Here is a 65,154-nt window from a genome sequence, read left to right as displayed (position 1 = left end):
GATCAAGCTGAACAAGATTTCCCTTGACATTCTCCCGATGGTTGTGAGCAGACCAACTGATTGAACAAATTAAATTTAGGTTGTCATTTCCAATCTTGCATGGGATTTCAGTACCTTCATCAGCATTGGCAGGATCACATTGCACAATTCTTCAAGCAAAAACTGCAAACTAGTGGTCTTGATCAGGAGTTAGAAATCAATGTGCAGCACAGCAACAGGTCATTTGGCCCAACTGGTGTATTCCAGCACTTGTGCTGCACATGCACCTCCTTCCACCCTTCATCTCAGCCTATCAATACATCCTGCTATTCCTCCCTCCCTCCCTCCTGTGCTTATCTAGTTTACCCTTCAATGCATCTATGCTTTGGATTTACCCACAGGTGGAAACAATTTCTCTACATCCACCCTATCAAAGCATTCATAATGAAAAAGAACTCTTTCAAATCACCCCTCAGCTTTCTCTTTTCGACAGAAAAGAGCCCCAGCTTATTCAGCCTTCTGTGAGAAGAATGTCCTCTCAGCACAGAGAACGCAGGGCTGTTTGATCACCTTCCCAATTCAGGGACCAACCATGTTAACTGCATCTGCAAGAAAGGTGAACAGATCAGACTCTCGCTGTTATGACAAAGCAATTTTGATTGAATTTTTCTGCCCACAGCACATATTACCCTTCAAACACATACAGACTCCTGCGAGCACCAACTTCTGAAAGAGTGCCAGTGGAAAGTGCTGTGCTTGCAGAAACAGTGTGCTAGTTAAATCAACTATCAGCAAAGACCAACAGATCCTTGCCTTTGCCCGAAAACCAGAGACTCCCTTGCTCAATAACTTCCTCCCCCTTTACCCACCCACCACTCTGCCATCTTCTGCACTTCCCTTCCCTCACCAAACTGTTGATGGCTATGCCTTCAACCACCGAAGCAGCACTCTGAAATTCACTCCCTAAACACTACACTTTCATGCCCCCATATTTAATATGTTTATGGCACTGGGAGTCAATGCAGGTCAGTGAGAACCATGGAGGGGTGAGTGATACTTTTGGGAGGACAGGACACGAGCAGAAGTTAAAGCTCAAGGAAGGCTAGCAGGCCGTTGTGATTGTGCCAGTTGCTTTGCTTTTAACCCTGTGGTTTTTGTTTTGCTTAAAAGTTACTGTTGAATCTGTTTCCTTTGAGGCTGCTCATGACTTTGGACATCAATGTCAAATCTCTCTTAACCTTCCATGCTCTAAGGACAACAGCCCTTCCCCCCAGCTTCTCCAGTCTCTGCACCTGACAAGACCTTCATCCCCAAAACCATTCAAGGACCTTGATTGCTTTCAGTTGCTATGTACATGAGGAAGATCTTGCTGGAGTGGGTCTTTTCCTGAAGTACAGCAAGGGTTGAACTTTGATCTACACCCTTCAGCTCAACTTTTTCTGCACCTTAACTTGATGGAAATAGGAGCTAACAATGACATGGCAAGAGTCTGTGATCTCAACGAATGGCAACATCAACAGTCGAAGTGCGACATCAATGAGATTTAAGGATTGCGTAAGAAACAGAGGGATGACGGAGGATGAAAATTAGACTCAAATCAGGTACAGAAAGTTAAAATCAATAGAGGGAAAGAAAGAAAGGATTCAGAGACAGAAATCAAAGGTAAAGACCAATGTAAATTTAAAATTTGACTTGACAATATCTTTCAGTTTTTACTTTGTGTTTGAAATGAGATTCAACAGCTTAAATTATTCCTTTTCCGGAACAGACTAACTAGCGTTGCAGTAATAGTCGTGTGTTCAAACATGTACTTCAGACGTTTAAATTCCAGCCTATCTTGATGTGATGTATTTAATCGGCAGTTTGTGCCCAAATCCAACAATTGCTAAAAAAACAACAGGGAGGTTGAGGGTGGGATTTTTGCAAAGCAAATGGCAGAGCAGCATAAATTGAACAGCAAATTCTGCAGGTTCACAAATCATGGTGTATCTCTTCAATGCCATGAACTTGCTGGCAGATGAGCCCATTCATAATGGCCTGTGCTGTGTCCACGCCCTTGATTCACCAGTAAGAATAATGCCCAATGTGGGGAAACAATTCCATAAGTTGCTGGAGTCATACTGAAGCTTTGCAAGGCTGTTTTTGCCACACCATTAAAAAAAAAAAAGTGTTGAATTTTGGCCGATATGCTGATATAATATGCTGTGACGGAGATGGGTACAGAGAACAGCAGCAACACTGAACCCTCGAGCAAGGGTGTTGACATTAAATTCAAGACACTCAGCAGGTGTCAGTAAACCTTTCAAACTCCAGAGCCAGAAAAAGACATTCTATACCCACAAAAAATATCACGAGCTTTAAATATAGTCTAAGAGTCACACTGCAACCATAGTATACCATACATGTAATATTGAAACTGAGCTGTGGTGTTGACTCATATGCTTTGTTTCCAGTAAATTGCTCGAAATCCAAATTGAACTACCATTGCTTCCTGCTTTGACTTATTTCCTGTCATTCATTCATCAATCTCAGTCTCGCGACCTATTGCTTCAGAGCCCAACTTATACAGAGTCCAACATGAATGGGGGTAAATGCACATTGAGCTGGACGGAGAGGAAACTAATAATGCGTCAAGTGTGGGCATTTCACACACTGACTTATTCAAAATGGACATCATGCTAAAGAATGTATCGTGCAAGCTCAGCTAAAGTTCGGTCAAAGGAGTGTTTTTTTTGAAGCAAGATCTGAGGAGCAAAAGTCGAGCCGAATACTGAAAGGATTGCATAGCCTGGAGCGTAGCCTGTTCGGTGCCCAGCTGCTGATTGTGCGGAGATGGGAACAACTGGCTGTATGAGGCGCCAGAATCATAGGGACAGAGTGTTCTTTGGGTGGGGGTAGATTCTGGAGGAGATTATAGACTTGGAAGAAGCAAAGTTATAAAGCTATTTAAGTTCAATAATGGGAACTTGAAATTGGAGTTCCTGGAGACCAGGAGCCAATATCGGTCAACAACAGGAGTAAATGTATGAGTGGGATTTAGTGTGGAATGGAATGCAAGAAGCAGAGTATTACTACTCTTGAAGACTAAGGGTTTGATGGTATTATGAAGGTTATTAAAGAGGTATTAAGAGGAAGGGATTCAGGAAAAGACGTGCAGAGGATGAGGCTGTGATGACTGAAGGCTCTGCCATTGATACTGGAGTGGAAAGAGGGGCAGATGAGAAGAAATCTAAGCTTCCAAGGGCAGAAGTTCACACTGGCTTCTGGAACTGAAGGAGGCTGTAGATGTATGGTGATTCAGTCAATGACATTTATCATTAGGGTTTGAAATACAAGAAGTTTGGGGGAAATCAAAAGCCATCAAGGGTAGGGAGGGTCAGCAAGAATCTAAGTGTTGAGTGAGTGGGACTGGACATAGACGGTAGATTCCTTGATGTGATGGAATAGCATGGAGCTTGGAGTTCAGACTGAAGTTGGAGAAAGAAGTGAACAAGCGTTTCAATAGTGGTGGTTAGGAGAGACAGGCAACCTACGTAATGTTTGAATGAAGCTCTAGGCGATCGATTGATTGGCCACAGGTCTTGAAGCTGATCTCCAGTGTTGAGCAGCCTTCATCAGTCAGTTTCAGATTGCAAATCAGGGAGGAGCAAACACAGTTAGGGCAGAACATGTGGAGTCTTAGCAGAGACCTTTGGTCAGTTTTTGTCCTTGATCTTATTCTACAGTCATGAGCAGACTCCCAGTAATCTCAGCCAAAATGAAGACACTCTACTTGCAAACCAAGACTGTGAGCAAGATGTTTGGTCACAATGAACATGAGCTTTGGAAGTCAAAATTCACAAACCAATAGCAATTTGTCCGAGTTAACCAAAAGGACTATGGATCAACCCAGCCAAACAGGCCTGCTGACTTGAAGCTTCCAAACTTGAATACCAAAGACACTGTAGCTACAGGGAAGGGAACGCATTCAACAACTTTATTTTTTATTTGGCACCTTTAAACCCAAGGCTTTCCAGGCACTTAACAGCAATATTGAGAACAAAATTTGACACCAAGCCTTGTCAGAAAATATTTAAGGCAGAAGCTTAGCCCAATAGGTAGGCTGTAAAGGAGTGTCTTGAAGGATGATAGAGAGAGGTCAAAAAAGTTTGGTTAATAAATTCCATGGGGCTGAAGGCACTGATGGCAGTGGTGGAGCCATGAACATCAGTAGTATACAAGAGGCCACATCTGGGAGGAGTGCAGAAATCTTTGGAGGGTTTCCGAACAGCAAAGCAAGATGCACATCTCTCACCTCTGCAGAGTAAAGTTCATTCATTTCCCCAGAATCATGGCAAACACACCTTCTGGTTACGTCCTCACATTCGGCACAATTGGAAGGTACAGAAATAGGACAGGCCTTGCAATTGCTGCAAACCAGTGAACCAACACGACATTGCTCCTTGCCTCACCCAGCAACACGAAAACTCTAACAACTGCCATCACCTGCAGAAGGGTGTGGGGAAAGAAGTCACTCACACAAAAATAAAGCAAAAAAAAAAAGGCTCTGAAATGCTTGAGAGACTGGAATTTAGCAGAACGACAAAACAGGCAACAATTCAGAGCTGGCACTTTTATTAAATTAAACTCAGAGGCTATTTTTCCCAGCTTAATTATTCCAAACAGCTTTGCAGAAGTAGTAAAGCAAAACACAAATTTAAGAGCAATAATGAGGTGTGCCATTGCAGACAGCAAAGGAATTTTCATTAAAAATAAATTATTTCCTGTAGGTAAAAAAAAAAGTAAAATATTCTAGTTTTCAATATATAATTACAAATCGAGTCACTTATTTTGATTTGCTTGTTTTAGCCACGTGCAACAAGGGTAGAAAACTCCACAGGGCAGAAGCTTGTCAAACGCCGACTTAATTCCTCGGTAATTCCTTTTCACGTTAAGTATCGCAAGATCTGACAAAAGAATTGCTCATTAATGTTAAAAAAAAAAATCACCAGGTGTGTGAACTCAAAACAGCCTTGGTGGGAAAACCACTTGTGACCCAAAAACTGCCCCCAACCTTTCTTCACTGTTGGCCAATTAGCTGCTCCAGGTGGATCCCTTGGTCAGATGCCCAGCTGTGGATCTCTGACTCAGCTCAGATTGAGCGCTTTCGCCTCTCTAGCAAAGGGCGCGAGAACGTGATGGGGAGGACAGGTTATCCGACCTTTCATATTGCCACTGAAATTGTGCTAATACAACTGAACAGAGAGTCCGAGAATAAATGTATCACCTGTGACGGAGGTCCCCAGTCTACGTGAGAAAGCTGCCCGTATGTGTGTGCGCACGCGCCAATCGCAGATGCAGAACCAAGTCATGGTGCAGCACTCAGTACAAGTCTCAAGCAAGGTCCTGGTTGGGATAGGGGCCTTCAGCTGAGTGGCAGTCCTCCAAAGTAACAAAAAAAAACGTCATTAACAAAGCAGTATAAAACAATTAAAGGCGGCAATGCCGAGTAAAAATGAAGACGAATGCTCAGACCCACACCAAAAAAAAAGTGATGGGAGCTCGATAAACAGAACGAGGGCTGGATTCCTCGCCAGCACCGAGCGATCTGGGAATGCGGTGACAGCCCAGAGTGGGGATTATGTCGAATGCCAATTCCAAATGGGCCGGACAGCAGGAAGAGTAAACAGTCTATCCCTGTGCAGCACCTGCTCACATGTCAGCTGATCATTGCCTCCTTCACTGATTTAGTCACTGCCAGAATCATCGTAGCCAGCCTGCAGCTCTTCTTGCTCCTCGCCCCGCTCAGGGTAGTTGAGAATCCGGCGGTTTGCCTGGATGAGATATTGCTGTTGTCTGAAGTAAACCTTTAAAGCCCCTTTTATAGCAACAAAGGCAATGCCACCCTAAAGAGAGAGAAATTGAAACAAAGAATCTCAATGCACAGCAAGTCAACTGGTAAGTGAAAAATATCCCAGGGAATTTGAAACACGCCCTACTGTAAAATTCACTGCAACTTGACTTATTCATTCATCCCAGCTGAGCTCCTTGGAAGCACCAGCAATTTTCCACTCTCAACCAAATACTCATTCAACTTGTAGGATTTGACAGCATGGATATGTCTTGCTCGCTTGTCCTGTGGTTTTTAGAAATTTTCTTTTTCAACTGTTTACCCCCAGCCCATTTAAAGGAGATTATGGTTTCCTCTTGCCCTGACATTGGCTATGCATCCCATTCCCACCATGGCCTCCTACTTAGCAACTCACTGACCACTGAAAATAATTCTCGCCCCCACCATCAAAAGCACCTCAAATCTTGGAATTCCTTTCATCCAGAGTTTATGTTCTCTGGTTGAACCTGTCCCTATCAAGCCCCTTTAGAAGCTTGTATGTTTTGAGGCACTTTTAAAACTGATGTTAGATGAGTTTTTTGTTTCTTTACTTCAGAAATAAACCACTGGCCCAAGGATCCTGAGATCTGACAGTCAGTCTAAATGAGAACCAAATCCAGTTTAACCTGAGATGACTACTTATAGATTCAGCCTCTGCACTTACACCATCACGATCATGCATTTTAAGAAAGCTAAGCAACTTTACTTTTCCTTATTATCTTTGCCGACTCCTTCCCGAAAAGCAAGGGGTCTCAATGGGAGACAAACCAGGCTCCAGTAGGTATCTCCCAAGTGGCAACTCCTGGAACAAAAACAGAAAATGCTAGAAATACTCAGTCAGACAGCATCTGTGGACAGAAAAGCAGCATTCTTTCAGGTTGACGACATTTCATCAGAAAGTCAAGAAGGTCATGGACCTGAAACAACGCTGCTTTTCAGTCCATAGACGCTGCCTGACCTTTTGAGTATTTCCAGCATTTTCTGTTTTTGTTTCACATTTCCAGCATTTTGCTTTTGTAGACATTCCTGTCGGCTGGACTGCAAACATCAGCACAATATTTGACTGTGGCGACTTTACAACCGAGTCCTCCCCCATCGTCACCCACCCCCTTTCTACCATCTGTCAAGTTGATTGAAAGAAGGTGGAGTATGAGTAAATAATTCTGCAATTCTATCGGACTTTGGTAAAAGCAGACCATGTGCACGGATAAACTTGCTTTGGAGGGAATGCAACTTGATTCAAGGGATGAAAGAGCAGTTCAATGATGAGAGATCAAATAGAATGGGCCTATATTCTGTAGAGTTTACAAGGATGAGAGATGATCTCATTGAAATCCAAGATTCGAAAGGGGCTTAATAGGGTAGAGACAGACTATTACTGTGATTGCAGTCTAGATCAAAGAGGCATTTCTGAAGACTTTTTCTGGCAACCTTATAAGCCACTTCCTTTGATCTAATGCAATCTTAAACTTTTGTTGGCTACGTTTGATTCATCTTTCCTGTTGGGTTTTTGTGTCTCAGAGGAATATATATTTGTTGCAGACCTTGTGATACCTCTTTAAATACAAGCCATGGCCTGGCTACCGTCAAATCTTGGACTAGATTTTCCCAATCCACCATCACCAACTTGCCACTCATACCTTCATAGTTTCCTTGCTCAGATTTAAGACCCCTAGTTTCAGAATGAAATATATCACTTTCAAACTTGATGCAAAATTCTATAATATTATGGTCACTATTTCCCAAAGGCTCCTTCACAGCAAGGTTAATTTTCTTAGTCATTACATAACACTAAATCTATAATAGCCTGTCCTCCAGTTGGTTCTTCAACATATTATTCCAGAAGCCCATCTTGTGCACACTCCAGGAATTCATCTTCCACAGCATCAGTACTGATTTGGTTTATCCAGTCTTGATGTAAATTGATGTCGCCCATATTTACTATATCACCCATGTTGCATGCACCTCTGATTTCCTGACTTATGCCGTGCCCAACATTACCACTACTGTTTTATGGCCTATAAACAACTCACACCAATGTTTGCTGCCCCTAGCTGTTTCTTCACTCCACCCAAATTGATTCTACATCTTGATCCTTCACTCGAAGATCCTCTCTCACGGTTCAGGTAAAGACCGTCCCAAAGGGAAAGCTCCCACTTTCCCCAGTAGTGGTTCCAGTGTCTCCTGAATCGAAACCTATTTCTCTCACACCAATCTTTGAACGACACATTTAGCTCTCCAATCTTATTTATCCTATTCCAAATTCCTTCATCATTAGTGGACACGAATGGAAAACAAAGGATACGGGGACAAGGGAGAAAAGTGAAGTGAAGGTACAGGATCAGCTATGATCGTCCTGAATGGTGCAGCGGGCTTGCGAACCGCATGATCTATTTCTGCTATTTCTTATGTCCTTATGTACTGTTGCTTCAGAGATTCAATGTGGTACCATTATTCAATAAGGGTAGCAGGGATAAACCAGGTAATTACAGGCCACTGAGTCGAACATCAGTGGCAGGGAAACTGTTGAATAAAATTCTGAGGGACATGATTAATCTCCACTTGGACAGGTAGAGATTAATCCAGGATACTCAGAAATGCTTTGGCAGGGGGAGCTCATGTCTTACAAACTTGATGGAATTTTTCAAGGAGGTGACGAGATGTGCAGATGAGGTAAAGCAGTTGAACTCGTCTACATGGACTTCAGGCAGACTTTTGACAACATCCTGCATGGGAGATTGGCTATGAAGCTGATAGCCCATGGGATCCAGGGCAATTTGGCAAATTGGATTCAAAATTGGCGTTGTGGCAGGAGGCAGAGGGTGATGGTCGAAGGTTGTTTTTGTGATTGGAAGCCTGCAACCAGTGGTGTACTGCAGGCATCGGTGCTGTTTGTTGCGTACATTAATGATTTAGACATGAATAAAGGAGGTATGATCACTAAGTTCGCAGATGATATGAAAACTGGTGGTGTCGTAATTAGTGAGGAGGAAAGCTTTAGATTACAGGACGATTTAGATGGGCTGGTGAGATGGGCGGAGCTGTGGCAAATGGAATGTAATCCTGAGAAGTGTGAGGTGATGCATTTTGGGAGGACTAACAAGGCAAGGGAATATACAATGGATGATAGGACCCTAGGAAGTACAGAGGGACCTTGGTGTACTAGTCCATAGATCACTTAAGGCAGCAGCACAGGGAGATAAGGTGGTTAGGAAGGCATATGGGATACTTGCCTTTATTAGCCGAGACATAAAATATAAAAGCAGGGATGTTAAGATGGAGCTGTATAAAACACTGGTTAAGCCACAGCTGGAGTACTCTGTACAGTTCTGGTCATCACACTATAGGAAGGAGGTGATTGCACTGGAGAGGGTGCAGAGGAGATTCACCAGGATGTTGCCTGGGCTGGAGCATTTCAGCTATGAAGAGAGACTGGATATGCTAGGGTTGTTTTCCTTAAAAAAAAAAGAAAACACTGGGGGGGCGGGGGGTCCTGATTGAGGTATACAAAATTATGAGGGGCATAGATAGGAAGAAACTTTTTCCCTTTGCAGAGGTGTCAATAACCAGGGGGCATAGATTTAAGGTAAGGTGCAGGAGGTTTAGAGGGAATTTCAGCAAAAATGTTTTCACCCGGAAGGTGATTGGAATCTGGAACACACTGCCTGAAGGGGTGGTAGAGGCAGGAACCCTCACAATATTTTATGATTTAGATCAGCACTTCAAACACTATGGCATTCAAGGCTCCGGGCCAGGTGCTGGAAAATGGGATGAGAATAGACAGGCGCTTGATGGCCAACATGGGCATGATAGCCCTGTTGCATGACGCTGTGCCCAATCCCCCATCGCCCCTTTGTTGCTCACAGACCAAGAGAAATCTGGACATGACCACAAAATACAGACTCAGATTCCATCTCTGTCTTTCTGCCAGGCTACTGACTGAGGGAGATTTTAAGTGACGTGGTGTCTGGGTGCCCTGCCAGTGAGAGTCCTGAGGCACTAGAGGTACATGGCTGATGTTGTTTGTTACCCTATAACCAAAGCTAGCATTAGAATCGCCCAGCAGATCCAGTGATGACATGGTTCTCCACTGGAATATCACACTTAAGTCCAGATAGATGGTTGAACAAGATATTCAGCCATGGATGCATCCCTTGTTGACATGAAATTCTCGGGCATCTTTGAGCAAGTACAATTGAATCGTCATCAGGAGCAGATTGCTGATTTGGACTAAACTGCATTTAAGGCAAAGCAATAGCCTCCAAGCACATTATTGTCACAACTAGAAAGACATTTCAGCTTAAATTCATACAACAGTTACAGCTCTGCTGTTGGGCCAGACTGTTTTTTACCAAATTGTTACAATGGTCAAAATACCATGCAGCTTTTAAAAACTAACAGTGCAAGACAAAATCCATAATACTTGCATTTAGATAGTGCCTAATCACATTCTTCAAAATACACTCAAGAGCACTGCACAGGGAATGAATTGCTTTGTCAGTGAACACAATCGCACAGAGGTGATTGACCAGCTCATTTACTTGAGGGGGTGTTGGTTGCAGAAGAAATGTTGCACAACAGATCAGAAGAACCATCTGCTCACCTTCCAGTGTGACTGCAAGGTCTTTGGACTTGAAAATGCAACTGGGCCATAGTATAATGTTTTAGCTTCAAGGTCAGGACCTCCCACACAACACTGATCACTCAGCAACAACTTATATTTATATCGTGCCTTGAACGTCACAAGGCGCTTCATCCCAGTTACATCCTCGAAGAATTCTAGTAGATTTGTCAAGCATGATTTCCTTTTCGTAAATCCATGCTGACTCTGTCTGATTCTACCACTGTTCTCCAAGTGCTCTGCGAAAAAAACTAGGAGAATGGGCTCTAAAATTTTCCTACTACTGACGTCAAGCTGACTTGTCCATAATTGCCTGTTTTATCTGTACCTCCCTTTTTAAATACTGGGGTTACATTAGCTGCACTCCAATCTGTAGGAACTGTTCCAGAGTCGATAGAATCTTGGAAGATAACCATCAATGCATCCACTATTTCTCGGGCCACTTCCTTAAGTAATCTGGGATGTCGATTATCAGGCCCTGGGGATTTAGCGGCCTTCAATCCCATCAATTTCTCCAACACCATTCCTCTCCAAATACTGATTTCCTTCAATTCCTCCCTGTCACTAAACCCTGTGTTGCCCAACATTTCTGATATGATATTTGTGTCCTCTTTTGTGAAGACAGAACCAAAGTATGCATTTAGTTGGTCAGCCATTTCTTTGTTCCCCACAATAAATTCCTCTGTTTCTGACAGTAAGTGACCGACATTTGTCTTCACCAATCTTTTTCTCTTCACATACCTATAGAAACTGCAACAGTTTTTTTGTTCCCCGCATGCTTGCTCTCGTACTCGATTTTCCCTTTCTTAATCAATCCCTTGGTCCTCCTTTGCTGAATTCGAAACTGCTCCCAATCCTCAGGTCTGTTTTTTTCTGGCGACTTTGTATGCCTCTTCCTTAGATCAAATGCTAATTTCCCTTGTAAGCCATGGTTTGGCTACCTTTCCCATTTTACTTATGCGCCAGACAGGAATAAACAATTGTTGCAGTTAATCTATGTGCTCTTAATTTTTGCCATTGCCTATCCACCGCAATCCCTTTAACTCACGTTTCCAAATCCAACATAGCCAACTCGCTCCTCATACCTTGGTAATTTCCGTTATTAGATTCAGGACCCTAGTCTCATAATCATTACGTCACTCTCCATCTTGATGAAGAACTCTATCATATTATGGTCACTTGTCCCCAAGGGGTCTCGCACAACTAGATTGTCAATTATTCCTCTCTCATTACACAATACTCAGTCTTGGATGGCCTGTTCTCTAGTTGGTTCCTCAATGTATCTGTCCAGAAAACCATCCTGTATACACTCCATGAATTCCTCCTCTACGGTATTGTGACTAATTTGATTTGCCCAATCTATTTGCAGATTAAAGTCAGCCATAATTACACATGTTCCTTTATCGCATTTGCCTCTAATTTACTGTTTAATGCCTTTCCCAACATCACCACTACAGTTTGGAGTCTGTACACAACCCCCACGAATGTTTTTTTGCCTTAAGTATTTCTCAGCTCTAGCCACACAAATTCCAGATAGTCAGAGCCAATATCCTTCCTCACCATTGCGTTAATTTCCTCTTTAACCAGCAATTCAACTCCACCGCCTTTTGCTTTTTTTCTGTCCTTCCTAAATACTGAAAACCCCGAGATGTTCATGTCCCATCCCTGGTCACCCTGCAGCCATGTCTCCGTAATCCCGACTACATCATATCTGTTTACATCTAACTGCGCTAGGAATTCATCCACTACTGCGAATGCTGTGCACGTTAAGGCAGAAAGCCTGAAGGCTTGCCTTTTTAACCTTACCTGACCCCTTGCCACTATTTTTCACTGTGGTCATGTTTGATTCTGGCCCTTGATTTCTCTGCCCATCACTTTTCTTATTCCCCTTACTGTCTTTTCTTCTCGTCTTTGATCCCCTCTCCTCTGACTCCTTGCAAAGGTTCCCATCCCCTGCCATTTTAGTTTAAACCCTCCCCAATCACTCTCGCAAATACTCCCCCAGGACATCAGCCCCAGTCCTGCCCTGCTGTAACCCGTCCAGTTTGTACTAGTCCCACCTCCCCAAAGTGGGACACAAAAGGAGATATTTGGTCAGATGACTAAAAGCTTGGTTAAAAAGATAGGTCTGAAAGAAGAAGTGTAGTGAGGGTATTCCAGAGATTGGGGCCTAGGCAAATGAAAGCACAGCCATCAATGGTGGAGGGATTAAAATCAGGGATGCACAAGAGGCCACAATTAGAGGAACACAAATCTTGGAGAGTTGTGGGGCCAGAGAAGACTACAGAGATAGGGAGGAGCTAGGCCATGGATGGATTTGAAATTAAGCATGAGAATTTTGAAATCAAGATGTTGCTTGACCAGGAGCAATGTAGATCGGTGAGAACAAGGGTGAAGGTGGATCAGGACTTGGTGTGAGTTAAGACACAGGCAGGAAAGTTTTGGATCACCTCATGTTTTTGGAGAGTAAAATGCGAGAGACCAGCCAGAAGTGCATTGCAATAGTCAAGTCTAGAGCTAACAAAGGCATAAATGAGGATTTCAGCAGCTGAGTGGAGACAGGGGCAGCATTGGGCGATGTTACCGAGGTGATCTTGATGCTGGCAGAACTATGAGGCTGGAAGCTCATTGAGGTCAAAGGTTGGCAACAAACTGGCTTAATCTCAGACTGTTGCAAGGGAGAATGAAGGAATCGGTAGCTCGGGAACCCAGTTTCTAACAGGGACTGAGAACAATGGCTTCAGTCTTTTCAATAGTGCATGGAGGAAATTACTGCTCATCCAGTACTGGATGTCGGATAAGCAATCTGAAAACATCGCAAGAGTGGAGGAGTCGAGAGAAGTGGTGATGGGCGAGATCTGGGTGTTGTCAGCATACATGTGAATACTAACGTTATGCTTTCAGATGATGTCGCCGAGGGACAGCAGGCAGTCGAGAAATAGGATGGGGCCTAAAGATAAAATAATGGGGGGGGGGGGGGGAAAACAAGAGAGGAGAACACCAGAGGTGAACAGTGCGGTAGCAAGAGAAGCCATTGCAACTGCTTCTCTGGTTAAAATTAGTTAGCCAAGAAAGGAACCACGTGAGAGCAGTCTCACCCAGCTGGACGACAGTGGAGAGGCTTCGGAGGGGGATGGTGCAGTCAACCGTGTCAAAGGCTGCAGACAGGTCAAAAAGGATGAGGAGGGAAAGTTTACCTTTGTTACAGTCACATAGGATGCCATTTATGACTTGATAAGAGCTGTTCCAGTACTGTGACAGGGCTGGAAAACTGACTGGAGGGATTCAAACGTCCAGTTCCAGGAAAAGTGGAAACGGATTTAAAAGGCAACACATTCAAGGACTTAGCGAGGAAAGGGAGGTAGGAGATGGGTGGCGAGTTCAAAGGTTGTTTTTAATTTGAGGAGGGGTGATGGCAGATTTAAAAGAGGAACAATACCTGAAGATCGAGGACAGCTTACAATATTGGCTAACATGGGGACGTGGAGGAGCATAGCAAGTGCCCAATTGTGAAATTGGGCTTGTGTGACTCACACCAAATGACAAGAATATTACAAAGGTGAGTTCTAAGCATACTGAAGCAATGCAAAGCCTTACAGTCTGTCTCACTCAAGGTCGCTGTACAAAGTGGTGGATAATCCAGTGCGATCAGACAACATTGCTGCAAGTGGAACTATGCCCCAGCATGAGTCAACACGTTCAGGAGAGGTGGGAAGAGAAAAAAAAATCAGAGGAGATCAGCACGCATACTCACCAAGATAGTGCGCTGCAAGTTTGAGTTGACGCTGCTGAATATTAGTTTGCCGACCAAGCTGGAAATTGTAGGAAAGATGAGTGCACCACACAGGATGCGAGAGACCGACATGTGGTCAGTCTGATAGTTGGTCTCAGCTGGTACACGAGGAATGGGGCATCCGAAACCTACACAACGCAGAAACATCAACACAATCTGTACAGTGCACAAAATGAGGGGACACACACATACAAGCACACACCTGACCACATGGTGTGTTGAAAGGGGAAGTTGCATTCTTTGTTTCTTGATGTAATTTAAACTAAATATTAAATATGTGTGGTGCTCTACGTCATCTAGTGATTTGAAACTTCCACTGATGTTAATACCTCGAGTTGTAATGCTGTAACAACACAGAAGACAAACAATCTCAGCAGTAAGTGTACAGGTAGGGCATAGTTGCTAGACAATTCAAGCACCTTCTACGGCCAGTAACACACACAGACAAGGCTGGGGGGGGGGGGGGGGGGGGGGACACACACACACACAGACAAAGTGACAGAGTGAGCACAAGACTGGAGAAGAGTGTGCATGCAAGACTGATATAAATTGTTCAAGCAAACAAAGACGAGTGACAGAAGAGAGATAGAGATGTGTAAAACACTCAGTCTACAACCATTATTTCGACAGCACTTTGAACAAAACATCCCAAGGAGCTTCATGAGCATTCCCAAACTAAATTTGATATCGAGCCACAGTGTGGTTGAAGGCAGACTGACCAAAAATTTAGAAACATCATAAAGGGGGAATAAAAAAAGAGGCAGAAAGGCTCGGTGAATAATTCCTTGGCAGCTGAAGACATGCAACCAACGTTGGAATGATTAAAAGTCGAGGATGCTCAAATGGCCAGAATTGGAGGAGCACAGTTAACTCCAAGGGAGTTAGCGCTGGAAGAGGTTATGGAGAAAGAGATGGCCAAGGACATGGAGATATTTGAAAACAAAGATGAGAACTTAATTTCAGCACAAACTTGCTCAGAAAGCCAAAACACACTGAGCTAATGTGTTAGTAATGAGCAAGTAGAAAAGGATCATAAACTTTTCTGCCTTCAGTCTACGGTGAGGACCCTCGGATAGCCCTGCCATAGGGACCCAATGGCGATAGTATGTCATGAGAAGAGGCTGGGTCTCACCTGGGAAAATGTTGCTTAGAACTTGCAGCTTGCTGGAGTACTTGCGCCACATGCGAAGCACAAAGTCCTCCCACCGGATCATCTTGGCCAGAATCAACATGACTGGAATAGTGGGCAGCCCCATGAGCAGGAAAAGTGGGTCTGCCCGCTCCATGAGGTCCAGACCTTTCTTGTGTCCAACAACCTGTAGAGAGAGAGAGAGAGAGAGAGAGAGAGATCGACAGTTACTGTCAAGTGTTCTACACTATCCATTTGTTGATAGTGAAGATCAGTACAGATGAAGGAAACTGTTAGCCCACTCGAGCTTATCCTTTCATACAAGTTTTCAGATCTCTGTTGCGTACCTAACTGCATGGAATGGTTGCAGACTTGGACTCCACCACTCTGTATGCCATTCAAGCTAACAAAAAAAAAATGCCACAAGACTGCACCGTCCATCTTGGTGTTACTCCTTCTCCTGTCATTGCTCACTTTAGGCATAAATCAGACATCTCTCAAGATAAACCCAATTCACTAATTTTTTTTAACGTGAAGAAACATTGCTTGGGAGCTCAATTCCCAGTTCCTCTTAGCTGCAATATTACAGCACTTATCGTTGGAGATTCAGGAGCTATATTATTTGCCTCACTTGAAGAAAAACATATTCCCTAAAGGCATGCAGGAGTAGAGGGACCAGAAGCTATGTGTGCACAGGTCGGTGAAGGTGACAGGGCAGGTTGACAGATCAAAGGGCATACAGAATTCTGGGCTTTATAAATAGAGGCAGAGTGCACAAAAGCAAGGAATTTATGGTGAAACTGTATACAACACTGGTTCAGCCTCAACTGGAGTACTGTGTCCAATTCTGGGCACTGCACTCTGGGAAGGATGTAAAGGCAGAGATGGTGCAGAGAAGATTTCCAGACATGAGGGACTTCAGTGAGGTGGATAGACTGGAGAAGCTGAGGTTGTTCTCTTGCGCGATGAAGATATTGAGAAGAGATTTGATCGGCATTCAAAATAATTAGGAGCCAGGACAGAGGAGATCGGGAGAAACTGATCCGGTCTGCAAAAAGACCGAGAACCAGAGGACACCGATTTAAGATGATTGGCAAAAGGAGAACTGGCGATGAGGAAACTGATTTTTTTTTTTTTATAAACGCACCCAGTTGTTCGGACCCGGGACGCATTGTCTGCTAGTCTGGTGGAGGCAGATTCAATCATGGCTTTCAAAAGAGAACTGGATGATTATCTGGAGAGAAAAAATTTGGAGGCCAACAGAGGAAGGGTGGAGGAGCCAGACCAACTGAGGTGCTCTTGTGGAGAGTTGGCACAGACAGGTTGGGCTGCGTGGCCTCCTTCTGCGGCACAGTGGCTAGCACCGCAGCCTCACAGCTCCAGCGACCCGGGTTCAATTCTGTGTACTGCCTGTGTGGAGTTTGCAAGTTCTCCCTGTGTCTGCGTGGGTTTTCTCCGGGTGCTCCGGTTTCCTCCCACAGCCAAAGACTTGCAGGTGGTAGGTAAATTGGCCATTATAAATTGCCCCTAGTATAGGTAAGTGGTAGGGAAATATAGGGACAGGTGGGCATGTGGTAGGAATATGTAATTAGTGTAGGATTAGTATAAATGGGTGGTTGATGGTCAGCACAGACTCGGTGGGCCGAAGGGCCTGTTTCAGTGCTGTATCTCTAAACTTTAAACATTCTATGATAAATGTGCAATGTCTCAATTCCCACAATGTTAGTGCAGTTGGCTACAATGAACCAGTCTGACTAACTATATGTGTTGTTTAACTTATGTCAGCCAGGAAACTATTTAACAAACCCAACATCACCTATAACTGATGCCTCATGAAACTAACAAACCCCAATGTAAAATTTTGCATCCTTGTATTTCAGTTCCTTCACAGCCTTGGCTGTTCTGATGTCTCGAAACTCCTCGAGCCCCACAACTCTCCGTTCCCCCAACTTCAACCTCACGTGCAACCCCATCTCCTTTAAACCCTCCACTGACAGCCATGCCATCAGCTATCTGGGACCAACACCTGAATTCCTTGCCGACACCCCTTTGCCATCTCCCTCCCTCTCCTATTCAAAGAATGCAGAAAACTGACCTCCGTCACCAAACTATTGACCACCCTTCCTCATATATCCTCCTGTGGCTCAGCATTTATGTTTGAATCATGTGAAATACGTTAAGGCACGTGGAAAGAAAGTTCTTGTGTCAACTGGACATATATTTAACAAACCCAATAGCCCAAGACAACAAAGTCTACTACTTAGTACTTGTCAAAGGCACTTGGACGTGTACAATGCAGCTCACAGCCTTGGTAATGACCCACAGTTTGTACATCTCCTAGTGTGAATTAGATGCTCATAGAAAAGGAATGCCAGTGAAAGGAACTTGGCTATTTCAGTCACCCAGTGTGGTCCCAGGCCACAAATATCATATTTAGAAGCAGTCAAGCTCCCTTATGACCAAATACCCTGATGCCGACATGAACAAAGTGAACAAGTAAGTGTCATTTTTCTGCTGTGAGCCATGCACACTGCTGAAATTAGCCTGGATGAGATGCAAACCGAGGTCCCAGGAAGTCTTACTGTCTGTATTACTGAGCCCTCAATTATTACATTTTGACTTTCACACTTCTTCCTCCCCATTTCTCGGAGCTGAGCATGCGTAATATATGCAAAAATTTCTTCCGTGTCTCTAGATCTTATCCAGGACAAAGTTTTGATCTCAGCAAGTCAAGGCTGCAGGTGGAATGGACGTAAACATTTGCCTGCTTCAGGACTGCAACCAACCTGCATCGGCAAGATGTTAATATGCAGGTTTCCTGCTCTCGTCCATGCTTTGAGGCAAACAGCAGAGCACACTGCAGTCTGAAGATAAGTGATCGTCAAATCAGCAATGCTACACTCAAATGCTCTTTCAAATAAAGGTTGGGCATAAACTTCCTCCATTATTACAGAACATGCAATCGATGTCTACAGATGAGATAGGGACTTGCTGCTGCAACACCTCCACTAATGATACTGAGATAGCATCACAATCAATCTCCATCCCACTGTCATCTGACAACAATAGTTACTGCGACTAATACTCCATAGCTCAGGGATAATGACATGAACTGCAGTCCCCAACTGCAACCAGCAAAAGCAGAACAGACCTTTTGGTCGACGCAAAGGACCCCTTTACCAACTGAGCTGTCAGGAGGGCAGCAGCTTGAAGGTATTGAGGTGGGGAGTGCAAGGGTGTCTCACTAAAAAATTGCTCATAGGAAGAGGACAGAAGGCTAACAATTCTTGACTCTGGAGAATGATGACCAGTACATTTGAGAGTGCGTGGACCAACCTGCATTACAGTCACTGCTCCATATGTCACTGCCGACCAGTACACAGTCCCCACCACGATGCTGGCAGCTGCAAAGGGGCTGGCTTTGGACAGAATGCGGTCAACTTGGTGCAAGGAGTACACAACTGGACCTAAGGAAAAGAATCACAAAATCAAGAAAAACTTCCAAAAAACAACCACTGCTACAATACACCATGGTCCAGGTTTCCCTTCCTACATACATCAGCATTGCTTTGACATTACAGCTGCATGTGCAGGCTCTTGAACTGAAATCTTACAGTGGGGGAATGACCTTCTCCTGGAGCTTGGACAAGATTGATCATCATCTTTCTCTCTTACTGTTTTTTCATCTCCAAGTTATTGGTACAACTACAGTCACTCCTTTTCTGCACTATTTGATACGTGCCAAGCTTCAATTATCAAAGCCCAAAGCGATCCTGTTCATTCACACTGGACACAGATTGTGGGATAGTAAAGCTGCTGGTTCATCAGTTGCATCTAATAGAGCTGAAGTGCCATTGAAAACAATGGGGACTTGGCACATGAATTGGTGGCCTGTTATTGGATTAAAAAAACAAGTTGGTTGGTGTTTGCAGTAGAAAGCTTGTTTTTTTTTTTTTGACACATCACTGGAGAGACTCATGGCTTCTTCATTACAGTAGCTGAGAATGCACAGCACACAGAAAGGCTGGACAGGAAGGGTGAAAAGTAGTACATAAATATATCATGACTGGAAGGGAATTTTCCAGACAACTTCACTGCCTTTCAGGGAAAAGACAAAAATCTTGTTACATACCAAGCTTTGGGAAGACGATCAAGTACTCAGTGTTGCACTGTGGACATGCCACCCGGCCTGTGCTGTTCCCCTTCTGTTTCTCATCAAGCCATCGTTGTAGGCATGCCTGGTGGATCCATTTTGTCGATCCTTTACAACGACATGGGCTTACCCACTCTGCAGAGCGATCATCAAGGTCAGTGGCAAAGCACACCCAGCAATTCCTGCAGAAAGTCAAAGAAATAAACAAAAAAAACAGAAATATGGTAATGGGCTAACAAGGACACAAACCATAACATTCTAAATGGATAAAGACTTCAGAAAAAAGCAAGATTTTGAAGGGAATGGTGCACAGTTCCAATGTAGGAGGGGGGGGGGGGGAGAAAGAGAGTAAGAGGAAGGGGGGGGGGGTGGTGACGGGGAAGGGGGGGGGGTGGTGAAGGGGAAGGGGGGGTGGAAAGGGGAAGGGGGGGGGTGGAAAGGGGAAGGGGGGGGGTGGAAAGGGGAAGGGGGGGGTGGTGAAGGGGAAGGGGGGGGTGGTGAAGGGGAAGGGGGGGGTGGTGAAGGGGAAGGGGGTGAAGGGGAAGGGGGGGGGTGGTGAAGGGGAAGGGGGTGAAGGGGAAGGGGGGGGGTGGTGAAGGGGAAGGGGGGGGGGTGGTGAAGGGGAAGGGGGGGGGTGGTGAAGGGGAAGGGGGGGGTGGTGAAGGGGAAGGGGGGGGTGGTGAAGGGGAAGGGGGGGTGGTGAAGGGGAAGGGGGGGTGGTGAAGGGGAAGGGGGGGTGGTGAAGGGGAAGGGGGGGTGGTGAAGGGGAAGGGGGGGTGGTGAAGGGGAAGGGGGGGTGGTGAAGGGGAAGGGGGGGGTGGTGAAGGGGAAGGGGGGGGTGGTGAAGGGGAAGGGGGGGGTGGTGAAGGGGAAGGGGGGGGTGGTGAAGGGGAAGGGGGGGGTGGTGAAGGGGAAGGGGGGGTGGTGAAGGGGAAGGGGGGGGTGGTGAAGGGGAAGGGGGGGTGGTGAAGGGGAAGGGGGGGTGGTGAAGGGGAAGGGGGGGTGGTGAAGGGGAAGGGGGGGTGGTGAAGGGGAAGGGGGGGGTGGTGAAGGGGAAGGGGGGGGTGGTGAAGGGGAAGGGGGGGGTGGTGAAGGGGAAGGGGGGGGTGGTGAAGGGGAAGGGGGGGGTGGTGAAGGGGAAGGGGGGGTGGTGAAGGGGAAGGGGGGGGTGGTGAAGGGGAAGGGGGGGGTGGTGAAGGGGAAGGGGGGGGTGAAGGGGAAGGGGGGGGTGGTGAAGGGGAAGGGGGGGGTGGTGAAGGGGAAGGGGGGGGTGGTGAAGGGGAAGGGGGGGGTGGTGAAGGGGAAGGGGGGGGTGGTGAAGGGGAAGGGGGGGGTGGTGAAGGGGAAGGGGGGGGTGGTGAAGGGGAAGGGGGGGGTGGTGAAGGGGAAGGGGGGGGTGGTGAAGGGGAAGGGGGGGGTGGTGAAGGGGAAGGGGGGGGTGGTGAAGGGGAAGGGGGGGGTGGTGAAGGGGAAGGGGGGGGTGGTGAAGGGGAAGGGGGGGGTGGTGAAGGGGAAGGGGGGGGTGGTGAAGGGGAAGGGGGGGGTGGTGAAGGGGAAGGGGGGGTGGGGAAGGGGAACGGGGGGGGTGGTGAAGGGGAACGGGGGGGGTGGTGAAGGGGAACGGGGGGGGTGGTGAAGGGGGGGGGTGGCGAAGGGGAAGGGGGGGTGGCGAAGGGGAAGGGGGGGGTGGCGAAGGGGAAGGGGGGGGGTGGCGAAGGGGAAGGGGGGGGTGGCGAAGGGGAAGGGGGGGGGTGAAGGGGAAGGGGGGGGGTGAAGGGGAAGGGGGGGGTGGTGAAGGGGAAGGGGGGGGTGGTGAAGGGGAAGGGGGGGGGTGGTGAAGGGGAAGGGGGGGGGGTGGTGAAGGGGAAGGGGGGGGGTGGTGAAGGGGAAGGGGGGGGGGTGGTGAAGGGGAAGGGGGGGGGTGGTGAAGGGGAAGGGGGGGGGGTGGTGAAGGGGAAGGGGGGGGGTGGTGAAGGGGAAGGGGGGGGGTGGTGAAGGGGAAGGGGGGGGGGTGGTGAAGGGGAAGGGGGGGGGGTGGTGAAGGGGAAGGGGGTGAAGGGGAAGGGGGGGGGGGTGGTGAAGGGGAAGGGGGGGGTGGTGAAGGGGAAGGGGGGGGTGAAGGGGAAGGGCGGGGGGGGGGGGGGGGTGAAGGGGATACCTTGCGGTTCGCATCAGCCAGGCTTGAGTTTCAAACCCCGGAGAGGCGGACGAAGAACACCGAACGCAACATACTATCAGCCCCCCGATCACCGCGAAAAGCCTCCTGGTCCCCCCCGCACTCACCGCTCCAGGCCGAATAATCCCTCTGCCGCCGCCATAAGCCCAACCAGCCTCTGCCGATTCGGGCACCAGCAGAAATCCAGACCCAGGCTTCGGCCCAGACTCCACAAACAAGCACAGCCCGAGGTTCTGAAACCTGCAAGTCGATTGGATGCAGTGGAAAGCGACCGCTCAATCAGGAAGCCCTTGGTTATCGCCCTCCATCATCTATTGGTTAAGCCATCTGCCATTCAGACTTCAGCCTCCTGCAGGCTTCCTGGTCTATTGGTTAGCTGTTGACCAATCCGAAGGCACTCTCCCAGCACCTCTCCGTCTGTTGGCTGACACCTTCACCAGTCACTGCGTCGACCGTTGGGGAAGGCGCAGCCAATTGGGGAGTCCGTTGGCCGAGTGCCCTGCGGGTCAGGGTGTGTTTGCGCAGGCGCAGTGCGCCAGCTTCGGCGGGCGGTTTTCCGGGTGTGCGCAGGCGCCGAATTAGCATTTGGTCTCCGGTTCGCGGTGAGAAAGGAAATAAAAAAACGATTTTGCTGATGGAGTCCTATGATATAATCACGAATCAGCCCGTAGTTATCGACAATGTGAGTAACTGGCAGGCATTTCTTGATGTCAAATTGTTTAGGGGCCGCAACGGCTGCCAGTAGCCTTTAAAGGGATGCTCCCTGCTCTCACCCACTGAATTTTGCCGACAGAAAAGGGGCAGGCAGCTTGAAGACTTGGTGATGTTTCCACCACTGTTCACCAGCCCCAAAGGAGTGAGCATAGTGACATTTCACTGCTGCTCTCTTATTTCACCCTCCTGAAGGCACCGCCCTCTGTCAGAAATCTGGTGGCATGAATTACTGAGAGTTTCAGCTGGGATAGAATTCCTGAAGTAAAAATAACAAGACATGCTGGAAAGACAACGTTGGTCAGGCAGGGAAACAGAGTTGACCTTTCAGACTGATGATACCTTCTTCAGAAATCAGAGATCTACCAGGTTCTAACCAAGTGCAGTGGTAGAGCAAAGAGGGAAGGGGAGTAACAAATAGAAGGAAAGATCTGTGATCGGATGGAGGTATTAAATAATGCAAGGGATGGGAGTGCAAGGCAAAAATGGGTGGTAATGAGACAAGTAAAGATGGACTGGGAGGAGGTGTCAAAGGCAGAAATATTTGCAACAGCTGCTCTCAGTTTTACAAAAGGGAGCAGTGGTTCAAATTCATGGAGCTTCATTAGAGTTCAGAACTTTTGGGCAACATCTCAACTCTTTTATCAACTGAGGACAGCGACTCCTGCTTTCATTCCATTTTCACCCGATGAAACGCACATCGGAATGAATAAATGCAGTTATACAGCTGTGACCAGAAAGAAAAGCCATGAAATTCTCATGATTGGTGTTTCGAAACCCTCCCAGGTTGTTGATGTTTTCTGAAATGGCCCACTCAGGCAACCAGGGCTGGGTAATGAATTCACTTATTTTGCAAACATTTTGAAAACTTACTTAAAAAGGAAGAGTGAGTGTGGATGTTGGACGAGGTTAGATCTTGTAAAGTGATGGTCACATTCCCCACTTGTTGTCATCCTCCTCATCCTTTCTTCCACCCTCTCTAGTCCTCCCTCCTTTGGTAATGTAGTTTCTGTCATGTCTCACACAGGAAGACTGGACAAAATACTGAAATAGTTGAATCCTACCCTGGTCAGTGTTTGCTTTTTTAGGAGAGAGGGACAGAAAAAAATGCAGTATGTGCCAGTTTTAATTCCACCTCTCCAGCTCCAAAGAATTTTTGGATGAAATGTTTTTGTATGTGTTTGGTGCCAAATGTCATTGCAGCAGCAAGAGATGATACTGCCACATATTATACAGTAACGAAGCCATACTTGTCACAGAAGAATTTAATGCTAAAAAAGATTGAAAAAGTGAAATTCAGAGTCATGCTTAATAAAGATATTCGGATAAGACGGCACAGATTCAAACTGACAAGGGAGAAAGTCAAGACTACTGTCTCGGTGCTGAAAATGTGGATAGCATTTTCACTTTTATAAATAGCATCGTCTACAAAAGTGAAGTCGTAATGATAGGTTTGTAGAAGGCAATGGCCACAGTTAGACTAGTAATTTCGTTGCCCCATTATACATAAAAGGATGTTAAAGACATAGAGATCATACTGAGCAACACATGGATTTGTGTTTTAAATAGTATCATTCCCAATTTCTTCCTCCATTGCCTTAGCCATTCCTGTGAAGAGATTCCAGATTTCAGTTCTGAACTGATCCTTTGCCAATTTGAAATTGTGTCTGTCCTACTGTCACAGTTTAATTTGTATTGTTGCACATTCATCTCCTGTGCCATAATTTATACAAATTACATAGGAATTATTACATGAAAAATAGATCAGTTCCATCTAGTTTACCTTCTGCCATCCTGTAGTTGCATTATACACTGAGAATAGAGTATATCAGGTCAAAAATTGTGTGTGTGTGTGTGTGTGTGTGTGTGTGTGTGAGAGAGAGAGAAAATGAACCTCATGAAGATGGATGAAGTAGCCAGTGGTATTAAAAAGGTATTTGTGGCTCACTGATTTAACCTGTAGAGCTGTTGCAGAGTGTATTCCAAGATTTTATGACTGCACAGACCAGGAGGTCAAGCTTCAGTCCCTTGGCCGTGCTGAGTTAATAGACCTCACGCAGGATGAATGGTGGAGTGACTGCAATTCACCTCAGTACGTCCAGGCCTGGGAAGAAGGGATAGCACAGGTGGTGCGGGCTGGAATGAGCCAGCATTTCTGCACTTCATCACTACCAGTTGGCCCAGGCTGGAAAGTGCTCATGCGCATATTGGGCAAGAACCAGACTGGTCTGAGTTGTGATGCCATCTGTGGTTAAATAATCTGCCAACACTTGTTGACCAGTTGCTCCAATGACGAATGTTAACTCGGGTAAGATGCTGGAACGTGGCATGTGTATTTATTGGAAAGTTGAAAGCCTATAATTGGTCTGTGTAACTTTTCTTTTTTTCTGTCCAGGGTTCAGGAGTTGTCAAAGCTGGGTTTGCTGGTGATCAAATCCCCAAGTACTGTTTCCCCAATTAGTAAGTATGTTATACCGATAAACAGTTCATGGCATAGCGTGACCATTTAGCAGGGTTTTTTTGCACCCTTCTGTATTTGTTTTGGACAAATGTTCATGCTCATCACAGTGAAAGATATACACGAGGAACTGAAGGAGATGTAGCACTCTGGTGATATTGAGGAAAGTGCCCCACAGGCTCTTTCGCCCCAACTTAAAAGAGCCCCCACAACTGCACTCACTTTTGATGGTTCCATTTCTCACACACATCAGTCATCCTGTGGCCTGTCAGAGCACAATCAGCAGTTAGTTGAGTTAGGAGCAGTATTGTGCTGGTTCATCTGACAGCTCACTTGGTAAGGGCAGCCAAAAATCAAGCAGCTCAAGCCAGAAAATCCATGTTTTCATCCCTGGTTTGTGCTTTGTTTTTTTTTACCTTTAGCTTGTGGAGGAACTGCCCTTCTCACCTGAGAGATAAAGCATTGTGAACTCCCAGCACAGGCCTTCTGGAATGTCTGTCTGTCTGTGGATCACAATATTGTGCATTTGTGGAGTCTCTCTCTGTCCATTTGGGTAAATCATCTGTTGAACTGTGCATAGCGAGAGTTTGTACCTTCAGGAGAGAGTTGGCGGTGCTTGGCAAGAAATGGTCATGAAGTACAGATTGAACTTGGTGTGAAAATGCAAATTAAAAATGTAGGAGGCATTCAGTCTTCAACAATATGGTGTATCACTCAGTGACACCAAATGGAACTAATCCATCCATGATCAAGTCTCATTAAGTGTCAGTACGGTCTTAACATTTTACCAATACGAAAATATATTTTCTTAAGCTCATTAGAATGGTAGATATGATGCAATTAGAATCGACAGGCAGGATTTTGTGGTGAGCCGCGCAGTGACTGCGCTTGCCACTGACATCGACTAAATCTCCGCACAACCCTAACATGATCCTGGTGGCAAGAAATTTAGCTGCTTTAAGGGTGGACTCCCTCCCGCCATGGGTTGCAGCAAGGCCTAGCAATGCAGGCTAGCGCGGGTGAAAATGGCAGGCAGTTATGGGCATGGGACCACAGTCAGTGCACCACAGAAACTGCAAAACAGAGGGCTGCTGGAGTAAAAAGGTTTGGAAAATCCCATTTTGAAAAAAAGGGCTTGGAAAATCCCATTTTTAGTCGACATAATTTATGAAATGAAAAGGGTAGACATTTTAAAAAGTACAATAATTTTGTCAGGTAAATCATTTCAAACAGTCTGAAGTCATGCTTCAAAGTCAAAGATTTTAATTTTTAAACGAGATTAATCAGACTTTTGAAACACTTCATATTAAAGTTTAAATCAATCCATTCTAATTTCTAAAATGGTGTGTGCTTCCTCATTAAGTATTCAAATACTTATGCCTCAAAATACAGTTGTAAACTTGAAAAGTGTAATTAATTCAGAATTATTGGGTAATTAGCCCAAATTCATGATGCTTCCTTGATGTTTGAAGTTGCGAAACCTCGTGAGTGGCGTTGGTTGGCCCACTGCAACTTTTGGATTCGCGCACTGCTCCAGGAGTTGCAGAGCTTCTCCAATGTCCAGTAGTGGTGAACACTGAATGCATAGCTACTGCTGGCATTGCAAACTCCAGCCCCTAGATGCATACAGAAGGAGGACAGTTTGACCCATCAGTTCTTTGATAGGCTTTTTGAAGGAGCTAACCAGTTAGTCCCACTTGCCCCGTAGCTCTGCACATTTCTCCTTTTCAGTTTCCAGCTCCCTTTTGAAATGTACTATTAAATCTGCTTCCACCACTGTTTTGAGGATGTGCATTCCAGATTACAACAACTCATCACATTGACAAAAACTCCAGGGAGAAAGATTTTTTTTAATGACCTAGAATATGTGTCTTCTGGTGACTGACCCTGCTTCCAGTGGAAAAACTTTCACCCGATCAACTTGACTGAAATCCCTTCTAATTTTCAACACCCCTATCTGTTCTGAGAGCAATTCCAGCTTTTCTTATCTTCATGGCTACTGAAGTCCCTCATCACTGGTACCATAACAGTATATCACCTCTGCATCCTTTCCAAGGCCTCGATATCTGTACTCAAGTGAGAAATCCAAGTTCACATCAGCAAGATGCTATATCTCAACAGTGACGGTGGAACTGTATCCTCAGTTTGAATCAAGGTGAGGAAACGAGGATGGTTAAGGCTTTGGTGAGGTTGCAGATGCAATTTGCCTGTTACACCTGTGCTGTTCATCATGCAGCTCAGAAGAGGCATTCCGAGCAGTTGACTGGGTGATCCAAATCAGAGGAATTCGTCTTGCTGGACTTGTGGCCAGCAATAAAATAGACCTTTATCAGAAGGAAGATCAAGTATGTTTTGGCTGAGTTTGTCTTGTGAATTAACGAAACAGCCCTCCCAGGATTGTCCCTCCCCTTAACTTGTTAAAATTCTTCTGTTTTCACCTAGTGTGGGACGTCCAAAGCATGTACGAGTGATGGCAGGAGCATTGGAGGGCGATCTGTTTATTGGACCGAAAGCTGAGGTATTGTGTTGGCTCCAGATGTTAACATGGTTCATGAAAATAGTCTTCCTTGTAGAAGACGGAACCGTGAGGCCACTGAAAGCTCATGGGGTTACGATCTTAATTTACCCTGAAACTATTTTTTGCAAGTGAAGGCATTCCTCAGCTGTGAGTTGCTGCAGTTGCATTCCCAGTAACCATGTGCTTGTATTTTTTTTTTTAAGACGCCCAAAGCCTCAAGAAGCAGCAGTTCCGTTGAGGGGAATACAACAGGAGTCAGCTATTTAGCCCCCAGACTGTGTTCTGCCATTCATTTAGATCAGGCTGACATGTATCGTCACTCCGTCTACTCACCTTCATCCTGAATAGCGTTTGCCGAACAAAAATCCACCAATCTCCGTTTCGAAATTTTCTGTTGACCCCGCCCCCACCTCAGCCTCAACAACTTTTTGGGTGAAGAGTTTTCCAGATTTTCACTATCATTTGTGTGGAGAAGTTTTTTCTCACATTCCCTCTAAATGGCCTTGCTCTAATTTTCAAGTTCTGTACTCCCCCATCACAGCTAACAGTTTGTCTCTATCAAGCCTTTCAATTTCTTGAAAATAAAACCAAAATACTGCGGATGCTGGAAATCTGAAATAAAAACAGAAAGTGCTGGAAAAACTCAGCAGGTCTGGCAGCATCTGTGGAGAGAGAAACAGAGTTAAGGTTTCAGGTCAGTGACCCTTCTTCAGAACTGGCAGAAATAAGAAATGGAAAAGATTTGAAGCAAGTAAAGCGGGGGTGGGGCAAGAGATAACAAAAGAGAAGGTATTGATAGGACAAGGTCCTACAGCCTGCCGGACTGAACATTGAGTTCAATAATTTCAGAGCACGACGGGCCCCCATTTTACTTTTATTTTCAGTTATTTTTTCTTTTTTTTTGTGTTTATTTTGTTACGGTTTGTTCAGTTTGTTTCCACTGTGCCTACCCACTGTTTGTTTCATGTTTGTGCTTGTGGCTGTTCAGTTTTCAGTCCGTTAACACCCTATCTGTACGCATGCTTTGTCTTTCAGCACACCATTAACATATTGTTTGCCTTTGCTCCATGACCTTTTGGTCAGCTATTCTGTGACCTTGTCCTATCTACACCTTCTCTTTTGTTATCTCTTGCCCCACCCCTGCTTTACTTGCTTAAAAGCTTTGACATTTCTTATACCTGCCAGTTCTGAAGAAGGGTCACTGACCTGAAACCTTAACTCTGCTTCTGTCTACTCAGACGCTGCCAGACCTATCAATTTGTTTGATGATTTTAAACACCTCACCGAGCAAAGGAGACCTGGCTAGCACTTGGTTCCTGGACAGTGTTGCGAGTGACACTGGTTTCCAAGAATGCATCATCATTTTTTTAATGTTGCAGCATTCTTTGCTATTTTAAATGTTTTTAACTTAGATTTTCACTGAGGTTAAGTGGCCTTGCAACGCAGAAGGAGCCAAGACAGAGATACATTTAGATCTGCTGTCAGTCTGAGTAGGAGTCCCCAGCTCCCATTTTGTACCGGATCTTGACTGCAGGAGCAAGATCAATGGCTCACTGTGTGCAGATTTGGAGATACAAATGGACATTTCAGAGCCCTGTGCTATTGTCTGTATTGTTGCCCTGTCATGATTGTGTCAGCTGCACTGTTGAATTGCAGCGATTGCTTCTTGTTTCTCGACTTCAGCTCCAAGTGTTGGAACCCCTGTGTTTTATCGCTGGCCCTTGCTAAGTTTGCTTAGCCATGAGAATGTTGCTCTCACTGTCGATGCCACTTCCTGATCTAGTGACTCCTTCAGGAAAGCATGTTGATGTGAGGACAATTTTGGGCGCTGCAATGTGCACATGAGTGACCACTTGGGCAAGGTAACTGAAGGCAGCTGGCACCCAGCAAGGTTCAGCACCTTGGAGACCACCGTTGGGATCAGTGGTGGGGGAGTAGTTTCAGTCATGCGTTTATTTGTGTTAAAATTATGTCCTTCTCATCCTGATCTCTCCTACCTCCTCCCACATTAGGAGCACCGAGGCTTGCTCTCGATTCGTTATCCCATGGAACACGGCATTGTGCAAGACTGGAACGACATGGAGAGAATCTGGCAGTATGTTTACGGAAAGGACCAACTGCAGACCTTCTCTGAGGAAGTGAGATCATTGCAGTTATTTTGTTTGTATTGCAGCAGTTAATTTTCCCTGACATGATTGTGATGGTCCAATGCTTCCAACCATCCAGAACTCCATCTCCTGCATAATATCTTTACCACAAGACCCACTCATCTATCACCCCTATCCTTGCTACTCTCTTCATCAAATTTAAACTTCTTATCTCCCTTGCACTCACTTCTCCACACCTCTCTCTCCTCCTACATCTCTGCTGTCACCCAGTGCTCTACCCACACTGGTCTGCTGTGCTCTCCTCTCCCTCTGCTCGAAAACCAGTGACTGAGCTTTCAACCAGCTTGTTGTAACTCTGGATCTCTCTGGGAAAACCCTTCCATTTGTTCTCTGTGTAGTTTTGGTCCTCTTAGGAAGGATATTATTAACTTAGAGGGAGTGCAGCGAAGGTTCACCAGACTTGTTCCCAGGATGGTGGACTGTCTTATGAAGAGAGATTGGGGAAACTAGGCCTGTATTCTCCTAGAATTTCGAAGGATGAGAGGTGATCTCATTGAAACATATAAAATACTTAAAGGGATAGACAGGGTAGATGCAGCTAAGATGTTTCCCCTGTTTGGGGAGTCTAGATCCAGGGGACACAATTTCAAATTAAGGGGGAAGCCACTTGGGACAGAGATGAGGAGAAATTTCTTCACTCAGGGTTGTAAGTCTTTGGTAGGAAATTCTCTACCCCAGAGGGCTGTGGAAGCTCAGTCATTGGCTATGGTTAAAGCAGAGATTGACAGATTTCTAAATACAAATGACATAAGGGGATATGAGGATAACGTGGGAAAAAGGCATTGAAGTGGATGATCAGCCATCATCATATTGAATGGCGGGGCAGGCTCGATGGGCTGAATGGCCAGCTGCTGCTCCTATATTCACCTCTTCCTTCAGAAGCCTCCTGAAAACTTCCCTCTTCGACCCTCCCTTCAGCCACCTCCTCTCATATCTTTCTTCCCTCAACTCTGGTCTGATCTCCCCCTTCCCCACATCCCCCACCACCTCACCCTCACTGTGAGACACTGTCAGGGTGCTGTATAAATGTAAGTTGAGTGCACTTTTGGCATTGATATTGACATTGGTATTGGAATCGGCTGCAGGTTAGCTATCAGTCTTTCAGACCCCACTTATACTGCTGTCTCCATCTTGGCTCCTTGACCAGGAAGAGTTTAACTCTGCATGTATTTTAACCCTGCACTCTGCTCCCCAACATCTGTATTAAGGTTACAATTTCTTAGAAGGACATGGTGCTGTCCCCGCTCTCCAAAGAAAAACTTTTCAAATAAAGTTTTAACAGATCTTGGAATCGGCACCCCACTTTGAAAGTTGCGTCCTGGTTGCAGTTAAACCGGGCTTTGACGTCCAACTGGTGTCCAGCTAGAGCATTTTGGTGATTTCTCACTGTTTGTGTCAGTGTAAAACCAGAGCCACTCTGCATTGAATCACACAATACAGGATAATTGGGCTTCATGATTTCAGACTGCTCCTTTGAGGGACTGCTGTGTTGGCTGAGTGCTGTGCAGGGCTGTGCAGTTTCCTGCTGAAGTTCTGCTTCAAAGGAGTATCCTACACTTGTTCCTTGGGTTCTAGTTCCCTGTTGAGTACTTCCTTTCCTAATCTTGGCTGCGGCTGAGAAGTGAACAGGAGAGTGTTGTCATTCCTGGGAAGCTGCCTTTCAGCAGCATTGACCGATAATCCGAGCCACAGGCCCTCTGGGAGTCGGGTCAAGGAGACTGAGCTGGAAATGGAGAGGAATGTGATTACCTCATCGGACAACTTCCAAGTGACACAATCTTCCATTTGTACATGTTGCATTTTTGGACTAATTTTGCACTGAAGATGAGACAGATGTTGAAACACTTTGCATTGTCGCTGGCACAACCAGTTTATCTGGCTGTGTTTTAAAAAGAAAAAACGTTTTTTTGGGCTTTATAGGTAGAGGCAAAGATGACAAAAGCAAGGAACCAGGGATGAGTGACTTCTGTTAATTGGAAAGACTAGAAAGGCTGAGATTGATGTCCTTAGAGCAGGTAAAGTTAAGATGAGATTTCATAAAGGGATTCAAAATTATAAAGGGTTTCATAATACTGTTCGTATTTGCAGGGGAGTTGGTAACTAGAGGACATAGATTTCAGGTCATTGGCAAAAGAACAAGAGCGGAGATGAGAATTTTTGTTGTGCAGTGTGTTATTATGAAGTAGCTTTGTGAAAGGGTGGTGGAAGGAGATTCATCAGTAACCTTCAAAAGGGAGTTGGATATGTACGAAGTATTTGTCGCACAGAAACAGGCCTTTCAACCGAACGAGTCCATCCAGGGTTAGGGCTAGAGGGGAACATTCGAGGAGTGGGACTAACTGGATTGCTCTTTAAAGAGCCGGCACATGCACGATGAGCCAAATGGCCTCATAAGCTGCATGACACTGTCATTTGACCCATCCTTGTCAACGTGAAACACTTAAAGGCCAGCTGCACCACAGCAACGCTGGAGAATAACGCTTACTCTGCACTGCCCATCAAACACTCCCAGGTCAGGAACAGTGTAATGCAAAGCTTTCTTTACCCTTCCTCCTCCAACAATAAACATCAGCTTCAACCTCCAAAGGTACATAATCTGTGTGTATAATCTTTCTACTCCCCTGAGTGAAGTGTGTGTGAGATTTTTGCGGGCCCTTACCTCTTTGGAGCCAGATTTGAGATTGTGGTAAATTTGTATCATGTAGGACCCTTGCAGGAAAAAGATCAATGTCTGAGTATTGCTGTAATAAGAACAGTGGTGCGGATAATCCAGGACAAAGCTGATCTATTTCTCTTGCAGCATCCAGTGCTCCTCACAGAAGCTCCACTAAATCCAAGCAAAAACCGGGAGCGGGCAGCAGAGGTGTTTTTTGAGTCGTTCAACGTCCCTGCACTTTTCATTTCAATGCAAGCGGTTCTGAGTCTGTAAGTTGCCACAAATGAACTGTTTGCTTCTTTGATTAATCGTATTCATAATTTCTGACTTTTTTGGTTTGGAGTTTTGAACTGCATAGCAACATCTACAATCTTCAAGCAAACACAAGTGAAGGAATTAGTTCTAAAAAGAAAAGTCTCACTGCCTTTGCTTTCTTCCCAACTCTTTTTTTCCTGAAGAGACTGACTCTCGCTGGGTTATAGCTCCACGGGTACCAGAATGACGATCACAATCCACCAAAATGGTCAGTTTTCAGCTTGCCAGGCAGGTGAATAGCGAAGGGTGCTGTAAACAAGCGTGACCCTGTCCTTCCCTGATGCCCACATGCATGCATTCCCAGCTGGAGTCTCTGGAAAGTGATCAGGGCAGAAACACAATCTGATTTCTTTTCCCCACCCCAAGACACTTGAGGCTAATTGTTGGGCTGCAACTGCTCTCCTAGTTAAGATCACTGAACTCATCTATCGGTTGACTCTGAAGCCTTCCTGGGTTATGTGGCTCTGTATCACTTCAGTCATCACGGAGCTGGATTTTTAAGTCACTCAAACTATGACAACCTTTTTATTCGAGTCAAGTGTGCTTTCTGGTGAGTGAACACTGGCACCCTGCACTGTTAATCAATTGTCTCCCAACTTGGCTGCAGATACGCCACTGGACGTACCACAGGTGTAGTGCTGGATGCTGGAGATGGTGTAACTCATGCTGTTCCAATCTATGAGGGCTTTGCAATGCCACACTCCATTATGAGGGTAGATGTAGCTGGCAGGGATGTGTCACGCTACCTGCGCCTGCTCCTCAGGAAAGAAGGGTACGATTTCCACACAACTGCAGAATTTGAGATTGTCAAAACAATTAAAGAGGTGGGTGCTCTTTATTTTTACACGTATTCATTCAGAGTTTGTGGATGTCTTTGGCAAGAGCAGCATTTATTGTCCATCCCCAAGTGTGCTTGAGAAGGTGGCGATGAGCTGCTGCTTGAACCGTTGTAGTCCTTGTGATGATGATAGTCCCACACTGTGGTTAGGTGGGGAGTTGCAGGATTTTGATCCAGTGGTGATGAAGGAACCATGATATACTGCCAATCAGGATGGTACATGACTTGGAAGGGAACTTAGAGGTGGTGGTGTTCCCATGTAGCTGTTGCCCTTGTCCTCGCGTGGCACAGGTTGTTGGTTTGGGAGGTGCTGAAGAAAGAAATTGTAAAATTTACAGGTCAATCTGTGAACAGAGGAAGGAAGAGGAGAGAGCATGTTGTCTGCCAGTGGAGAAATGTGTTGATGTGAATGTTTCATCTCCCCTTGGGGATCAGAGAGGATTAATAGAGATCTTTCATTCAGCAGATAAAATGAAATGAAATGGGTTAGATGCCATCATGACTAGACTGACTGCTATTAAGAGCAGGACTTGGGGGATCTGAGTGGTCTTCGGTCATTCTGTCCTTCCTTATGACTGACCAATGAAATCATTTGTAACATTCGGCATAAACTATTTATGATTCGTAACAGCAGGAGTATGCCATTTAGCCCGTTGGAGCTGATTTATATCTTAACTGCACCTGTCTTGTCTGCAAATCCTTTCATACTGTCTCAAGCAAAATCTAGCAATCTCAGAATTATATTTGTTAATGGAGCTAGCATCTCTGGTTTTTGTGGGAGAGTTTTACTGGGCATTGAATTTTTGTCTATGGGCCCCTTCTTTCACCCTGTGCATGATGTATCAGTCTCCCCCATCCAGACCGATCACCTCAATCGCCATCTTGCCAATTGAGCGGGAAACGTGTGAGATGCCAGTTTTCTACCTCAGGATTGCAGTCAGAAAAATGTCAAGACAGTGCTGGTGATATCTAGCATTTCTATTGCATTCCCTAGCTCTCTAGTAGCTGAACACAAGAAAATGCTATTGAGCGTGGATCAGGCAGCATTACATTTTTCAGACACAGAAAGAGGCCATTTGGCCCAACTGGTCCGTGCTGATGTTTGTGCACCACATGAGCGTCTTCCACCGGACTTCACCTCATTCTGTCAGCATATCCTGCAGTCATGAAATGGTTCCATTAAAGGCTATCATCCTTGTAATGTCTCTCCGAATCTCGGGAAGGCATCAGTCCTCAGCCCTTTTCCAAATTGCCATTGTTTATTTTTTGCACCGAGTGATTTAATCTGTCCGTTGCTTATGTCAGTGGGACATGAAAGCCCAGGCCCAATCTGACACATGCACGTTATTGGATCATGATCAAAAGTGGTTACCCTGGACGAGTTTCCTTCCTACAAATGGGGGACAGAGCAGTTGGTGGCACTGAGGGCAAATCCAGTGCCTCTTCTAGCACCAGCCTGAGGACATGTATGTCAGCATTGATGGGTGGTTGCATGTGGCAGCAGGGTGGTTCTGGGTTTTCCACTTCTGCACTCTATGGTCTTAGCTTTTTTCCCCGCTCTCCATTTCAGAAGACAAGAAAATCATGGACTGCTGCACGCAAGTGCAAAACTGTGACCAGGATCTTGCTGGTGCGTGTGACTCAGCTGCTCACAGTGCAACCTGTTCAGCCATTATGAGAGCCAAGCTTGTTGCTTTTCACCATATTTATATAGTGTGGCAAGAGATGATTCCTAAAGTACGCAGTTGCAACTACTATCCTCACACTTGGGATTTGCACGATGTTGACAGTTCTTTTTTTAGCTGTTCCTCACTTGCCAGTCAGTATAATTTCAGCACTGCTTCTGCACGCCCTGTCGCCTCTTCTCGTGCACACAGATGTTGTCTGTATTTGTGTTTCAGCAGGAACCTTTCAAGCACTGTTTTTGAGACCAAGATTGACATGTTTCTTGCTTTGCAGAGGGCCTGTTACCTATCGATAAACCCACAGAAAGATGAGACGCTGGAGACCGAGAAAGCACAGTACACTCTTCCTGATGGGAGCACTTTAGAGGTATTGTTGGAAGAAAGTTAATAAGTCACACAGTAATTATAGAGGTGTGAGTCCCTTGCCTCATAATCCCTCTCCATTTGCCTCCACTCATCTCTTGTCGGTGTTGCACTATCCTAGAATCCAATTTCGTAGGCCCTGGCAGCCCTCTTGTGACTAATTTGAGTGGTCATTCTTCATGTCTGAACCTGGATCATGACCATCAGCAGGCTATTTGATAGAGGAGGGCATCACTGCCAACTCCTATCTTGTCCTTGCTTGACTTGCACATATGCAGCAGAATCACATTGTGACTGATCTGGTTATCCTTTCCATAGCCAGGGGTTGTTCGAGAAATCGCCAAGCCTGTTTGTGAAGGAGACACTGAGACTAGGATGCTTTGGTGTAGATTGTTCATTGCTTGTCACAGAGCTTACTTCTGCTGTCCAAACAACACCCCTAGCCAGGGCTGGCTGACTTTTCTTTATTTAGGTATATATAATATCTATTTTATGCACTTGAATACAATGAACTAATTAACACTTAACTCCTGTTCACCCTATTATCTTGAACTGCCAGGTATTTCTCATCCATTAACAGAACTTCAGATCCTAACAAGAGTTGCTGGTTTGACTGAGGTTATCGAACTTGGCATAATATCGATCCTGGTTTCTGTCAAGATGGAAATGCCTTGGCTCCCTACAGGATGATGTGCCTAATGGTTCAGTTAATAAAAGCATTGCCTGTGGATGTTTGAACGTATGCTATTAAGAGCTGACTTCAAGGTTCCTTCCCATAACTCATTATTAGCTATTTGATGATGGACAACTGTATCCTAAAGCTCTGCAGCTGCAAGTAAACCTTTGCGATTGTGGCATTTAATTGTTGCGTCTGATGCACTTTTATTTGTTGGTTGCCTGCAGGTGGGACCTGCTCGATTCCGGGCTCCCGAGTTGCTTTTTAAGCCTGACCTTATAGGAGATGAGAGTGAAGGAATACATGAGGTGCTGGCCTTTGCTATCCAGAAGTCAGACATGGACCTGCGCAGGACGTTATTCTGCAATATTGTCCTCTCCGGAGGCTCCACCCTGTTTAAAGGTGTCCGCAAGATGCATTATGTCTAACATCAGATGACTTCTCAGACCAGTCTTTGTTTTCAGATATTCCTTTAAAGTGCTGTTGGTAATAAAGGGTGGTGAATGCAGATCAGTAGTAGGCTTCAAAAGGGAATTGTATAAATTCTTTAAGGAGAAAAAAATCAGGGATATGGGGAAAGAGAAGAGCAATGAGACGAACTAGAGTGCTCTTCCAAGGAGAGCTTGCACAAACTGCATTCCTATTGGCTTACAGACAAGTTCGCAATGCCCAGAATGGGCCAAATGGTCATCTTCTGTGTTCTGCTATCTTGTGGTTCTGCTCTCTAACTGAAGAATGCTGCAACATGTTGCTCCTAATTGGGGAGTTATGGAATAAACATTCTTGGTGTTATATTTTAGAAAGCCAGTTCGAGCCAATCCTTACTCAGTCCAACATTTATTTACAGAGTAAAACAGTTCAAGCATCTACCTCCTAACTAAACCACACTACAGTTTCAGTAAGTGTCTCTTTCTGTGTGCTCACTGAAACTCCAATTAATGGCCTTCACCTGCAAATAATTCAACATTACTGACATACCATTAATACTTAGTTCAGTTACAGTGAGGGTTAGATGCAAAGTAAAACTTCCTCCAGGACTGTATGTGTCAGTTTCAACCTCAGAAGAGCATCTGAATTAGTACAGAATTAGAGACCGTTTCTGTTATGAGCTTGCCCACCGAGGACTGAGCTCCAAGGTGAATTCAGAGGGCAATATGTTAGCCAACAGACAGAATATGTCAGCGTGAGTTAAACTGAAGCTGGCGTATATGGGATAAAAGCCATATGCCACCCCAGTACCAGTTGCCTGAAATCTCCATCATAACTGGAAAATTTACATCCATGGGTTGAGCTGATTTCCTAAGGTACGAGCCTAACCGTTCTCAGCTGATATCTCATGATCAATCACAGACTCTGTTGAATTCACTGAGGCAGATGGAACTTGCTCTATGCTGTGATCCAGAAAAGTCAATGAGCACACCCCTCTGAGAATTCAGAAAGATGTACTGAACTAGATCGGATCCTCTGAAAAGAGGGAATAGGAGGCAAGGCGGGGTGGTACCACGAGCCCATGGCAATATCCAAGATGGGAGGCAGCTTCCATTCACCGCCCCCACTTCCTCAAACGTGTCAGTGGGAGAGAGGTGAGCTCTCTTCGTGATGGGAGCACGCTGCACAAAGGTATTGTGACAGCAGCCTGCCTCCAGTTATGAAGGATCAGAGAGAAAGTCCCACCCGAAACATGTTTTTAAGAACTTCTGTGTTCGTTTCATTGCTTTTCAGGTTTTGGCGACCGGTTACTCAGTGAGGTGAAGAAATTGGCACCAAAAGACGTGAAAATTAAGGTATGAGTGCAGGTTTTAATTTCTTTCCTAATAACCATGTGCTAGAGTTGTTGCAATACGCACAAGTTGTTGACAAATTTTGTTCCTTTGTAGATCTCTGCACCACAAGAGAGGCTGTACTCCACGTGGATAGGGTAAGCAATTGCACAAGTTAGGATCGAGGCATTTTCTTGTGATTTAATTTGTGTTTAGTGGGCTGATGGGTGTTGGGGCCTTGGAATTGAAAATTGTTATATTTTCTGTCCAGTTCCAGTTTGATACAGGGTAGAGCTCTCTCTGTCCTGTCCCATCATATGTTACCATGTTAGGTGTAACTTTGGTTTAATGCATTGTCAGCTCCCTCGATATTAGTTCTCCAAATGTTCAATGGTTGGCTGCAGCATCGCTTGGTTGCAGAGGGAAGTTCCTGGTTCTCTGTCCCAATAAAGTATGTCAGGCCAAACCTCAGACCTCCTCCAGCCATCTTTTACCATTTTCCATGCGAGCCATATGGTGGTGCTTCAAAATAAGATTGCTGAATTAGGGACTGCTTTATTGCTGTTAGAAACTTAACGAAAATGACCCAAATTCACCTCTGTTGGGATTCTTGTAGGCATTGGAGAGGAGAGGCGTGATGTCAGCTGATGGGACCAGGTCTGTCACCTGGAGGCCCAGGATATAGCGTCAGGGGAAGTCAATGAATTGCTGCCGTGTGCTCGTATCAGTCATGCTTCTTTCAAATTGTTTCAACACTATTTACAGTTCTGTTTAAATCAAAACCTGCCAGACATTTAAAATTTATCCATTCGTTGGAAGTATCCCTTGCTTGTAATTTTCTTTTTCCTTTTGGTTGCTTCTGGAACTTTCTTTTTCTAAAAGCAGAAAGGATGTTTGCTCGCATGCACCCACCACCCAAAACCACAGTTGATAAGTGCAAACCTCAAGTGGCAGCTGATGCCACGGGGGAGTGGTACTATGTAAATTGCTCCTTAGAAAGGCCAGCATGGACATGATGGGTCAAATGGCCTCCTGTGCTGTAACGATTCTATGATTCTATGCCAGGCTATATCAGGAACGGTCGCACAGTGGTTATGTTACCGGACTAGTAATCCAGCTGTCTGGGCTAATGCCGCAGAGGCAGGAGTTCAAATCCCACCATGGCAGCTGCGGAATTTAAATTCAGTTCATGAAAGAAATCTGGAATAAAAACCTGAAATCAGTACCATTACTGATACGAGCAATGCTGATCGTGAAACTACCTGATTTCCTGAAGATCCCCATATGTTTCAGTGATTTCCTTTAGGGAAGGACATCTCCAATCCTTATCCAGCCTTTATGTAACTCCAGATCCATAGCAATGGCTATTAACTGCTGTCTGAAGTGGCCTTGCAAGCCACTCAGTTGTATCAAACCGGACAGATCACCCAGCATCAACCTCTGCACCAGACATGACAAAGGAACACCCAGCCCACCTTGCCAAGTCCTCTTCATTAACATCTGGGACTTGGGCTAAAATTGGCGGAGCTTCCCACTGACACGTCAAGCAACAGTCTGACATTGGCTGAAACATGCCAGGAGCTGCAGCAGGCACACCCAAAAATGAGGTACCAATCTGGTGAAGCTCCAGCACAGGGGTACATGCATAATAAACAGCAGAAGCAGAGCGCTAGAGAAAGAACTAAGCGACACACACAAACAACAGACTAGATTGAAGCTCTGCAGCCCTGCCACAACCAGTCGTGAATGGTGGTGGACAGTTAAAGATGTTAGTGCAAAAGACAAGGCTGAAGCGTTTGCAACCATCTTCAGCCAAAAGTGCTGAGTGGATGATCCATCTCGGCCTCCTGCTGAGGTCCCTAGCATAACAGATGCCAGCCTTCAGCCAATTTGATTCATTCCACGTGATATCAAGAAATGGCTGAGTGCATTGGATATTGCAAAGACTATGGGCCCTGACAGCATCCCGAAAGTAGTACTGAAGACTTGTGCTCCACAACTAGCTGCGCCCTAGCCAAGCTGTTACATTACAGCTACAACGCTGTCATCTACCCAGCAATGTGGAAAATTGCCCAGGTATGTCCTGTGCACAAAATGCAGGACAAATCCAATTGGCCAATTACTACCCCATCAGAGTACTCTCAGTCATCAGCAAAGTGATGGAAGGTGTTGTCAACAGTGCTTTCACATGACACTTCAACAGTAATAACCTGTTCACTTCTACTCACCTCCAGACCTCATACAGCCTTGGTCCAAACAGACAAAAGAGCTGAACTCCTGAGGTGAGGTGAGAGTGACTGCCCTTGACATCAAGGCAGCATTTGACTGAGCATGGCATCAAGAAGCCCGAGCAAAATTGAGGGGTCAGTGGAAATGGGGGAAAAGTCTCCACTGGCTTGACTCGTACCTAGCACAAGGGAAAATGGTTGTGGTTGTTGGAGGCCAAACAGCTTAGCTGCAGGAATTCCTCAGGGCAGTGCCCAAGGTCCAGACATCTTATGCTGCATCACGATTGATCTTCTCTCCAACATGAGATCAGAAGGGGGCATGTACTGTTGATAGTATACTGTTCAGTTCCATTCGTAACTCCTCAGATCATGAAGCAGCAAGACCTGGACAGGAGTCAAACTTGGGCTTCTGAATGGCAAGTAACATTTGTGCCAGGAAGTTCTAGGCGGCACAGTGGCGCAGTGGTTAGCACCGCAGCCTCACAGCTCCAGGGACCCGGGTTCGATTCTGGGTACTGCCTGTGTGGAGTTTGCAAGTTCTCCCTGTGTCTGCGTGGGTTTTCTCCGGGTGCTCCGGTTTCCTCCCACAAGCCAAAAGACTTGCAGGTTGATAGGTAAATTGGCCATTATAAATTGTCACTAGTATAGGTAGGTGGTAGGGAAATATAGGGACAGGTGGGGATGTTTGGTAGGAATATGGGATTAGTGTAGGATTAGTATAAATGGGTGGTTGATGCTCGGCACAGACTCGGTGGGCCGAAGGGCCTGTTTCAGTGCTGTATCTCTAATCTAATCTAATCTAATGACCAACTACAAGAAGAGGGAGCCTAACCACCTGTTCTTGACATTGAATGGCATTACAATCACTAACCCCCACCATCAACAGCCTGGGGGTTACCATAAAGCAGAAACTTAACTGGACCAGCCATATAAATATGTGGCTATAAAAGCAGGTCAGAGGCTGGGTATTCTGGGCGAGTGACTCACGTGACTCCCCAAAGCCTATCCACCATCTTCGAGTCAGGGGTGTGATGGAATACTCTCCATTTGCTTCGATGGGTGCAGCTGCAACCACACTAAAGAAGCTCGATAGCATCCAGGGTAAAGCAGTCTGCTTGATTGGTACCCATGTGCCACCTTAAACATTCACTCCCTCCACCACTGGCACACAGTGGCAGCAGTGTGCATCATCAACAAGATGCACTGCAGCGACTCACCAGGGCTTCTTCAAAATCCGTGAGCTCTACCACCTGGAAGGACAAGGGCAACAGACACATGGGAACACCACCACCACCACCTGCAACTTCCCCTCCAAGCCACACACCATCCTGACTTGGAACTATATCGCCATTCCTTTACTGTCTCTGGGTCAAAATCCTGGGACTCCCTACCTAACAGCACTGTGGAAGTACCTGCACCACATGGACCGCAGCATTTCAAGAAGGTGGCTCACCAGCCCCTTCTTTAGGCCAATAAAAGATGGGCAATAAATGCGAGCCTTGCCAGCATCCCCCAAGTGAATGAAAAGAAAGGGAAAAAATTTCAGGTTTGATTGACGGTTCAGTCTTTTTTTCTCTCCTTAGCCCAGGTTGCGATGCCTTGATAATATAACAGCCGTGATTCTGTGGCTGTGACCAGATGCCTCAACAAGCAGTGGATTGAACTTGGGACCTTTCTAGTTTGTATTACTGGCTGCTGTGCCTTTATCCACTGAGTCATTTGGGACCATACTTTGCTTTTTTTAAAATCAGGTTTCTTTGAATTCTTGTCTTCTGCAGTGGATCTATCCTCGCTTCCTTAGACACGTTTAAGAAAATGTGGGTGTCAAAGAAAGAGTACGAGGAGGACGGAGCGCGTGCAATTCACCGGAAGACATTTTAATGTTGCTGGAACAGTGTGAAGTCGGCGTGCTGCTGTGTAAGCTTCATCTCCTGACTATACAACATAACCATGCAGAATGATTAACGGACAAGTAAAATGAGAATTTTTGATGTATACAAAGAGAGGGTTTGGATGCCACTTTGCAAAACAAACTTGCTCTACCCCCTTCAGGAATTGTGTATCTTGGATTGTACATTGTGATTTCCATGCTGTGGGGCAAAATCTGAGGCCATTGCCTGCCATTGGTTTCAACCTTGCTGTTTACAAAAGAAGTTATGTGCACTTGTTCTCGAAGGAAAGTATGTAATGTAATGTTTTTGACCGCAACCCCGTCTCCCATCCCGCACCCCCCACCCCCCGAACCCTGCCTGCCACTTCGTAAACTCGCAGGGGGCATGAGTAGCTTGCTGTTGAGTAGGTCTTATTATTAACAGCTGGGCTGGGAGCGCAGGAGATGGGAAAACTGCTGGAACCAGAGTTCTGTGTTAATGTCCATTTGCACCCATGGAGGGGATTCGAAGCTGAATGTTTTGTGATTTCTTTCTCTTGACTAAGCAGCACTGCAAATGTTCCATGCTGTGATTAGCAAATGGTTAACATGTTTTACACAATGACTAGCACTTTACTTGCAGTGGTTGGGGAAGGAAGGAGGTCTGAGGACCATTTGACTCTGGTCCCAGTGATTTAGTCTGAATAAAGGTAATGAAGTTATAATGAATAATTGATAATCATTCTTTCTAGCACAGTGTAAATTATGAGTTGCCTCCCTGGCAAAAATAATACACTTGGAATCTTTGTTCTCTTTTTCCCCCCCACCGTTCCCCACCCCAGCCCAACCCCTCCATGAAATGTTGAAGGAATTTATTTCTGATTCGATAATAACTGGTCTTCATTATGAAGATAAAGACATTTTGTTTCCTGTTGGGAAATTTTTTAATTGAACTGACATATTCCACCTTGTTCACCAAACAGGCTACTTTTAAGTACAGTCACAGTAGCTAAATACCCACGGTCAGTTTCATACTTGCTGTTGGGAACTGGCGTCCAATAAAATGCTTGCTGGAGATGAACTCTGTAGCTTAAAAGGGGAGCTTTCCTTTCGAGTGGTTGCTCTGTTGAATGTGTTTTTGAAACGGCATTGCACTGGGATCTGATGGGGATTGGGCTTAAATGTGCAGCACGTGGAATGTGATCCCGTCTCCCATCCACCTGTTGCCTTTGACCAGCTTGCTGCTCCAATGTACCTCCCACTTCCCTGACCTGCCAGTGACAGGTTGTTGACTGAGATGGAATTCAGTACCTGGAAATTCTGCATGGTATTGGGAGGCTGGGTTATCGTACCTACCATGCAAGACAATGGACCTTATTTAATATATCTACTGCAAGGACAAATGCAAACTACTGCAACTCCTGGAGATCTGAAATAAAAGCAGAAAATGATGGAAACACGAAGCAGGTCAGGCAGTATCTGTGGAGAGAGGAACAGAGTTAACGCTTCAGCTCGACCGTTCATCAGCACTGGGAAAATGTTAGAGATGGAACATGCTTGAAGCAAGTGCAGAGGGGTGAGGGAAGTAAAGCAAAAAGGCAACGTTTGAGATCCCTTTTCCATTGGAACATCATCCCCTCTGTCATTTAATCTGTCTTTTCCTATCATATCTCTGTGATAGGAAGAAGACATTTAATGACAAAGGGGATAATGGTTCAGTTCAAGAAAGTTGGGTCTTGGGGAGTTGGAAATGGTAACAGCAGAATCATTGCCAGCAGCTCCCACCTGAAAAAGTCGTAATAGTGGCTACAATCTGAGATTGCTGAAATCAGTGATTTCGGAAGGCTGCAAGGTGCCTCATGAAAAGACACGGTGCTGTTCTTCGAGCTTACGTTGAACTTTATTGGATCAGCATCGGAGGAGACCAAGCACAGATTGGATGACCTATCTGCAGAACACCTCTGTTCAGATAGCAAGCATGTCCCCCTCACCCCGAGCTTCCACTTGCCTGTTCTTTTAATTCTCCACCCCACTCTCACTCTGACCTCTCCATCTTTGGCCTCCTACACTGTTCTCATGAACCTCAACGGAAGCTCTAGAACTTCCAACTCATCTTTGGATTAGGCACTTTACTGTCTTCTGAACTCAATGTTGAGTTCAATAATTTCACATCATAACCTCTGCCCCCATTTTTTTTCGGACGTCAGGCATCAATGATGATTATGCTATTTCTCTTTGCACTTCCTGTTGACCCAGCTTTTGTTTGTTCGCGTGGCTCAATGCTCTTCACTTTGCACCATCATCCTTTTTGTCATTTTGTCTCTTCTGCCTGCTACCCGATCACAGTCCTCCCCTTTTGATCTTCACCTGCAACTCCACCCCCCACCCCCAACCTCAGTTCACCCACCTCACCTTTCTCTGCCTCTGTACTTAATTAAAACCTGTTGCATCTCAAACTTTTACCAGTTGTGAGGTAAGGTCAGGAAACCTTACTCTGTTGCTATCTACACAGATGCTGTCAGACCTGCTGGGTTTCTCCAGCATTTTCTGTCCTTACTGCAAAGAGTTGACTTTCCAAGTTTTTTTTAATCTTCCAGTGAAGAGTTGACTGACATCCACGTGGCTGTGGTGCAGTTGATATGTCTTGCTCACCGTGTGGGAAAAGACAGGTTACGGGCCCACATTCAATATCTCTGGTACAGCATATTGTAGAGTGGTTCTGGAGTAAGGTGTTGTTTGGGATTGTGGCTCTCCACAAAATGTTTCTGATAGCCCTGATGTATGTGCAATGCAGGAGAGAGCCCAAGCTACTTAGCTGATTCAGTCAATGTTTCATACAGAGTAAATGTCCAGGCAATTTATAAACCCTGGGATTCATTTATAGCCTTTAAACTGCCCCTTTGCCTCCCATAACTAGGGGTGGGTATATTTTTTTTTTGAGTGTAAGTTTCTCTTGTGTGGATAAATGGGTTGCTCCTGTGAATTGGGGGTCTCTTACGTTATCTGCCAGTCTTAGGTTGGCCCCCTGTTCTCAAGAACCCTGATGGATTTTGCTGACATTTGTAGAGCTCCCTTCAAGAGGCTTCTCCCTCTTTATGGCAGCTTTGCGGTACCTTGTTGTGGCTGAGAAGCCATCAGTGAGCATGACAATATGGAAGCTGCAGCCTCTTGCTTGCCATAATATGCACCAATCTTATTGTAAAGATAAAGGCTAGGTTCTGAAGAGATATTGGCATATAATCGTGTTTCTCCTCAGTGGTCAAGGAGACAGTGCTCAGTGACTTCTATTTGCGATAGTGTCAAATCTTAAAGTTTACTTGATGCTTATTTATGAGCTGGACAGAGTACTTGCTGAAGGTGACCACTTGCCTTCCAGATCTTAATCAAGTGTGCTAATACTATTGGCAACTCATGGTGGTCTTGTCCTGAACAGTAGTCCTCAGTAGATATGCTACAACTTGAGCCAGTGGGCTTTAGTCCATGAACATTTGGCAGATATCTGTTGAAAACACTGGCAGGCATGAGAGGTCGTCTGCATTGGGTTGTTGACTGAGGTTGGTTTCCACTCAATAACCCCTTTAATACTCTGGCAGATATTGGTGACTCAGCTCATTGAATGGCAGGGGGTGGTGCCCACTTTGTGTACTGCACAGTGCAACAGGTAGGATTCTTGACTCTGTTTACCTGCCTTGTGCCTCTGTTTTACCTGGCTAATGCCAACTCGATAAGTTGGTGTGAAAGCCAGGTGTTCAAAACATTGCTGTTCAGTGTGTTATACAGATGCGAAGGTGTCAAGTGTGATACATGATCTCAGCTAGTGTTTGAGTGGGTTAACAATAAGTCTCACCAACCCTTGCGCCAGGGAGGGGAAATTTCAGGTCGGGTTCTCGCTCCTGATCAGAATCCAATGACCACCACTTCCCCCTCTTTCCAACCCCCGCAAGCCCAACCAAGCATTGGGTGAGAGAACAGAGTTGGACTTGCTGTGAGACTTGATGAAGAAGCTGCCCAGAATCTCACAAGGAGAATAGCCTCTTTGGCAATCTATTATAGGGCCTATTGAGACCACGCTTGAGCATGAATTGGGGCTAGGATTGTGCTACGTGGCACTGAAAGCAGTTTTGATTTTTTTTTTTTTTAATTAACTTGCTGAGAAGTTAAAGGTGTATTGAAGAATTCTGGTTCCTGTCATTTTGCCTCCCTGCATCAAGCATTTCAAAAAATGTCTTTGCTGCAGTGCCTTTAACCTTGTTCTAAGAGGTGTGGAAAATCTGGGAATAAAACTGGCATCAGTAAGGTTTACCTCACATGTATTTAAAATAATATAAATAAAAAAGCATTTGAATGAGACTAAGATGGCTCTTTGCTCTCTTTCGGTGTTGTTGATGGAATTATTTTAAATGAGTACACTTTTTTTTCTGTCGATCCTTTTCCATCTGAATTAAAACAGTTGGTAACATTTTAAGAACATAGCGTTAAGGTTTAATGCGTGACTGAACCGCTTGGTATGGTACTGAGCTATGCACATCAGAAAGTTACAGATCCAGCCCTGGGCTCCAGTCAGCTTGTTCTTGGCGAGTTGGAGCATTGCATTTCTGCATTTGCATTTCATGTTGGGAAATGCAAATGTGTAGAGAGGGGCCCTGGTTAAGATGGGAAGTTAATCACATTAATCATCAGTTAGGAACCTGTTCTGCCGTTAAGTGAGATCATGGCTGATTTGTGACCTCCCTGCAGTTGTGTGCAGGTCAGGCGAGGTCAGAATTGAGGCCTCTGCTTTTCCTGCCATGTTTGGATAACATCTGGACTCTGACTTGGCTTGTATGTGAAGCACACGCACTGGGGCAAGGGACAAAGAGTAATTGGCTCCCTTGGAATTGTCTCCCATCATACATGAGCGCCTTCAAGACGTGTGATTTTAAAGTGGAGATCAGGAGAGCTTTATGCCAATTGAACTCGAGCCAATTGCTCCATTCGACGGTGGAAGGGGGTTGGGAGATTGGGATCTTCGTGTATGGCTTATTCATCTCAACACTGCTGTTGTGTCTGCAACTTAAAAATGTGCACAGCAAATATGAACACTGAATTTTCTTGTCTCAAGTATTTCAACCTGCACTTATTGTTTCTTTTCTTGGAAGTCGGGAGCCTGTGGCTTTAGATGCAGAAATATTCCACTGTGTACTTGACGCCAGTTCAGAAGCCCAACAAATCTTGAATTCTTTTAAAGAGAAAGGTACGGAGGTGTGAGTTTGAGGCAAAGGAAAGGCTTATGGTTTTTTTTCCTGCAGTTCTCGTGGTTCTCATGAAGGTACCTTGCTTTGCTGGGTTTTACTTCCATGATTTCTCTCTTGTACCTCACTCATATCTGAGCCTGGTCATTTACCCATGAAGACATTACTTGTGAATGCAGTCTCATCCTCGGCCGACGGACATGGGGACTTGCCAGCAACAGTCAGTGGAAATCGATCAGGAGCTGGGATCGGGGTTTCCCTCTTGCCCCAAGCTACTGAGGATGAGTTTCGCACCCCTTACTACCGCAGTGGCCTTTATCAGCTAACGCAGCCATTTGAACCTGGGACTTGCCTTTTCTGTCTCACTCCGTACCACAGCATGTAGTCCATCTCACAAGTGAGCCTTTCGGGACGCCTCACCCTGATAATCCATTGGGAAATGTTTTTTCTTCGAACGGGATGGATAACCAGCTCCTCGGAGAAGGAGAATACGGTGGACAGAACAGTTCATATTGTATAATAGCCATGTCAGCAGTGGCTCAGTGGTAGCACACTTGCATCTGAGTCAGAAACCTTGGGGTTCAATTCCCAGTACAGAGATCAGAGCACAGAATCCTGTCATTGTCGTGTTGAGGGAGTGCTTTGTTGTTGGAGATGGCGTCTTTTGTGTGAAATGTAATGTCTTCTTTATTAGGTGGCCGCAGAAGATCCTGTAAAGAAGAGCAGGAGAGTTCTCGACGGTGCCCTGGCCAGTACTAATTCCTCAACCAACATCGTTAAAATGGATTATATGGTCATTATCATCTTGCTGTTTGTGGGGGCTTGCTGTGAGCAAATTGGCTGCTGTGTTTTGTACATGACAACAGTGAGTAAACTTGACTGGTACTTCATTAGCGACAAAGCATCTTCATAAACTCACATAGTGCCCAAAGTTGAGAATTAGGAAGTCTCGATTGTAGGACAAAGGTAAGTCTTTGAGAAAAATGAGACATTCCACACTTCGGAGCTCTTGGCAAGGCAAGGTTAGTGGAGGAGATGGCTTGAGTCTCTATGTCAATGCAGGGAGGGGGAAGAGGATGTATTTACGGTTTGGGCTGAACAACAAAAATTGGAGAAACAATGAGCAGAATAGTAGTAGTAAGCCAGTCATGAGCTGGGAAACTAGTTCCATTGACTGGACCTCACAACCGTCACTGGAATCTAGTTCTCTCAGCTGAGTGCGCAACCTGATACAAATCTGATAAGGTGTGAGTTCTTCAGCTCTGAAAAATGGAAAAGATTTCTCTTAATAATTTTCGCATAGCCTTCAGTGTGGGAACCATACATGCCTCCTTTCCTTTCTTCCTGCGGATTAAGGTGAGTGATGTTTGGTGCTAGGACATGGAACAGACTGCTGCTCCTCATGTGCCTCAGCCCAAAGCTCTCCACAATACACCCTATTGCATCAGTGTTGAAGCGTTTTTCTTTCTCATGCCAACCATCCTCGGTCTGGTCAATTTGTGTCTAGTGAGGAGATTGAGAATCTTTTGAGCCATGTCAGCCGTGACTCTGTTGGGAGCTGTCTTGCCCCTGAAGGTTATGGGTTCACATTACACTCTGGGATTTTTAGCACAAAAATCAAAGCAGGTGCTCCAGTCTCGTACTGAGGATGTGCTACACTGTCAGAGGTGCTGCCTTTTGGAGACCGAGACCCTTTCTGCCTTCTTGTGTGGACATATAAGATCCCATATTTAAAACAAGAGCAGAGGAATTATCCCTGGGATCCTGGCTACTATTTATCCTTTCATGAATATCACAAAAACAGATTATCTGTTTATGGCAGTATTCTGTGCGTAAATTGACTGCCACGCTTCCTCTACTTCCTAAATACCTCATTAACTCCACAGCACTTTGGGATGTCTGAGGTTCTCAAAGGCACTATGTAAATACCAATCTTTCTTTCTTGAAATTATTACATGTCATTCAGCTGAAGAACAAGTCACAGGCCTTCATCCCATCAGTCTGGGCTAGATTTGACGCTAGGTGCCTGAATCGCCAGCGTAACACACTTTACCTTTCATTCTACTACTGAATGATCTTTTGGAAAACTTGCCAACTCAAACTTGTGATAACTGATACATCAGATTTTAACACCAGCCTTTGACGACAAAACTGTTTTATTCTCGACCATCCCCTCAAATTTTCTCAGACTGGAGTACAGTTCCATGAGTACTGAGTTTCCTCTTGCACTGCTCACCCAAATGGTCAATTTCCAGTTCTTTACTTAACTTGGATTTTTAGTTTTTTGTTCTTGTCAATGCTTGTTTTCTAAGTTTGTTCTTTAACTAACATATGCCAGATTCCTGACCACTTGGCCTCTTCACTCTCGTGTTCCAAGTCACATCTCTCCTTGAGTGAAGGCATGTGGCAAGGCCCTTACTACTTGTTCTCATTGCTCTGCCCAACCCACTATTTACCTCCTCTTCTGAGGCCCTCTCCCAAAAGCTGGGAAATGAAACATAAGGAGTTAAATCATAAAGTGATTGACCAAGGGTCAAAGGAGGAAAGTTCAGAAGTAAACAAACACCAGAAAAGATGAAATATAGCAAGAGAGAGGAATGTGACAGCCATACAGAAAAAAGAAGTTATACAAAAAGAAGAGAATGTGAGAGAGAAGGAAGGGCAGATTGACAGACAGGAGACAGGAAAATGTGAGACATGAAGTAAGGCACAGACAATAAGGGAGAAAGTGTGAGTCAGAGTGATGAAGAGGGAGAGACAGTTCAAGAAAAGAGACAAGCAAAATGTCAGTTGCATAAAGATGCAAATTTTGTTTTCGCTCCTTTGTCAGCTAACAAGTTCTGTTCATAACCTCTATTAGCCCTCAATTAGATTCCAGACTGTACTTCACTGATAGTGTTGGTTATTTTTGGTATTGAAGCATCCAGCATTTTACTCTTGGCACTCTTGTGCATTTTTGCATTTGAACAGATTCTCCTTCGTATATGAAACATGCCTGTGATCATGAGGCTCTCTCCTAGGTTTAAAAGCAATACGGTTCCTAAGGCAGAATCTTGAGTACCTCAACAGCGAGCTTCTTTCCAAACTGCCTGATGCCAATCCATGAAAAGCCACATTCAAATTGTCGGTGGATAGACCCCAGTGAAGGTAAGAAGCAGAATGGAAGGGCCCTGAAGCAAAGCAGCAACTCACAGTCATTCTTTTATCAGCAATGAATAAAAGCCCAGTGTTCCAGTCACTAAAAATATCAATGCTCATATTTCCAGGAAGGGCTTAGCAGAATAAGTGACTACTGCATATAACCAAATATGTTTTTTTTCTCATGTTCCTCTGTGTTTGGTACTGCACTGCAGTTAATATCCAAGTTCTTTTGTTTCATTATTGGAACTCCCTTACAGACCTGAAGATCCCAAGTTCAATTTCTGCTGAATCCTGCATTAGAACTAAGCCAGGACAGCAGCAAGGATGCGTCAATTAGTTTCCATCCTCAGGGACGTGGGATGGTGGTCACTGTCGAGTGATCCTTTTCAAAAAAAAAAGTGTGGATGTTGAATGAGGCTGGAACAGCTATCTCATACTGGGTTCCATGAACTTGCTTTTGTAAAGTCCTTTACTGTCGTAAATTGTCCCACGGTGCTTCACAGGAGTGTTTGCACACAAACTTTGACACTGAGCCTCGAAAGGGGATATTCGGACAGATTACCAAAAGCTTGGTCACCGAGGGTAGGTTTAAGGAAGGAGGTGGAGCAGTTTAGGGAGTTATTTTCAGAGCTTGGACCCAGGCAGCTGAAGATGCAGCCTCTAATGGTGGACTGATTGAAATCAGAATTGTGCAAGAGGTCAGAATTAGAGGAATGCCAGGATCTCCAAGTGTTGTCGGGCTGGAGAAGGTCTGAGAGATCAGAAAAGGACAAAGCCATGGAAGAATTTGAACACAAGGATGAGAATTTTAAAATTGAGAGATAGCCAGACTGGCAGCCAATGTCAGTCAGCGAGCACAATGGGTGATGGCAGCACAACATGAAGAATAAAACATTCAGGCAAGGCATCAGTTGTTAGGATGAAACCAAACCTCCAAGCGTTGAAAAGAGGAGGAGGAGGAAAGAAAACTGAGTGGTTTAAAATATACATACAATTTCACTGTTAAGAGGAGAAGCTCTGTTCTCCTTACTTTGCCAAGTTTTTATAATCCAAAATGCAAGGAGAAAGATCAAGTGAAGAACTGAGAGTTCACCCACCCTCCACCATTGAAACCTCTGTTCTTATTTCATGGTCACCAATAGTACTTTTGTTGAAAAGTCTTATTAGTAATGAAGTGAACTGTTAAAGCTGCCTCCCTGGTAGTGGTTCACTGAGGCTGCTTGGATCCTTCTACAGAGTGGGACTGAGCAGTCCGGATTAAGTTCAGGCTGACTTTTCCATGATGTGCATTTACATGAGTTGTGTTTGAATGAATAAGTTATTTTCCCCACTCCCTTCCTCATATTTAACAGTTGCTCACCTCATTACAACCTGAACAATGTGGAATCACTGGCTTTAAAAGGAAAGGATTTTGCAATAGTTTTCTCAGTCTGATATGTCTGAAATCTCTAATCCCCTCAAAATGATGACTTATGCAGCGTACGATCTTACGGCTGCCAACTACTGTCATCTGATAGAGAGGTTGTACGCATCTGCTGACAGCATGAGATGAAGTTGGATGGGAGGAGTCTCATGTGGAGCATGAACATCAGCACAGGCCACTTGGGCTGAATGGCCGGTTTGTGTGCTGTGAATTCTGTGTAATTGTGCAGGGCTTCTCATTCTATCCTTGGCTGATATCCAAATGGATTCTCTTTCCACCAGTGGTCTCTCATCACTATCTACCACTGGAAACCCTGAATGATTTACACCTGACCCCTGCCCAAGGCTCTAAGCCCAATAAAAGTGCTGAATCTAGGACCGTGTGCGCTGTAAGGCTTGGAGGGTGCACTCATGACCTGAGCTACGAAAGTAGTATTTTCTCCATTTTCCCTACCTTGAGTGTCCTCACCTTATCTTCTGCCAGGCAGCTTGGTCCCTCGCCTCTGCCAGTGATGCTCCAAGAGTGAAGCCAAGACAATGTTGAGAGCAGCCCTTGGGTAGGGAAAGGTGACGTTCCCCCATCTTCTCATCCCCTTCCCGCAAGTGAGATGAGGAGATGGTCACAGGTACAAACCCGCTCCTTGCCTTACTGATCAAGGACAGGTGTACTTGTGCTGCTGTGCTCCTTGCTGTTACAGCTTAAAACATTCCAAGAACTGAGAAAATGAGGCAATTGGCAAGCCTTTGACCAAGAATGGAATGAGGCAGCAGTTCAGTGAGCAATTTAAAACCGCAGATTCCCACACTGGATCAATCCCAGCTGTGAAATTTCCAAGTTAGAAGCCTGATGTGTGTCCTCGACTGAAAAACATGAACATGGTTAGTTGCAGGTGTGGTAGTCATGATAGATGTCAAGGTCATGCAGAGAACTTAAATTCAGATCTCAGCGAGGTCGTTTGACAATTTTCAGTTCAGTTCTTGAAAAAAACCTGGAAGTAAAAGCTGGCATCAATAAAAGGGACCAAGAAGCTGTTGTAAAAACCCAACTGGTTCACGAGCATCTTTTTGGGAAGAAAACCTGCCATCCTTGTCTGATGTATTTGTGACTTCAGCCTCACACCACTGCGGTTGACTCTTCTCTCTGAAGTGACCTGGCTTGCTGGCAATCCACATGCAAGAGAAACTAGGGATGGGCATTAAATACCAATGTCCACATTCTGAGAATTTTCCCCAAACACTGACTGAGTTTGGAGAATGAGTAGATGTATACCAAGGACAATGCCAGCTGAATCCCTGGTCTAAGTTGAGTTCATTGATCTCATTCAGGTTAGCAGTTGGGGGATGACACCTGGCCTCTGTGTCTCTGGGTGAGGGAGGGCTTTCAGTCGGACTGTGGCCTTGCTCTTGCTGGAAGGTAAATGAGTGGAAATGTCAGGTCAGACCTGGATCATCCTCAGCTCCCCTGCTCTTGTCAAGGCATTGATTCTTTCTGTCATATGGTTTCTTGGGACGAGTCTCCCTTGTGCACCACGTGGCCAAGTATCATGTGTGAATATTGACAGTTAGGTATTGCAGTTAAATTTGGGGCACAGAGAATGGACTAAATGGGAGGCTTTTTTTCTCCTGTTCCTGCAGCTTTATTGTGATTTCAGTGTAAAATTATGTTGGGCTAGTTCAGCTGTGCACTATTCTTTTTGCGAGCACACAAAGCAAACTTCACAGCCTTTAGTTGAGTTGAAGTTCACACAACATATCCGATATCCAGACATTCAGAGGCTGTCATCCAGAAAGTGAATATGGTGTCACATTGAGCCTGAGGCCTTAAGACAAGTGCAAAGCTGAGCTTTGAGAATATCTGTGAACACCCTGGAATTGTTACACATGGATATCTCTTTAGGGATGTTTCAGCTGTGTTTGATTGAGTAGCTTTAAAAACTAGTAGCTTTGTTAACCCTGAATAACCCAGTGACATGCTGGAATTGCAACAACAGTGAAGGAACCTGTGACGATTTTTGAAGCATCGTAATGCAGGCTATAAAAATTAAACCCAGAAAAAGCAGGTGAAAAAGATTGATGGATGTCTATCATTGTGTATACATACAACACTGTACGAGCATATTCAACAAGAAAAGCTTGCATTTATCTAAATCCTTTTGACAAGGAAAACTGTCCAAGAAGATTCACAAAGCTATAATCAGACAAAAGTAAATGCCAAACCAAGGCAAGCAACATTAGGAGCCGTAACCAAAAGTTTAGTCCAAAAGGTAGGTTTTCAGGAGGGTCTTACACATCGAGAGGTTGAGGGAGGAAGCTTGGGGCCCAGATGGCTGAAGGCACGGCTGCCAATGGGGAAGGGAGGGAGAAACAAAAAGACTGGAGTTGGAGCAATGAGAACATAAGAAATAGGAGCTGGAGTAGACCATTTGGCCCTTCCAGACTTCTCGGGCATTCAATACAATCATATCTGATCTTTACCTTAACTCCACTTTCCTGCCAGCTACCCATATTGCTTGATTCGCTGAGAGATGAATAATGTTTATTTCAGCCTTAAATATACTCTAAGATGGGCCATCGACAACCCTCTAGGGTAGACAATTCCAAAGATTCACAACTCTTGGAGTAAAGAAATTACTCATCATCTCCATCCTAAATGATTGACCCCTTGTTCTGAAACTGTGCCCCCATGTTCTCAATTCCCCAGTGACAATTCCTCATCGCCAACTCTGTCCAGCTCCTTCAGACTATTCTATGTTTCAATGAGATCACCTCTCATTCTTGTAAACTCCAGAGATTATAGACTCAATTTACTCAGTCTCTTATCATAGGACAGCCCTCATTCCAGGATTAAATCTAGGGAGCATTTTCTGTATACTTCCAAGGCAGGTATCTCCTTCCTTAGAATTGGAGACCAAAACTGTTCACAGTAATCCAGGTGTGGTCTCACCAAAGCCCTGTATAATTGAAGCAAGACTTATTCTTCATGTACTCCAATCCCCTTGCAATAAAGGCCAACATGCCATATGCCTTCCTAATTGCTTGCTGTACCTGCATGCTAACCTTCTGTTTTCCTTGTAAGAGTATACCCAAGCCTGTCTGAACATCAACATTTAAAAGTTTCACAACTTGGGAAAAATATTATGCTTTTGTATTCTTTCTCCCAAAATGAATAACCTCACACGTCCCCACGTTATTATACTCCATCTGTCATCTTGTTGCCCACTCACTTAATTTGTCTATATCTCTTTGCAGCCTCTTTGTGTCCTCCTCACAGTTTCCATTCCCACCTAACTTTGTATCATCAGCAAACGTAGATATGTGAGTCTTGGTCTCTGTCTAAATCATTAATATAGATTGTAAATAGCTGAGCTCCCTCCATGAATTTTTGCAGCACTCCACTTGTCACAGCATGCCAACTTGAAAATGCTCCATTTATCCCTACCCTCTTCTTCCTGTCTGTTAACCATTCCTCCATCCCTGCTAACATATTACCCCCCCCACCCCCCAACTCCATGAGCTCCGACCTTGCATATTAACCTTTTATGTGGAACCTTCTTGAATGTCTTTCGGAAATCTAAGTATACCCTTTATCTACCCAACTAGTTAAATCCTCAAATAGCTCTAATAATTTGTCGGACGCAATTTCCCTTTTGTCAAACCATGTTGACTTGTTTGACCATACACCATAAAATGAATGCATTGTTAAGAGTTCCTTCAGAATAGATTCCAGCATTTTCCTGACGACTGATATCAGGCGAACTGGCCTATGATTTTGTTTTCTCTCTTCCCTAGTTTCTTGAATAGTGATGTGATAGTTGCTAACTTCTAATCTGCTGGTACTGTTCCAGAATCCATGGAATTTTGGAAAATCATAGCCAATGCATCCATTATCTCTGCAGCTGCTTCTTTAAGAACCCCAAGATGGAGGCTGTCATGTCCTGGAAATTTGTCAGCTCTTCGTCCCTGAAGTTTTCCCAATACTTTTTCTCTGCTGTTAGTAATGACTTCAAGTTCCTCACTCTTACATGCCCCTTGGTTACCCTCGATTTCTGACATGTAATTTATCTTGCCTACTGTGAAGACAGACATAAAATATTTGTTCACCATCTCTGCCATTTCCTCAATCCCCATGATAATTTCTGCTGTCTCTGCCTCGAAGGGACCAACATGTAGTTTATCTGCTTTCTTTGTTCTCTGCTTGTCAATCTGTTTTTCTATTCCTGGCTAGTTTACTCTCATATTTCATTATTTCCCCCTTTTCAACTTTTTGGCCGCCCTTTGCTGGTTTCTAAAACACTCCCAATCCTTTGGCTTACTATTATTCTTTGCAATGTTACAAGCCTCTTCTTTTCATAAAAAGATGATCCTTCACTTGCCGAGTAAGTCACGGATGGGTTTTACTCACTGAGATTTTGTTTTTTAATGGAATGTATTTCTGTTGAACATGTGGATTTGTTGATTGAAATGTTTCCCAATCTTTATCTACTCGCCATACCTTTTAGTCTATTTACACAATCAACCTTAGCCAGCTCTCCTCTCATACCTATGTAACTGAATTTGTTAAAGTTTAAGATTATTGTTTGGGACGAGAGTATGTCGCTTTCAAACTTAATATGGAATTCAATTGCATTGTGATTACTTTTTCCCGGGGATCTTTTACTATGAGAGTACAAATTGCAGCTGCTTCATTGCAAAATACTAAATCTAAAATAGCTTTATCCCTTGTTGGTTTCACCACATATTGGGCTGGATTTTATGGGACCCCCCCAAGGTGGGCTTGGAGGCAGGGGGATACAGAGTGTTGAGACAGGAGAGGGGGCACAGCAGGGCAGAGGGCCCGTTGTCTCCCCGTCGCCCAGTGATCTTCCCAAGGGGTGGGATAGACCGACAGTGGCCTTCCTGCCAAAAGGCTAATTGAGGCGGTTAAGTGGCCTACAAATGGTCAATGAGGGGCATCCTCCCACCGCCACTGGGATCTTAGGGGAATGGGGTTATTCTGTCGCGTGGGGAGGATGTCTTGTAAAACGAGGTGCCTTCTGTGGAGGCTTGGGAGTGGTCCCTCCTCCATGGCAATTTGTTAGCTACGGAGGACCCCCACCAGGAACCAATTCACCCCCCAGGATTCCACTCCCTCTGGACCGCAAGACCACCCCCCAGCACCCCCTCCGGACTGGCCCAGGCGACCCCGCCTCACTTAGTTTGGTACCGGGGTTCCAGAGCTGGGCTTGGGTCCAAGGCGTCCGCAGTATCGGCAGTGGCCACCACTCCCAGTGGCACTGCTGATACTGCTAAGCTGCCGGGCCTCTGATTGGCTGGCAGCTCACTAAGGCGGGATTCCCCGTCTTTAAAAGGATGGGGATCCCACCTCCTCAAACTTAAATTTAAAAACACCGGAGGATCGCGGCAATGCCTTTTCGGCCCAGTGTTGGGAGCCTCGCCTTCTACACAGAATCCAGCCCTTTTTCCAGAAAACTGTCACAAAAGCATTCTCCAAGCTCATCTTCCAGATTATCTTTGCCAAGTTGATTTGTCTAATCTCTATAAAGATTGAATTTCCCCCAAATTATCACGTTGCCTTTGTTACAAACTCCAATTATTTCTTGCTTAATGCTCTGTCCAATTATGTAACAACTGTTCAGGGACCTATAAGCTACTTCCACCAGTATTTTCTGATCCTGTTATTCCGAATCTCCAGCCATACCGATTCTACTTCCTGATCTTCTGAGGCAAGATCCTTTCTCAGTTATGTCCCGAGGTTATCCTTTACTATCAGGGCTGCACCTCCTTTTCCATTCTGTCTGTCTTTTCAAAATATCATCAACCCTGGAATATTTATTTCCCAATCTTGGTCACCTTGCAACCATGTCTCTGTAAAGGCAAATAGATTTAAACCACTTATCTCTGTGCCACTCGTTCATTGACTGAATGACGAATGCTTCGTGCATCGAGATTCAGAGCTTTTAATTGAATTTTTTGCTGCTTTTCTTTGCATGGATATCATTCACTAATGCACTCATGTTGTTAAACTCTCTTCCCCTTTCCTGTCTCTGCTTTTCTTTGTCCAAATCACTACACTGCTCTTTTGAGTGGAGAGTTCTGGGAAGGGATGTCAGACTTGGGGAGGTTATAGAGATGGGCCATGAAATGATTTAAACACAAGGTTAAGCATTTTAAATTGTAGTTATTAGTGTTGTAATAAGCCGAGTTACTTCCAAATAATAAGTGCATAGGTTCACATTTAAATGTCTTGGAACCAAAAATATTCACTGTGAAATCGCTACTCATTCAACATACAGAGTTATTCTCCTTGTAAAAGAAAATGGTCATCAATGACAGTCAGAGATTCTGGCGAAGTAACAGAAACCCTTTGTCTGCTTTGAAGAGCCTTTTATAGACCTGAAAAAGTTGGGAGATTGTGTAGGGTTTATGTTTCACAAGCTGAGGATAGACAGGTACACTCTTGTTGGTGGGTTGAATTTTGTACCTCAACTGTGCCACAAATGTAAGTTTCAGCAGTTTTAAATAGTGATCATGAAAAATACTAAGTACCATCTGAGAAATGTTAATCAGTGTGTGTACTTATAGCAAGTTCAGGCTGATGCAGTATCTTGTGTTTCAATGTTGCCTCTGAGGTTGCAATTGTGAAATGATTTTCCAGAGCTGACAGCGTTGTTAATACACAGATAGGGAAAGCACAGCGACACATTAAACATGTTTTGCTTTTTCAAGTAAGCAACAAACATATAAACTGAAAGGTTGAAGGCATTGCTTTACTCGTGCAGAAGGACGAAGGAAATTAAAATGAAACATAAAGTTTGAAGAGTGAGTGGAATTTTTTTGTGACTTGTTAAATTGGAAACATCAATAAAACCTTGATGGCTTGCATTATCTTGGCGGTTTGCTTTGTTTTTGTTGCTGCTGCCTTCCTCTTCCTCCAGTCGCTGTTGGTGGGACCTTGCTGTTTGTATATGAGCTGCTTCGTTTCCTTGTGTTAGGGCTGTAACTCCTCTTACAAGAGAAATAAAGTACTGAATTGCCTGAGAAGTGTTTTGGGACATGAGGTTGTGAATGGAGCTACAGAAATGCAGATTCATTCTTCTTGTGCATGAGATTCAACCATTGAAGCTTTTGGTCTGAGTGGTGTTGCTTGTGCTGTACACATGACGGTGATAAACGCCTGTGCAAATGTATATCTCAAGTATCCTGCTCGTCCCAGATTGTACAGAATTTATGAAACAGCAACAGGCCATTTGGCCCAACCAGCCTGTAGTTCTGATCCCATATGTCTTTATTTCCCTGTGCTTTATTGTGGAAATGGCCCCTTCTTCAAATCACTCACTCTTATTGTGTGTTCCACAGCCTCTCAAGCTTTTGCATGGAAAAAGTAGCTCTTCCTCTGTCTTAAATCTCTGAGATTTAATCTTCTATCCACATTCCCTTGCTATTGGTAACTGGGAGCAGTCTGCTTGCATCTACCCTACCCCATCCAACCATCGTTTTAAACACTTGCATCAAATCGCCCCTAAATTGCTTTTGTTCTATTGGATGTAGAGCCAGTTTTTTAAGTGAACTTTTGGTCCGACAGCTGTCAGGGGCTGTTCCAGCTCTGAGCAATGCTGGAACCCAGCGAAGCTCGCATGACTGCATTGTACCATTGTTGGCGCCACCTCATGGACAGTAAAAAGTCAGTCCATTTGCTTCACCACAGTCGCTTCATATGTGATTCTTAATAACAGATAGTGGTTTAGTAATGTGGTAGAAAGTCCAGCAGTTCTGCGATTTGATAGCAGGTCAGTGCTGAATTAGTTGACATTATCCAGGGCATCATTTGGGAGACTAATATTACCCTTAGCATTTCTGGGCTGGGGGGCGGGAGGGGCAGGAAATTCAGCCAGAGGTGAAGACGAATTGAAGTCATGGTCAATACTCCCTGTCCCTGTCCCTGTCCCTGTCCAAAGTCGTTTATGATGAGTTGGAGACGAGAATCACATTTTCAGGCTCAAATGGCATGTCAGTGGGATGCGGAGGTCACTAACTATGGGTTCATTAAACTGAGCAGGCAAGTTGGAGGACCTCCTCAGGGCTCTCCTCCTGGCCCTAACCAAGATGGGCTTAGACATGGCCGGTGGGGTTGTTTGCTCTTGATGCCCGCCTTTCGTCCATGGCCTTGTCTTTATCCAGGTGGCCTTTTCCAATTCATTCCATAATGTTGTTGCTGGCAAGAGCAGTATTTATTACCGATCTCTCATTCCTCTTGAGAAGGTGAGCCACCTTCTTGAATACACCCGAGTGTCTTTCTCGGGGTGGAGGAGGCAGATGCAATTGTGGCTTCAAAAGGGAATTGGATAACTACCTGAAGAGAAAGAAAGTGCAGTGCTGATGGGGAAGGAAGTAGCCAAATTGCTCTTGCAGAGAGCTGGCACAGACACGACGGGTTGATGGCCTCCTTCCGTGCTCTAACCATCCTGTGATTCTATTTAGAGGGAAGTTGAGAGTAAACCACATGGCTGTGGGTCTGGAGTGACAAAAAGACCAGAATGACAGATTTGCTTTCCTCAAGGATTTAATGAACCAGGTGGGGTTTTTAATGATCACCATTACTGATGCTAGCTTTTTATTCCAGATATATTTCATTAATTGAATTTAAATTCCCCAATTGCTGTTCTGGGATTTGAACTCTTGTCTCTGGATCAGGAGTCTTCTGCGTTACAAGTCCAGCCTGTGTCCAAGGTAATTATCCTGTCATTCATTCATTCATTTACTGTTTGTGGGACAAAGTGGCCATTGTATTTTCCTATTTAACAATAATAGCTGCACCGAAGTAAGCTTTGGGACATGCTGTGATAAGGTGCTATCTGAATGCAAGTTCCTCTTTCTTTCCTTTTGTTATCATTGGCTGCACCCCATAGTATCAACACCCTGACATTTCAGTAACCAGTGACATTGGGGGCACATGAAAATGTAGGTTAAGGTTGCTGGATGCAATGAAGTAAGCACAGGGAGCAGGTCTCATGCTTTTAGTACTCACTTTTTTTTGCACAGAGGAGCTGAGCAGAATGATGGAGAGCAGCTCCTGACATAGTGTTAAAGATGGGAGAGGAAATGCTTGCCACGCAACACAGGTCAGAGAACCAGGTACCAGCCAGCTTTGATGCACTGCCAAGGAATATTGTTTTTTTTGACCAGTTACCATCTCGTAGATATAAGAGTTTTGGGATGACTGTTTTGATGCTTTGTGGTTGTATTGGTGTGAGAGTTCCAGGTATCAGACTTCAGCAAGGATGAAGAGACTAAAGCTCTCGTTAGTCCACAACTAGAGTATTGTATCCAGTTCTGGTCACCACACTTTGGAAAAGATGTGAGGGTTTTTGAGAGGGTGCATGGAAGCTGGGTTGTTCTCCTTGGAGCAAAGGAGATTGAGGGGAGATTTGATCGAGGTGGACAAGATTATGATAAGCTGAGATAAGGTAGACAAGGAAAAACTGTTCCCATGAACTAATGGGACAAGGATTAAGGGAGACACATTGAATGTTTTGGGCGAGAGATGCAGGGGGAATATGAAGAAGAACTTTTTTATGCAGTGGGGAGCAATGACCTGGAAGTCGCTGCCCACTAGGGTGGTGGAAGCGGAAATAATCAATGACTTCAAAAAGAAATTGGATGGGCACGTTGAGAAAATAAATTTTCAGGACTACGAGGATCGAGCAGAAGAGTGGGAGCCGGCATGTAATTGATGGGCTGAATGCCCTCCTTTTGTGCCATAAATGTATTTATGGAGAAGGTACAGGGGAGATTTACTAGAATGGTTCCAGGGATGAGGGATTACAGTTAGATGGACAGACTGGAGAAGCTGGGCTTGTTCTTAGAGTATAGAAGGCTCAGAGGAGATCAGATAGAGTTATGGAAGATCGGTAAAAACTTAGAGGAAATGAAAGGAAGTAGTTTCCAGTTCCACAACTTTCAAGGCTGACACTCCAGTGCAGTGCAGAGGGACTTCTGCACTGTCGGAGATTCCATCTTTAGGATGAGATGGTAAACCAAGGCCCAGTCTGCCCTCAAAGGTGGGAATAAAAGATTCCAAGGTACTATTTCGAAGAAGAGCAGGAGAGTTATCCCTGATGTCCTGGCCAATATATATCCCTCAACCAACATTAAAAAAAAGCCATTACGTGGTCGTTATTTGTAAGGGTTTCAGCTCCCTTCCTCCTTACAATGATTCTCGGGCCCTGGAATTACAAGAATAAAATACACGCGACAAACGGGTTTTGGCTCAACCTAAATTTGTTTGTTTATTTGACCAACAAAACCACAGTACAATGCCCTTTGTGATTTGACTGAAAGTTCGAATCATCCACGCAGCTGGTCGTTACTGATGTTAATTTTCAGCCTGGATCTGGAGATCCCGTCCTTCTTCACCTGACTGCAGTGCCCACATTCCGATATTGTCCTTCCTTATAGTGTTCCAGTCATGCTGTCCCACGCCTGGGCCTCAGGCCGTTGTATCCGTTATCAGCCTGCTGAGCCGCCTGGTTTTTATTTTGGTCTTTAAATCTCTTGAGCTATGCAGAAATGCAAGGTCAGAGACAACTCCTCATCTCCTCCCCTGCTGTCTTCACAGCATAAAGATGATGTGATTTCCCTCACCGTGATGGGTGCTCAGTTCTTAGCATTGTTCAGGTGTTCATGTGTCTTCCATTCTTGCCAGGAACCGATCAGGGTACATCATTTCAGTGAATTTATTCCATTTTCCAGTTGTTAATGTCCTCCAAGCTGATCTTGAGTGAGAGTCTCAATTAACTTATTCCTCCTGTGCATCGAGGTTAACTCTTTCATGTCCTTCAATGATATTGCAGTTTGTGGGATTGTTCTTAACAGCGACCACACTTCACAAAGCACTGCATTGACTGTAAAGCACTTTTTGGGCATCCAGTGGGCGGCAAAGGTGCCATGTGAATACAAGTCTTTCTTCTTTCTTCATGGCTTAGAAACACTGTGTTTGATTCGACCTCTGTAAAGTGCCTTGGTGCTTTTTTGATCAAAAGACCATTTATAAATAGATAAGTAACCATCTGATAGATCGGCTAATAGGTCATGTAGGCATGAACTGTAGATTTGCAGAGTATTTGTGGAAACCTTTTCTCTTCAAGTTGATGAACTGTCAATGATTCATCCAGGACAGGAAATATTTATCCTTTCAACTATTCAGTGAAGACACCCTCGGACTGAATTCCAGGAACATAGGCCCTCGACATCCACTCAAGTAACTTCTCTCCAGGTCCAAGCTGCCCTACAGGTAATTCATTGAGGCTTCTTTCTCCATAGGAAGGCAGTCTTAGAGTCAACCGTTTAGCGTTATCGACCTGTCAGTGGCACACTCTTCATTCTAAGGCATGGATGGAGCCTCACAGTGTTCTCCCGATAGAGTGCACTGAAATATTCATATTTATGATAAGCTGAGGTGGATCAGCAAGCAGAATCAGCCAAGAGCAAGCTTGAGTTTTGAAAGCCTTAGGATTGTCTAAGTATGGGTGCACTGAGAAAGAAACAGTGATGCACCAGAGTTTTAAGTCTGAGGGAAAGAATGAGCTGGATTAAGAGACGATGTGGTAAGTTTTGCTTTCAAGGCTGTGCAGGGTGGCATATTTGGAAGAGAGAAAGGTCGCCTGCAACATTGGTCATTATATTAACTGAAATATAGATGGAAGAATGGAGACCAGGGAGAGTATCAGGAGGCTAGATTGAGAAAGAGACTGTCTTGCAGCTCATGAGATTTTTTTGCTCCATCCTGTGTGTGAAGACCTATCTTGCTCAGGATGTACCTCCCTATCTCTGCAATCTCCTCCAGCCCTACAACCCTCTGAGATCTCTGTGCTCTTCCAAATCTGCTGGCACTTGTGCATCTCCAATCTTAATCACTCCAACATCGGCTTCAGCTGCCTGGGCCTTCCGCTGTGGAATTCCCTCCCTAAACCTCTGCACATTTCTGCCTCTCTCTCCTCCTTTAATATGCCACTTAAAATCTACCTCTGAACAAAATTTTGGTCAACAGTCCTAAATATCTCCTTATGTGGCTCAGTGCAAAATTTTGTTCCTGTGAAGTGTCTTGGGGACGTTCTACTATGTTAAAGGCACAATATTGCCTTCAAAGGCCCAAGTTGTTGTTGTATTGTGTAGACTTGGGCTTCGTTGAACCCCAACAAATGAGACAATGAAATTGGAGTCAATTATTTGAGGCATCCTGAGAAGGAAAATGTGATAGCTGGTGAGGGCAGGAGGTCTAATGTGTAAAGTATCTGTGTCTAATCTCACAGCGAGACGCTTTTACAAAGTTGTCAGCACTCTTGTATGCAGCAGTAACATAATACTCCAATGGAGGGAGCATGCTAGCTGTGCAGAATTCATTTCTTTGTAAACCATGAAGCCAGCAACTTAACTGGGTTAAAGTTCAGTTTCCCTTGAAGCTGCTCTTGCTTGATTCTCCAATTATGGTTTTATTAGGGTGAGAAACCCTCTTTTTAAAGTCTCAATTTGAATGTTTTTCGCTCCTCCCATATGTGCTCTCAGTAACTCTGGTACCTGGCCAAGAGCCCCCTTGTGCACACTGCATCAAGAAGTCATTCAACAATGTCATTTAGACACTAGGCTCTTAAAGCACGAGGCTTATAACAGCTATTCTTACCAGTCGACACCATTGCTCAAGTACAGAGCAAAAATGCAACGGTCAGGTACAGCACAGGTGAGATGCAGAGTAAAGTTCCCTCTGTGCTGCCCCATCAAATACTCTCAGGTCAAACACCACAAATTAGTTGCAAAATAAAGCTCCCTCCACTCTACCCCTTCAGTCATTCCGAGGGCAGTTAGAGCACAGGTTCGGTACAGAGTAAAGCTCCCTGAACAATGTCCCCATCAAATACTCCCAGGGCAGGTACAGCATAGGTTAGATACAAAGTAAAGCTCCCTCTTCATTGTCCCCATCAAACACACCCAGGACAGATATAGCACGGGGGTTAGACAAAAGAGAGAAAAAAAAGAACAGGTTAGATACAGAGTAAAGTTCCCTCCACACCAGTGGTTTCCGGCAGTTCTTGCAGGCATACCGGTGCCAAACGTCGTGCTCTGCACTCCTTTGGACCCCATTAGGAAGGCCGAGAGGGGGGTTTTGACGCTTGGGCAACTCACAACCTCCATACGTTCTGTCTAGGCATGCGCCATGGAGAGGTCAGTCCATAGTCGCCTCACAGCAGCCAAAACAAAACGGAAGGCAGCAGTTAGGGTTATAAGTCCAACTCAATTGGCGTAAGGATTGGGCGCCACGGATTGCCTTTGTCAGTGGGAGAGGTCATCGCATCTCACTGGATAGCTACCGCCCGCCTCAAAATGGGCAGCCCCCGGTCAGA

The 65,154-nt window shown here is 45.0% G+C and overlaps 2 protein-coding genes across 4 annotated transcripts; one reads left to right on the top strand and one right to left on the bottom strand.

Annotated features, from left to right (window-relative positions):
• Window positions 1–4,576: 4,576 nt before the first annotated feature.
• On the bottom strand, window positions 4,577–21,988 carry LOC137357078 (E3 ubiquitin-protein ligase MARCHF5-like). Its single transcript, XM_068023069.1, has 6 exons — window positions 21,828–21,988; window positions 19,524–19,726; window positions 18,728–18,858; window positions 15,395–15,578; window positions 14,224–14,390; window positions 4,577–5,864 (listed from the first exon to the last, which is right to left on the bottom strand). Exons 1-6 carry the CDS (start codon window positions 21,860–21,862, stop codon window positions 5,706–5,708), a joined length of 879 nt encoding a protein of 292 aa, XP_067879170.1. The 5' UTR covers window positions 21,863–21,988; the 3' UTR covers window positions 4,577–5,705.
• Window positions 21,989–22,243: 255 nt separating this feature from the next.
• On the top strand, window positions 22,244–46,316 carry LOC137357077 (beta-centractin). Of its 3 annotated transcripts, none has more exons than XM_068023068.1 (11): window positions 22,244–22,402; window positions 24,827–24,891; window positions 27,332–27,407; window positions 29,420–29,545; window positions 32,376–32,500; window positions 33,154–33,370; window positions 35,344–35,436; window positions 36,336–36,510; window positions 37,831–37,892; window positions 37,986–38,026; window positions 41,875–46,316. In XM_068023068.1, exons 1-11 carry the CDS (start codon window positions 22,355–22,357, stop codon window positions 41,975–41,977), a joined length of 1,131 nt encoding a protein of 376 aa, XP_067879169.1. In that variant the 5' UTR covers window positions 22,244–22,354; the 3' UTR covers window positions 41,978–46,316. The 3 variants fall into 3 exon arrangements, with proteins under 3 accessions (XP_067879169.1, XP_067879168.1, XP_067879167.1); XM_068023067.1 differs by having other exon boundaries at window positions 22,263–22,402; window positions 41,848–41,877; XM_068023066.1 differs by lacking the exon at window positions 41,875–46,316 and adding an exon at window positions 41,680–41,828 and having other exon boundaries at window positions 22,263–22,402.
• The last annotated feature ends 18,838 nt before the right edge of the window (window positions 46,317–65,154 follow it).

This window comes from Heterodontus francisci, chromosome 47, assembly GCF_036365525.1.
Source record: "Heterodontus francisci isolate sHetFra1 chromosome 47, sHetFra1.hap1, whole genome shotgun sequence".
NCBI lineage: Eukaryota > Metazoa > Chordata > Chondrichthyes > Heterodontiformes > Heterodontidae > Heterodontus > Heterodontus francisci.
This window is presented reverse-complemented; position numbering and strand designations above follow the sequence as displayed.

What these genes read in the sequence shown, in the direction of transcription:
- LOC137357077 (XM_068023068.1), top strand. Translation starts at nt 22,355, where the DNA reads ATGGAGTCCTATGATATAATCACGAATCAGCCCGTAGTTATCGACAAT. An exon ending in TTATTGGACCGAAAGCTGAG is followed by an intron (nt 27,408 to 29,419) that starts GTATTGTGTTGG and finishes CTCCCACATTAG; the next exon opens with GAGCACCGAGGCTTGCTCTC. An exon ending in TTGTCAAAACAATTAAAGAG is followed by an intron (nt 33,371 to 35,343) that starts GTGGGTGCTCTT and finishes CTTGCTTTGCAG; the next exon opens with AGGGCCTGTTACCTATCGAT.
- LOC137357078 (XM_068023069.1), bottom strand. Translation starts at nt 21,862, where the DNA reads ATGGCGGCGGCAGAGGGATTATTCGGCCTGGAGCG. An exon ending in GATCGTCTTCCCAAAGCTTG is followed by an intron (nt 18,859 to 19,523) that starts GTATGTAACAAG and finishes TCTTTTCCTTAG; the next exon opens with GTCCAGTTGTGTACTCCTTG. An exon ending in TCTAAGCAACATTTTCCCAG is followed by an intron (nt 14,391 to 15,394) that starts GTGAGACCCAGC and finishes TGCGTTGTGTAG; the next exon opens with GTTTCGGATGCCCCATTCCT.